The following is a 61,971-nucleotide window of genomic DNA, read 5'->3' on the forward strand; positions in this document are numbered from 1 at the left end:
TCTTTATACTTGCTTTTCCCTCTGCCTGGAAGTTCTCCTCCAGATAGCTATTCATGTGACTTGCTCTCTCACTTCGGTCAGATTTATCCTTCAAGGTGAGGTCTTCCCTAACCAGCCCCTCTAACATAGTCCTTCCCTCCCACGTCTGGCTCTTGCTGCTCCTTACCTTGCTCTTTAAATTTATTTTTTAAATAGAATTTATCACTGCCTGACATATGCTTACTGACTTGTTCATTATTTGCCCCCCTGTCCCCAGAAAGTAAGTTCCTTGAGCGGGAACTTAGTATGTCTTGATCACTGCTATTTTCCCGTGTCTAAACAGTACCTGGCACATAGTAGATCCTCAATGCTGTATGAAATGAATGCAATCAAATGAAATGGAACAAACATACATGTTTGTGTGTCCTTTTTCTAATGTTGTATGGTGACATTATATAGAAGAGACCAAGATGTCTTTCTAAACTAACCCTATTCAGCTTTGGAAACTTGGTCATTCTGAATCTCTGACCCCACCTCTTGAGAAGACTCCTCACCAATCTCTTTTTCAGTCCAGGTGACTCACCCTCTAACTCCAAGGGTCAGCTTGTGTCCCAGGCACCCCTGGTCACTATTTTTGGTTTGAGACTTGGCTCGTAACCCAAGCTAGGTGTCAGACAGAGCCCTGAGATTTTTGCTGCAACAATAGGGGAAAAGATACTCTGCGTGCTAGTGGGGAGGATTCCATCAAGCCCAGAGCAGATGGTGGCCATCATCCCACCATGCAGGTGGAACCTGTCTGAGAATAAAACCACCCTGGGACTGAAGTAGAGCTCAGAGTGAGAGGGAGGTAGAAAGAGAGACAAGTGGACAGCAGCTTGGTTGATATTATCTGAGTCCCCAGATGAAGCCCTGCCCAAAGCTAGCTATACCATTGGGTTATGTGAGTGATTCAATTCGCTTTGAACACAATCATTCTGAATTGGGTTTCTATCTCTAGTAATCAATGAAGGATTCCCTGCGATCCAGTGGTTAGTACTCGGCACTCTCACTACCAGGCCCGGGTTTGATCCCTAGTCAGGGAACTAATACCCCGCAAGCTGTGAGGAGTGGCCAAAAAAAAAAAAAAATTCACGGGACTTACCTGGTGGCACAGTGGTTAAGAATCCTTCTGCCAATGCAGGGGACACGGGTTCGATCCCTGGTCTGGGAAGATCCCACATGCTGTGGAGCAATTAAGCTCGAGCGCCACAACTACTGAGCCTGCGCTCTAGAGCCCACGAGCCACAGCTACTGAAGCCTGCGCGCCTAGAGCCCGTGCTCCGCAACAAGAGAAGCCACCACAATGAGAAGCCCACGCACCGCACCGAAGAGTAGCCCCCACTCGCTGCAACTAGAGAAAGCCCGCGCGCAGCGATGAAGACCCAATGCAGTCCAAAAAAAAAAAGAAAATCATGTCTAATGCACATTTAGCCGTATAATTTATACTACATCAATTTTCACTTGTTTACTAAATGACACATGGAGGTTTTTACTTAAAACTTTTGAACATTTATATAGCTTACAAAATAATCTTGTATATATGTATCACATATTTTTTTAAATGTTTATTTATTTATTTAAACATCTTTATTGGAGTATAATTGCTTTACAATGGTGTGTTAGTTTCTGCTGTATAACAGTGAGTCAGCTATACGTATACACATATCCCCATATCCCCTCCCTCTTGCGTCTCCCTCCCACCCTCCCTATCCCACCCCTCTAGGTGGCTGTATCACTTACTTTTAATACGAGTATGTGAGGTATGGTATATTCTTTTAGTTGGCTAAACTGAAGCTCAGAGAAATCAAGCAATTTATCCGACAACACACAGCTAATAAATAGCAGAGCAAGAACTCTAAGTAGTTATTTGGCTCTAAGTTCAAAGCCTATTCTGTGGCTCTTCAGCTGCTTTCTTAAGTATCTGTAGAGTTTCTTCCTGATTTTTTTTTTCTCTTAATAGAAGAGAAACTCTCTTAAAGACAGGAACTTGCTCCTTGCCTTGAGTCTTTTAATCCCTAGGGCAGCTCCCTGGAATGAGCGGGGCTCAGTGTGGAGGGTTGGCTCTCACAGATTGCAAGGGTGGGGTTTGCCAGGTCTGTTCTCTCATGAAGGAGCTTGTAATCAGCTGACTGAAATAATGCATATGTATTACAGTGGTGTTTTTCCACCTTTTTTAGACTACTACAGAAAGAAAGAAATTTTACATCAACCCAGTATACACACACACACATTATTAAAATAAAGTTTCACAAAATAATACCTACCTTAGTACTTGTGACAGTTTCTGATATTTCCTATTCCATTTTTTAAAAATTCTGATTGTGATGCACTAAATTGATTTCATAATCCAATCATGTATTGAGACCCAGTTTGAAAAGCACTGTTATAGATCACATATATATATAAAGTCAAATCCAAGCTGAAGTTCAATATTTCAAATGCTTGTTAAGTACTAATGATGTGATAGGTGCAGTAAATGATATAAAATTAATGTACAGCTGTCTTTATGAGGCTCACAATTTAGTGGCAGAAATTAGAGAATAAACAAATAATTAGTAAAAGAAAAAATATGAGCCAAAAAAAGCACAAAGATTCAGGAGCAGAAGAGGTCACATCCCATGAGAATCAGGAAAGCCTTTAAGGGGTGGGCGGCATTTGAGTTAGGTCTTGAAAAATGGACAGGATTTCAATACTAGAAGTGTGGGTGGAGGTAACAGTAGGAGCCAAGGCACAGGGTCAGGCAAGCCCAGGTTGTGTTCAGGATGGAGAGAATATGAAATTCAACTGGAATGAAGGGTTTACATGGTGGAGAGATGATGAGGTGGAAAGAAGGCTGGAACCATGGTGTGGGGAACCTTGAATGTCAGATGAAAAGTCTATTCTGTATTTGAATTTGATAATGTGGGCAAAACATCCTCCACATGGCACTCAGTTAATGTGTGCTCTCTTCCCCTTCTCCTCTTCTCTGTAGGCAGTAGGGAGCCTTTGGAAGTTTCTAAGTGGGGAAGAGAAAAGATCAGATTGATCAGGAGGATGTTGGGGTTGTTGAGGTCGAGGGGTGGAAGCCTAAGCAGGAAGGTGACAGCTGAAATAGACAGGGACAACTGACCTTGTGCAGATAGGCTGTAGTCACGGCATCGTTTGATGAGAGGGAGGATGAGGAATCCATGAGAACTTTCCGTTTTCAAGTCCCAGAAACTGCAAATGTAGGGAAATTGTAAGAACAAGATGGTTTGAGTAGAGAGGAGGATAGTTTGGGATACAGCAATGTTGACTTTCCAGCTGGATATCCGGGAAGAGAGACAAAGTGGCAGCTGTAGCTCGGGGAAAGAGGCTACAGAGAGTAGCCCTCAAGACTCATCCTCAGGAAGGTGAAATGGTGCTGGGGCTGTGAAGGGATGCTGCCAGCCTTGGAGTCCTCCCTGAGGATACAAGAGTGAACAGGACAAAGTCCTGGCCCTCAGAGAGGATTAGAGACAAACAGCCAAAGCAATTCCATGGGATAGTGCTACGGGAAAGGGAAGAATACACTATAGGGTGTCATAGAAGACATACCTCACTCAGATATTGGGATCACAGAGGCCTTTTTGGAGGAAGGACCATCTAAAGTGAGACATCAATGGTAAGTAGGAGTTAGCTAGATGAAGGATGGGCAGAGCAAGAATGTTGCAGCATAGGCACAATATGTGAAAAGACAGGGAGGTAAAAGAGAACATTGGTGCATTTGGGGAACAAAAAATATGGGGAGCATCCTTATGAGGCTAGTATTGTACCCAGTTCAGATAAAGAAATGGAACACAAAGATTTAATAATTTACCCATGGTTTCTCAGTTGGCTTAACGTGGAATCCAGGTCTATTTTACCCTTAAGAGGCTGTTCGTTTTACTCTAACCTGTCCCATGAATGTCTCTAATGCTGAGTGGGTCCCCAGTATTATTACATTGAAACTGCAGACAGATTGTTTAGAATTAGAAGACGAGAAAGGAGTGAACCTAAGGAATGCCTACATGTAAGGAGTAGGAGGAAGAAAAGTCCCAATTGAAGATAGTAAAGAAAGAGCAATTCAAACAGAACGACCCAAAGAGCACAGTGTGATGGAAGCCGAAGAAAGTTGTAAGAGGAATGGTAGCACCTTTCAAATATGGAGAAAGTTGAAGAGTTCGTGGGTTCTGACTCTACTTGGCAATGATGATCTCAATTAGCTAACGAGAAAGTAATTTCTAGGGTGGATCACAAAATGGTGGAAAAATGAGTGTTAAGGAAGTAGAGGAGTGCAGATCACTTTTTCAGACACATTAATTTCCGGATACAGAAAGTAGTAGGATGGGAAGCCAACTCCGAGATGGAGGCAGTATGTTTATTAGGAAGTGATCTTGGGATAGACACTAGGGGAAGGGAAGGGAGCAGTCTGCACAGGGGGAGTTGAGCTGTGACACAGGATAAAGGCTTAGCCAACCTTCAGAGCTGTCCCTGGTTGGGGTGAGAGGGATGAATCTTTACATTCCCACATAGATCAGTCATTTGATGTGGGCTGCCTGAGAAAGGGGCCTGACGTGAGGCCTGAGGCCAGCAGCAGCCCCACTCCAAACAGGGGTAATAAGTCCTTCTTTCTCAAAGGGGATCCTTCCTGTGCATTCCAGCGTTATCACAGGGAAGAATATTTTCAGGATAGATGAAGACTCAATTTTGGAAACAGATACATAAACAGACATAGCCTAGTTATTTGTCTTCATTGCCTGACAGCCATAACATATTAAAAAATGGGATAATATATGTATGGAACACCTCCTATATATCTGGCCTTTGTTAGCACGAGGTGTACAAAGATAAGATAATCGCCCCTATTGAGAAGTTCACATTTTAGTGGGAGAAGAAAGCACACAAATATTAACCCACTAAGGGGCTGTGCTTATCTTATTTGTGTTGTATCTGTACCACCCATCCTCTGCCTGGTATGTAGTTATTTTCAATAAATATATTCAGAACGAGTTAGGGCTAGAGTAGAGTAAGGAGTGTTTGGGTAGTAGACAGAATGTAGAGCTAATGCTGCCTGGAGGAGTCAGGGAATGCTCCAACACAGGGGGATATTTTAGTGGAAGCTATAACAATAGCAATAACTACGACAATAATGAGTTTTCCAGGTAAGGAAGGTATATGGCTGTTCGCGTAACTGACGCCATCTTGGCCCTTACAGTTCCTCTTGTCCTTCCCCTGACCCAACCCAGGACTGTACTGTGCCGTGAATCACTTCTAAGTTACCAAGTGGTTTGTAGTTAATAGATATTGTTTAATAATCATTAGGACCAGGTGGCCCCGATGCTCTGTTGGTCCCCAAACAATGATGACAACCTTCGCTGATGTATTCCCACAAGACTTGTTACCCATTCATAAATCTTGACTTAGGAATGCACATCCTGTTTCGAGCACCTACCCCCATACCCTAGGTTAACTGTAAAATTGTCCCAATGGCCCTTCGGTGGTGTGGAGTACAGTTGCGAATGCTTCTGGATCATTATTTGCCCAATCCCACCCTGTCAGTAAGTTACCATATAATAAACTGATCCATTGATTATATGGAGCTGCCTGCCTTGCTTTTCTGTCTCGAGGTGCTTTCTCAGTTTGATGGGCACTTTTTGTTGCCTGCGTCCTCCAACAGAAAGGGAGGGTTGGGGGCTTCCCTGGTGGCACAGTGGTTAAGAATCTGCCTGCCAATGCAGGGGACACGGGTTCGAGCCCTGGTCTGGGAAGATCCCACATGCCGCGGAGCGACTAAGCCCGTGAGCCACAACTACTGAGCCTGCGCGTCTGGAGCCTGTGCTTCGCAACGGCAGAAGCCGCGACGGTGAGAGGCCCGCGCACCGCGATGAAGAGTGGCCCCCGCTCGCCGCAACTGGAGAAAGCCCTCGCACAGAAACGAAGACCCAGCACAGCCAAAAATAAATATAAATAAATAAATAAATTTATAAAAAAAAAAGCAAGGGAGGGTTGGAAGGAGTTAATTTCAGACAGTTGTTTCAGGGAAAACAAAAGCATGAAAAAGAATACTTGGAGAATGGATGGGAGGTGACTATGGGAGGAAAAGTCTCCGATTTAAATAAAGAGCACACATGATGCAGATACATATTAACATCTATTTAGAAATCAGTTGGCTATCGTGGTAATGTGGAATGTTCAGTGAATTTACATTAATAGGATTTTATAAAAGAGATCATTTCCGAGCTAGAGATTTGAATGGAAGGGAATTGTTTTAGGTGTGTAAGATGGAGGCATTATGGTATGGTAGTTGGAGTGCTGGCTCTTACATCTAACAAATTTGTGTTCAAAGCCTGGCTCTATCACTAACTTGCTGTGTGTCTTTAGGCAAGTTACTTAACCTCCCTCAGACTCAGGTTCCTAATATGCAAAATAAAGATTAGAGTTCTTGCCTCACAAATTTATTGCGAGGATTAATTCCTGTTTATAACGTGTTAAATATGGGGTTTGATACATAATAAGAACTCCATTAATGTTGTCAGTTACTATAAGTGAACAGTGGGGACCTAGTAGGAAAGAGTGGAGTGTGTACGTTGGGAGCAATTCCTGAGTAAAGGCAATAGGGGGGGTTATGGTAGAGTCTCATTGTAAAATGCATTCCTATTTTGGAAGTCCTAAACCAAAATAGGGCCTTTTCCTGCAACAGGTTAGTTCATGGGTGATTTCATATTTCTTCTTTTTTTTCTTCTACTTTCCCATGAAGGGGGACAAATTGAGCCCCAATCTAAGGCAGTTTTGCCTTAGGGAACTTGTCTGCTGTAGAACAAGGACAAAGAGATAGGTCAAGTTGTAATGAGATGACTTTTAGTCCTTGAATGAAGAGATCTTCATCTTGGGTCGAGGACAGAAGATCCACAGTTCCTTCTACTGACTCTATGGCTGTTCTGTGTAGGCACTAGAGCCTCTTGCTAGAAGATGGATATGAATTGATTGCTGCTTTTCTTTCTTTTCCATTCTAACGTAATTTTTTCTATCACATTTATTGCGTATGTTTTTTAAGCAGATTTTCCTTAAAACTACCAGAAAACTTCCTGAAGCCAGCAAGGTCTTCCTTCCAGTATCCCACCCATTCTCCTCACCCCACTCCAATGCCTCTCCTTTCCAGCTTTGCCTCCAGCTGGCGTACTAAACTATATTTGTCTGAGGCAAATTCCACGCCCCCCCACCCCCCTTTTTTTCCCCAGCTCCTGTCTTCCTAGATTGAGAAATCCTGGCTTGCTCCAGATTTTTTTTTTTTTTTTTTGTCAGTCTCAGGTGTTTTTTCTTTTTCCCTTTCACATCAGGAACAGAGTCCTGGGTTTGTGCGGCTTTGTTGTCCACCTGTGGCTCATTGATCGACCAGGCTGATGCCAGCAGGTCCTTCCGATCCCAAGGGATGGACTGGGTGACATTTTCACCCATACTCTGAGACTGCCTATAATTGCATTGGTGCTGCACGTACCTATGTGGAAAATATCTGTGGCCTGTCAGGCTTGGGGTTAATTGGTTTCAGCTTACGTCTCAGGGGAGCAGAGTCCTAGTGCACCTGCAGCCCTGGTTCAAGTGCCCAAACCAGCTTCCCTCCAAGGGGGGTGGCGTCCTGAAGGAAAGCAATTCCTTTTTCTCCACCCCTTTCAACCACTGGCACACACAGGCCTGCTTCTAGCTCCTGTGAAATGAGACAGAGATGAAATCTTAGAATAAAAGTTTTCAAATGCAATTCATTGTTCATCAGTACCCAGGAGTGGCAGGTATATGATGCTTCCCTTTTCATGGCAGGTCAAAGATGAAATTTGATTATGCTTTGAAGGGTGTGGTTTGCTTCTTGAAATTCCATGCGGTGTCTTTAACAATGTGCTGCCCAGAGCAGCCTAAAGGGCCCTTATCTAACCAAGGGGAGGCACATTTGTCTGCATATATAGAGGCAGGAGACAGGAGCCGGCACTGGGAAAAGTCAAACCCAGCCTGCACAATGAAGAAACAGCTTAAGAAGGAGGCAGCTCCACACACTGAGCTAAGTAAGTAGCCAGCAAGTAAGTATGCAACAGCCCAGGGAAGTTGCCCACCTGAGCAGACCTGGAATGAGAGAAGGATGGCTCCAGCCATTTTATTTTCTAGTTTCAGTAGAAGTTCCCAAAGGAAAGGTTCTGGTCTGGAGGGACTTCATCAAGCCTTTCTGAAACTCCCCATATGTGCTGTAGAGAGATTCTCAGGACTAATTTGTGCATTTTCTTTTCTCTCTAGGAGAAATTCTGTATGGAAACCAGCCTGTACCAGATAACTGATGATGCTCAGCCCAGTTTTTTTGGGTCCTTGAATTTGTTTTTACTTTGTACTTTATTTGGATTTTCCTTTTTGCAGTTTACTCTCCTTTCCTCTTCTCTTGGACTCTTTTACCAACTAATAAAATTTTCTCCTAGCAGTTTTTACGGGAAGAAAGATGTTGGAGGGGTTTATGCTTTTCCTCTCTAGGCCTATGACTTGGTTAGATAAGCTTGGTTACCTTTAATGAAAGCAGTTATGGGGGCGATGGGGGGCGCGGGGAGAGGGGTGTCTAAGAATGTTTCTGGTAGCTCTAAACGACACTGTAGAAAATTAGGGTGGTTAGTCAGACTATTTTCTCCCCTCTAAAGCACCACAAGTCTGGTCATCATCTTCAGAGAAAGACTCTGGGATGTGAGATTGAAACTGCGGATGGAGTGAGTGGGACTACTTTTGGGTAGATGGAGAATAAAGTTTGGGGGACGAAGCGAGGCAGCTGCGTAGGAGAGCGGAAAACAATTCATTACCGAAGCTTGGGAATGGGGCAACTGATGCAGCCGAAATGGCTGCACTAGCTGATGTTTCGCGGTTCCTCCCAGGTGTGGGGTGCTCTTGGTGGGGCAGCAGATACTATGATGTGGCTCTGGGGGCGAGAGGAAATGGTCCTGCCAGGTGGCTATACTTTGTAGGATGGAGCTGTATCTCTCACAGAGCCGCGTCTCAGAAGAAATGATCTTGATTTCCAGGACCTAACATGAGGCCGCGGCGAACTACATCAGGAAACTTACGTACCTGCAGGTTGCCAGCGGGGTGGGAGACTCCAACCCACGCTGTGGGTTGGACCATCGCGAGCACTAGCTCTGCAGGAGACGGCTCCCGCCCGGGCCGCCGTGGCCCCGCCTCCAGCCTGGGCTGGGCAGCCAAGGGGAATACGGAGAATCCAGCCAATAGGAAGGTGCAGCTGCGGTCCTGTCGGCCAATCGCGGGGCGTGTAGGGGGGTAGGCTGGCGTGGCGCTGGCTCCAGGGGTATGGAGCGTCTGGCGCGGGGACAGACTGTCAGGTGGTTGCGGAGACGGTAAGGTGGGGCGCAGGGCAGGTCAGAGGTCACGCGGGCGCCCGGCTTTCCCCGGGCTCCCCGGATGGAGGGCTGGCCTGGGAGCTGGCGCCGGGGCCAGTATGGGGCATGCGGGGCGCCGAGCGGGGCTGCGAGGGGCGGCACGGGCTGTGAGGGCCTGGGCGCGGGGTCCAGATGGAGCCGTATTATTCGAAGGAAGACCGAGAGGAGGGCGCCGGGAGCGGGGGGCGGGAAGGAAACGCCAGAGGTTGCAGCGGCCTCACCCCTTTGCCTCCGCGGCCTAAGAGAAATGGCCGAACCCCCGGCCGGACCAGCCGCGGGGCCGGGAGCCGTGATCGACGGTGCGCTGACCCCGTTTCACGCCGCGGAAGAGGCCGACGGCCACGGGGCAAGGTCCCCGCGGCCGCCTTCTTATCTGCGGAGACCTGGCGCCCCGTCCGCTCCCTGGGCCTCCCTTCGCCCCACTTCAACAAAAGAATTCATTTTACTGCAGCCGATATCCAGGGAGCGCCTTCGTGTGAGGGGCCTGGGCAGGCCGCTGAGTACTTGTGTGTAGATTGGTTTTAGGGCTGTTTGTGCAGCCTCCAGGCTCCAGGTACCTTTGCAGGGGGCATTATTGCACACGGTATGTGAGTGGGGTGGCTGCTCTCCATCTGTTTGGTTTCATGTGTCCCTGCTTTTAAAGCTATGCAAATTTTTTTGATGTTATTACGCCTTTGGGTTCCTTTTCACTTGGTTTCCCCAAATTCCCTTCATATATCAGATTATTTCAAAGAGCATCATTGGGGGAGAAGTTGAGGAACCTGGGTTTGGATTTTCCTGTGTAAAGTGAAGATATTCTCATATCGTCCACTGCTTTCAAAGGAGCGTTATGAAGTTAAGGGAATGTGACATCTCTTTAAAGTGAAAAGCAAAAGCAAAAATTATATGGAAGGGGAGGCAAGAGGAGACGGGTTTCCAGAGGTCATAGTTCTAGTGAATATTGGTGAAACCAGGGGACACTGTGTTTCTACCTTGACTCCAGTGGAATCTGAACCCCGACTAGTTTGCAGCACTTCTTGGCTCTGTAAACCTTTGAGCAAGGTGCTTAGCCTCTTTGTTCTTTTGTTTCCACATATTTAAAATGGGGATTGATAATATCAATCTTAAAGAGTTGGTGGTGAGTATTAAATGTGTTAATACCCTTAAAGTGCTTAGAACAATTCCTGGCATGTAGGAGTTTTATTATTACCTACAAGTGCCTTCTTTCCCCTAAAAGATTCTACACTAAAAGAATTCTGACCTTATTACTTATCCTTGTTCAAAATCCTGTAAGCCTATTGCCAATGAACCCTTAGGCCTGTTTTCTATCCACATCATTCATGATCTGAGGCTATAGTATAATTACATGTGACTAAAGGTTTTCTGCTGGGTGTTTATTTTATCATTAAATAAGGTTGGAAACTTCCTCTGTACAGTACTGGGTCTGTCCGTGATAGCTGTGTTGGGTAAATGAAAACTTCTTTGACTGTTTAGTTTTTCATTGGATGATATTTCATTTACAGTCTTGGCCTAGACACAGTTTTTTTTGGACCCAATACCAAAAAGGCCATGATTGCAGCATTCTTGGTTTCTCATGTTTCCGGGATGGCTGGGACTTGGGCGGGGAATTTCTGGACAGCCTGGCAGCACTTCTGTTAGTGAATGGGGAAGCTTGACACAAATCTAATCTTACTCTACTGTTAGGAAATCAGTGGTGATCCCTTGGAATACTCCACAGAGCTCCTAAGCAGCTTTGGTTCAGTTTTGACTCAGTGAAGTAAAGGTTAGAGGTTAGAGAGTCATATCTATTGATACAAAGGAGCATCTTTTCTATTTGACTTTTAGTGCTAAGAGCTTGGGTGGGTGCTGTGGAATCAAAGACATCTTTATTCCCCGTTTCCTTACTGTGTATGTCTGCTGCCGTACTTGTGCCCTTTCTGTGAGCTTAAAAGTCCCTCTCAGATTCTCTTGGTATTGTCTGGAAGGCTTTAATGGAAGACTTTTTTGTCTTCCAGTTCTCCCTTTCCAGGAAAGCTGCTGTTTATATAGGTAGCACTACTGGGAACTAATCACAAAATGAGAAACTTTGAGTTTACTAAAGAGAACATCGCTTACTGCACAGTCTCCTGGCCCAGCTTGACTGAAGTACACATAGCGTAAGTTTAGTTATTTAGCTTTGGAGTAAGACAGTTTAGTACTTGTATAGGGTTGAAAGTTGGATGTTGGCTTGGTGAGAGTGGAGGACAGTGTCTTTGTGAAACCTCTGTGCTTTAATAAGGACAGGGAGTGACACCTTTAAAGAGTTGAGTGTTTGAGGCAGAGAGGGAAGCCTTTTGCCTTAATATTGTCATCTTTATCATGTGAGTCTCTCTGGTTTTAATAAAATATTTTGGAAAAGAAGGCAGGAAGCATTTGACTGTACCGAATATAAGGAGTTAGAAGTCCTAGATCCTTGTTGTCTCACCCATCCGATGCCATTTATTCTTTTGATAATTTAACAGACATGTATTTAACAATTAACATTTATTGGCCCCTGGAGACACAAAGACAAGCCCTCCAGGTATCATCAGGAATACGGATATAACAAAACAACAAATATGTATTATGAACTATAATAACATCAGAATGGAATATAAAGCAGTTGGCCAGGGATGATAAAAATATATTGTCTAATTCCTCTTCCACTTTTTAAAAAATTAATTAATTTATTTATGGCTACGTTGGGTCTTCGTTGCTACGCGCGGGCTTTCTCTAGTTGTGGTGAGCGGGGGCTACTCTTCGTTGTGGTGCGCAGGCTTGTCATTGCGGTGGCTTCTCTTGTTGCAGAGCATGGGCTCTAGGTGCGCGGGCTTTAGTAGTTGTGGCACGTGGGCTCAGTAGTTGTGTCTCGCGGGCTCTAGAGCTCAGGCTCAGTAGTGGTGGTGCACGGGCTTAGGTGCTCCAAGGCATGTGGGATCTTCCCAGACCAGGGCTTGAACCCGTGTCTCCTGCATTGGCAGGCAGATTTTTAACCACTGCGCCACCAGGGAAGTCTTCCACTTTTAATTTAAGGTCCGAGTAACTTACATATTTTAGTGTAAGGACCAGTTCCCAGTAAAGACTTAAATTAGGAAATTAGGGTTCTCAGGCTTGTCTTTGTTCTTATTGCTAGTAGGTGATCTTGTGTGGGTTTTTTTTGTTTTGGTCCCATTTATCACTAACAATCAAGTGTCTATTAAAATTCCTAGGTAGGGCTTCCCTGGTGGCGCAGTGGTTGAGAATCTGCCTGCCAATGCAGGGGACACGGGTTCGAGCCCTGGTCTGGGAAGATCCCACATGCCGCGGAGCAACTGGGCCCGTGAGCCACAATTACTGAGCCTGCGCGTCTGGAGCCTGTGCTCCACAACAAGAGAGGCCGCGACAATGAGAAGCCCGCGCACCGCGATGAAGAGTAGTCCCCGCTCGCCACAACTAGAGAAAGCCTTCGCACAGAAACGAAGACCCAACACAGCCAAAAATAAATAAATAAACAAAGTAAACAATGCGTTTTAAAAAAAAAAAAACATTTAAAATTCCTAGGTAATGAAAGGAGGCTACAAGTTAACTATTGAAATTGTAGAGGGTTCCAAAGAGCAGAAGGAGACATGTATGAGGCTGGAGAATCTTATATGTATTGTCTGTCTTTACAGACAGTTTTTCTTTGCTTTAAGCAAAGAAACATTGAGGAAGATATGTACTTAAAATTGTTAAGGTCAGTCTGCATTGGGCGGCCAGTATCTGTCATTGGAATAAATAAGTTGAATGTAATCTAATGATAATCTTCACATTTGCCAGAACAGCTACTTAAGCAAGTATAAGGGCAAAACACTTTTCTTCTGAGGCAAGAAGTGGGTATAGACTGATTTAATAGACTTTCTTACTTCATTGTAAAGATGTCTTTGAAATTTTCACAGAGCTTGGAGTTGTGTTCCAGGGTAGATGTGTCAGGCCAGGAGGCCAGGTTGGGCCGCCAAAGGGAAATGCAGTGCTGTAAACTTCGGGTTGGGAGGAAATCGGGGGAAGCCTCACACTGTGAGAGTTGAGAGGAACAAAGACCAAGCTATAGTTTCTGGAAGTAAGATATTAGTGACCCTGACGTGTGAGCAGTCAAGGAGATTTGAAGCTGGCTAAGCCTCAGAGCTCTGAGCAGAGAAAGTGAAGAGCTCTATTTAACGGGTATTAATTGGGCCCTTCTAATTCTGAAGTCTCTGGTTGATGGGTGATATTTTTGTCTAAAAGTTCAGTACTTCTTGACAGCCTGGCCACGTTTCTCCCCACTGTTATCGTCTTTGACACCCAGGCAGCCGGTTTTATTATCAACTATACTCTTCCTCCCCTTATCTTACCCCCTCTCTCCTCTTCTTGCTGCTTAAGATTTTCTCTTTCTCTTCTTTCTTTATCGTTAGATGTTCTCCATGTCAGGTTTTCCTTTCAACCATCAAACAGATTTTCAAAAGTCTAACTCAGGTAGAAGTAGCAAACTTGATGCTGAGCTGAAATTGTAGTTCTCTGGTAGACTAAGGGAGATGTCTCCAATTTTGAGATTATTACTGTGGAATACAAAGTCAGTAACATGAACAGTCTGTCTCAGTGGCCATTGTGCCAGACAGAGAGAGAGAGGGGATCTGATGCGTGTTAAGCACATTGTACAATAGCAGCACTGTTTGTACTTTATAAACTGGGTGTGCTTGTGTGACTTTCAGCTTAACCGAAATATTACTCACTTAGGTAAGAGGATTAGAGTTTCCAGGCCTTTTTCTTAAACTAACACCAGAGGGGCTTTTTGCTTTGTTCTTATGTCAGGAAGTAGATGTAATCTGTCTCCAACCTTTTTTTCATTTTGTCATTTTATATCAAATTCATTTTAATGAGAGAAAAATAGGATTATTTTTTATCCAAATTGAAAAAATAATTCCAAACTTCACATCCTCAATTATAATTTAGAAATTCACATGGCTTTTCTAAGCTGTTTCTCTCCCATCATCCCCAGTGGGGGCAAATTGAGTTTTGGAATTAATTAGATGTATATCCTGATGGAAAGACTCGGAAATTGGTGCTTCTTTATTGACCTGGAATGGAAAAACAGAGGAAGTAATAATTTCTCATTTAAAAAAATGGCTAGTAATATTCCTTATTAAAATACGTAGGGTTCAGACAGCAGTTAGATCTGTTTGAACCACTGAATATTTCAGTTTTGTTGACTCCCAGTCATCAGGGGCAGGAGTTCACCTTCATGAAGAACATCTTGCACAGTATAGATGTTAGATTAACAGTCATGATTTAGTAGGAATATCAAGTGCTTTAGCCTTAAAAGTAGACCTTTAGAGAAAAGGGAATTTTAGAAGAATCTGGAAATCTTTACATTTTCTTCAAAACAAATGGAATTCTTTTTTATCACAACTCCTTTTTATTCTCTAATGAACAACTTGGGTGTCACTTTTTAAAGCCTGTACATCTGGCAGTTTCCACTTTGTCACCAGCATGTTGCTGGCACTGAACGTTGGCTGAGGAAACATCAAGAGGCAGAAGAGATGGCTTTGGCAGTCAACTTGAAACATTCCTGTTCCCATTTATCTAATCAATTGATTCCATGCACACTTTTCTAGTTGCCTTTATGAAACTTCTTTTCCTACTTAATGTTGTCTCTGATTTTATTTATACAAGGTGGGGGGAGGAAAAAAGGGGAGAGGAATTAGAGGACTGTTCAAAGACATTCCTCTCCAAAACTTAAAATTAATTTTAGGGAGACCTTTGCAACAGTGAACACAGCTCTAAAATCAGTGAAATGGTTTGGGGTGCCTTTGCTCTCTATAGGAGAATTTTATAAGAAAAAAATTAATTTAAATTCAAACTTCTTTTTAACCATAGGGGGAAAATGTTTAAGTTGAAGTTATATATGTACTTTTTTTTTTTTAATTTTATTTATTTATTTATTTATTTATGGCTGTGTTGGGTCTTCGTTTCTGTGCGAGGGCTTTCTCTAGTTGCGGCAAGTGGGGGCCACTCTTCATCGCGGTACGCAGGCCTCTCACTATCGCGGCCTCTCATTGCGGAGCACAGGCTCCAGACACGCAGGCTCAGCAATTGTGGCTCACGGGCCTAGTTGCTCTGCGGCATGTGGGATCTTCCCAGACCAGGGCTCGAACCCGTGTCCCCTGCATTGGCAGGCAGATTCTCAACCACTGCGCCACCAGGGAAGCCCTATATGTACTTTAATACTCAGTATTTCATACTTTCTTGGTGGCAATTTTAAAAACTGATTTGGGCTATCCAGATTGTTCTTCCAGAGTTCTTGTAAATGCTAAGAGAACACATGGAATTATTATTAATTAAATGTTCGGAATTTATTATAGCTAGTATGTGTTTGGGGGGGTATAATTTTTTATTTTAATATAATTTCAAACTTACAGACGAGTTGCAAGAATATTACTAGGGAATAAATGCTTTCAGGATAAGGTGATATGATAGTAGTAAGCAGCAGGTGCCTTGGGGGAACATGAAAGAGGGCCATTTAACCCAAATTAGGGAGTCAGGAAACACTTTCCTGAGGAGAATTTTTCTGATTCCTTGCATTCAGGTGAAACTTCCAAATCACAATTTCAGAGCTTGGTTGTTTGCGCACTAAGTCAAAGTACTAGTAAGTTAAGCTTGAGGCCATATATGCCTGCTAGCCAGAGGGCTTCAGATCTCTGATTGTCCATTGTGAAGCTTTATCAGAGAGAACTGATACGTCCCTTAAGTGTTCATTGAGAAACTGAATGTCCCTGAGGTGTTCATTGAGAAACCGAGTAAACCTATGTGACCTTTACGTTTTAAAAAAATAAACAATACAGGTACATGGTAAAAAAAAATTTTTAAGTGCAAAACCGTATACAGTGTATATTCAGTGAGAGGTCTTCCTTTTGCCTGACCTCTTTTGTGCTCCCCCACTGCTTCCTCTTAGGGACGGCAATACCAGTTTTTGGCATGTCCTTTGGATATCGTCTGTACATGTATGTGTGTATTCTCTCTCTCTCTCTCTCTCTCTCTTTTTTTTTGCTACGTAAATGATAGCATGCTGTTCTATAAACTGGGTTTTTAACTTCACAGTATATCTGGAGATTGTTTCCTATTAATCCATAGAGATCTGCCTTATTTATGGTATTCCATCCTATAAATGTACTAGGTTGTTTCAGTCTTTTTACACTACAAACAGTGCTGTGGGAAATATTCTTGCACATACTTCCTATGGGACTGTTTCTTTAGTATGCATTCTTAGAAATGGAATTGCTGCGTCAAAGGATATGTAGGCTTTTGACATTTAGACAAAATGTAATTAGCATTCTTATCTTGGAAAAGTCTTACAACTTTTGATAAGGAATCGGATAAAATAGTTATTACATTGAACCATGAGTGCCATTTTTTTCCTGCTGTCGATTGCTGTTGAGAGGAGGAAACTTACTGGCTGTAAGAAAAGGTGACACTTAGTGGTTGGGGGTGAGCTAGAATATCAAAGCAGTGTTAATCATAGTTATCAGAGTACTGCTGGGTTGATTCTTGTTGCTTGTATCTCCACTTGATCTTTTTTTTTTTAATTTTCTTTTTCTTTTTCTTTATTTATTTTTGGCTGCATTGGGTCTTTGTTGCTGCGTGCGGGCTTTCTCTAGTTGCGGCGAGCGGGGGCTACTCTTCGTTGCTGTGCGCGGGCTTCTCATTGTGGTGTCTCTTCCTGTTGCGGAGCATGGGCTCTAGGCGCGTGGCCTTCAGTAGTTGTGACACTCAAGCTCAGTAGTTGTGTCTCGCGGGCTCTAGAGCTCAGGCTCAGTAGTGGTGGTGCACAGGCTTAGGTGCTCCGAGGCATGTGGGATCTTCCCGGACCAGAGCTCGAACCCGTGTCCCCTGCACTGGCAGGTGGATTCTTAACCACTGCGCCACCGGGGCAGCCCGATCTTTTTCTTAACGTAATTAAATGACTGAAATGACCTGGTGGTGTGGTCCTAGAGAGCAAAACTGTCTTACTGTTAACTTACTGCTTCCATAGGGTTGTTAAATTTTCATGGAGACTTAAATACTATGCAGCACACCAAGCATACTGACCCTCTATTCCCTGCCCTAGTTGTGTTCTCTAGACACTATAAACAGTGGAGTTTATCGTTTGTTGACTCAATGTTTTGATGAGAAAGTTGGAATCTAGGGAATTCCCTGGCGGCCCAGTGGTTAGGACTAGGTGCTTTCAGTGCCGGGGCCCTGGTTTGATCACTGGTCAGGGAACTAAGATCCGGCAAGCCGAGAGGTGCTGCCAAAAAAAAAAAATGTTGGAATCTAGAATCATTTTCTCTCTTGGAATAATATATTTCTGAGATTTCACAGAGAAGACCAGACTTCTTGTATTTTATCGGCTCTGTAAGTAATTATGGGAGTAATCACTTAAAATACTAATAGTAATTATTAAAAATTTTATCTTGAGATATTTCTGTTTAAAATTATTTAACACCTTTTCACATTTCAGACTTGGGGAAAAACACTACTATCTCAATTGTTTGTTTTTTTTTTTCAAAATATATTTATTTATTTATTTATTTATTTTTGGCTGTGTTGGGTCTTCATTGCTGCACGCGGGCGTTCTCTAGTTGTGGCGAGCAGGGGCTACACTTCGTTGCGGTGCGCAGGCTTCTCATTGCGGTGGCTTCTCTTGTTGTGGAGCACGGGCTCTAGGCGCGCGGGCTTCAGTAGTTGTGGCATGTGGGCTCAGTAGTTGTGGCACATGGGCTTAGTTGCTCTGCGGCACGTGGGATCTTCCCAGACGAGGGCTCGAACCCGTGTCCCCTGCATTGGCAGGCGGATTCTTAACCACTGTGCCACCAGGGAAGTCCTGCTTTTTAAATATAAGTTTTAAAGGCCTGTTTTGGATAGGAATCTTACTAACATGTGTTAAACACTTCTGTGCCTTCTGAAACAGGATATCAGTCATCACTACAAAAGTAATCTAATTGAATCGGTTCTTTGTGAGTAGGGCTGCAATTAGAAACTTGAGTTATTCTTTTTTTTTTTTGAGTTATTCTTAATAATAATATAATGTTAATATTCTTATAAACAAATAACCACTGTTAATGCTTTTTTGCACTTCTTCCTATTTTAATTAATTAATTAATTAATCTATTTATTGGCTGCAATGTGCAGCTTATAGGATCTCAGTTCCCCAACCAGGGGTTGAACCCGGGCCACAGCAGTGAAAGCCTAGAATCCTAACCACTAGGCCACCAGAGAACTCCCAATAATAATATTCTTTTTTTTGGCGGGGGGGTGGGGTGGTGGTGCTCTGTGTGGCTTGTGGGATCTTAGTTCCCTGACCAGGGATCGAATCTGAACCCTTGGCAGTGAAAGCACGGAGTCCTAACCACTGGACCACCAGGGAATTCCCAATAATATATATATTTTTAAAAATATTTATTTATTTATTTGGCTACGCCGGGTCTTAGTTGCAGCACGCGGGGTCTTCGTTGCAGCATGTGGGGTCTTCTAGTTGTGGCATGCGAGATCTAGTTCCCTGACCAGGGATCGAACCCAGGCCCCCTGCGTTGGGAGCGTGGAGTCTTAACCATTGGACCACCAGGGAAGTCCTCCCAGTAATATTCTTCATAATAATATTCTCAGAGCTGATTGAAATATAAGGAAGTTGCCTCATATCAAATAGCCCAAGACTTTCCCTGTAAGAGCCATAGTCCCAGATCTGATTTGTGGTTTCTAGTTTATTGTGTGTTATCCTGGCTTCTTAGAATTATATGTAAAATAAAAGTAAAAAGGCTCTGAGTGGGGCCTAGGAGCTGTGCTGTGATTGGTATCCAAGTGGCACTGCTACTGAGTGGTCGGATGTGTAAATCCCATTTAGGTGAGGTGCTATTGTAACTGGCTGAAAGAGGGGTTGGATTTAGTCAGTAGTTTTGGGATCTGTTGGCGAAACCATCTGGTGGCTCAAACTCTGATAGGAAGGACGTTACTATTGTTCATTATAACAAGATACTTGATACTGGTGACTATAGACATGAAAGATTTTGTTTTCCAAATTAGCAAGTGGTGGTATGTTTTACGTTCCAGACGATAGATGAAACTTAAAACCCCCTTCAGGTCTTAATTCTGTAATTTTGCAAAATATGTACAGAATATGTCGATAGACTATCAAAGTAGAGCACTGTTCAAATAGGGGCAATAAAGTTACAATAGTGGAAAAAGACTATTTAAGTAGTAAAAGATAGCTAAGGGGAGGCTTCATCACTTTTTCAGTAGGATAGTTGTTATTGGGATTTAAGGGGAGGCAGTTAACAATTAATACTACTTACCTTTCCCTTTCTAAATTTGGAATCAACTGAGAAATAGATTCCTTAATCAGTAGATCAAAATTTTACAAAATCAGCCTTATTGGTGGGGTTGACTGGAGAATATGCCATAGATCTGTGGCCCAATGGGCTTACTAATATTCCCCTGCCCCCCAGTTAAACTTAACCCAATAGGATGCTGGACATCTGGGATACCCCCTTACCCCCGGCCCCCCCTCAAGCTGCTTATTGCTGAGGGAGAGAAGTGCAGGCATGCTGCCTTGTCCTCCTGGTGCCTCAGCTCTCCTTGAGAGCCCAGGAGGGGAGGGCCGTGGTCATTAGTTTCTTCTCCCAGTTGCTGAAGTGTTGGGGAATGAGACCTGAAACCTTACAGCTGAAGTCAGGGAAATGTGAGGCTGGGAAATAGTGACCCTCTACTTCTACTACCAGTGTGCTGGTGAGGTGCTTCCCCTTCCCCCTTTCCAGAAAATTGAAACATGAGCTTAAATTGTTAGTTAGATCAAAGAGAGTTATAGATCTGTGTCCTTAAAAACTCATCAAAATGGGGTGGGGGGAGTCAGTCTTTTAAATATTTGGGTTAATCTGGAGGCAAAGGCAGAGACTGGGTAATTGCCTAGCAGCCTCTCTGTGGATGCTTATTAAAAACTATTTGCCCACTTCCCTGAAATACCTTTTGCTTCAGTTTGGTTTTGAAGTTTTGCCAGCAAAAACATGATTAAGACTTTTACATTTTTTATTAAATATCTCTTAATCATATTCTGAAAACTAATTATTTTCAAGGTTATCTAATTCAGTAGATCAATTATTCTTTTCACATAGTAAGGGTTCAGTCATACAGAGTAACAGAATGCTGGGTCTGAACTTGTTAGTTTTAGTTTGTTCTTGCTAATTCCTCTCCCTCTCTTTTCTCCTTTCCAGAATCTTATTCTAAGAACTCAGACACTCAGGTATCCACCATGGTGTTGGGTCCTGAACAGAAGACACCAGATGGTAATTTACAGCTCTGTGTTATTGTCTAATTTTTATTTGGAATTAGGCTTAAGCCAGTAACAGAAATTTACCATATTGTCCTTCTTGTCTTCTGTTCCAACAAAAATTGTCCCCATCTCCTCTCCCCCAGCCAACAATATCATCATGGAGACCTGCTCCATTCAGAGGTCACCACCTGGTAACTTAGGCTGTAAATGAAAATGGATTTATAACCACAGAGACTTGCCTCATATCTTATTTCCAGTTCTGAGATGAGCTAAGATTAGCTACTAGTTTGGTTTCTATAGCTATAATGCTTGTAAAGACAGTATTATTTGCAGACCTGGCATAAAAACCTCTAGAGTGCTTTGTCTGCTCACAGCACTTCAGATATGCATGGAACAGTAAAATACTGAGCCAGCACCTAATAGTGTATTTAATGAGACTTCTTAAGTGCTTTGACTAATCCTTCCTGATTTTAAATTTCTCCCTTAGAATTTCCATTCCTTTTCTGTACATTTCCTCCTCAGTTCAGTGCCACTTAAGGTGAAGTGGGTCAGTTCCCTATAGAAAGAAAGCTTTTGTTTTTCTGATTGGATGTTGCAAAGGTTTCTTGGAAACCCTGAGATTAGAGCTTTGTGGTTAAAAATAGCCATTTGAAGGCTACAGCAAACTGGGCTTTGTATTAGCCCTTTTCTCCCAGACGCTCCCCCTCCCTGCATTTAAAATTAACTGCAAAATGTAGGATTTAGGGAAACACTGATGATTAATCTGAGATGAGCCCTCTATCAGGAGGGTGACACCTCCCCCTCCCAAGCTCTTCACTGCAGGCCTTAGTCAGGAGGGTTCCTGTTTGGTGGTTTCCCTGCAGCTTCAGATTTTAGCCTGAAATGTGGCAGGAGTTTGCCTGATGGAGGTATAATGTCCAAGGATGATTCTTTGAGTAAGTCCTACCAAATAATGGGGGGCAGGGAGGAGGAGAGAGGGGAGGGTCCCACTAGACTGACCTATTTCCTTCTAAAAGTTAGGATTTTAGGTTACCAGTGGGACTAGTCTGGGGATGTTATTCAATACCTTGAGCCCTAGACATCACTGTTTTTAGAAGAAAATGAAATGGTTCTAAAAATTGGCAAGTGGGAATAGAAGTGTGAAAGTAGGGGGAAACCATTGTGAGGTTCATGCTGAAAACTGATGTAGAGCTGAGTGACCGGGGAACAGGGGTGAGAGGGAGCTTTTTTATCATAAGCATTTTTGTACTTCTCAAATTTTCAGCCATGTGAACATATTGCCTATTCAAAAATTAATTTATTAAAAATATAAATAAAAATAAAGTACCGGAAGTTGAGATAGAGTCAGGTTGATCTTGTGCATTTAGGTATTAAAAAGGTTTACCATCAGCATTTCTAAGGATGAGCTGTTAGTGTATTTTGTTCACTTTAATTCATTTCTTCTCAAACCTGTTAATTCAGAAGATGCTTCTGGAGACCACGGGGACCCTGCCAGTCTTGGGGCCATCAACCCTGCCTACAGTGACTCCTCTCTTCCACAGTCCCCTGGGGGGCACTCAGAGGAGCCCTTCACCACCTACTTTGATGAGAAGATTGCCATTCCTGAGGAGGAGGTTAGTGACAGGTCCTTGGAGGAAAACATTATTATCTAGGGACAAGCTATGAGTGGTAAGTCTGCTGGACAACTCCAGACCAACAACTTCAGGTCTAATTCTGGCACGCAATCTCTGAAGACTGAATTTTTTAAAATTTTTATAAATTTATTTATTTAATTTTTGGCTGCGTTGGGTCTTTGTTGCTGCACACGGGTTTTCTCTAGTTGCGGCGAGTGGGGGCTACTCTTCGTTGCGGTGTGCAGGCTTCTCATTGCCGTGGCCTCTCCAGTTGCAGAGCATGGGCTCTAGGCACGCGGGCTTCAGTAGTTGTGGCATGAGGGCTCAGTAGTTGTGGCTTGCAGGCTCTAGAGCGCAAGCTTACTAGTTGTGGCGCACGGGCTTAGTTGCTCCGCGGCATGTGGGATCTTCCCGGACCAGGGCTCGAACCTGTGTCCCCTGCATTGGCAGGCGGATTCCCAACCACTGCGCCACCAGGGAAGCCCTGAATTTTTGTAATCAGAGTAAACAGAAACTGATAAGGAAACTGAGGGCCTTGAAAAACCCGTTGCCAAGTTGAACTAGTGAGCATTTTTTCATCAAGAAAGTATGAATTCCATGTTCCCTTTTTTACAGTGCCTTTTGTCCTATTTGGGTAGTGGTTGTGCACAGAGGTACTGATATTATTGCTTGGGTTTTAGAGTGAAAGGCTGTTGGAAAGAGCAGGTAAGAGAAGGCCTGTTATTTGGACAGAGAGGTGGCCAGCTTATTGGTGAGAAGTGGATAAGATGGACGTGAAACTTGGGCACACCCAGTATCCAACTTCCTAATGTTCTTAGGAAGCTAATATTGCTGCTTTATATGTGACAAAATAATAGATAAATTAGATCAGCAGTTTGGAGGTGATAATCATTTTGATCTGTTTTCCTCTCTTGTACAGTACTCTTGTTTTAGCTTTCGTAAACTCTGGGCTTTCACGGGTCCAGGATTTCTTATGAGCATTGCCTACCTGGATCCAGGAAACATTGAATCTGATTTGCAGTCTGGAGCAGTGGCTGGATTTAAGGTGAACATCGAGTCCTACCCCTTTCCCTTTTAAACACACGTAGCACACGACATCCTTTTCCTCTACTCTTTCTGTTGGATATGAACCTCAGTGGCTACATGCTGATACTTCATTGGCTGTGACACTTAAGTGAAAAGTACTTTTCCATCTGTTTTTAAATTTTATTTTATCAACATAGATGGTTTTTTATTTTATTTTACCCACATAGTTTCCTTGAACAAAGGAGAAACTGCAGATGGGAGAAACTAAGGCTCAGAAAGGTGCAAGGTGACCTAGCAGGTTCTGTGCAGAACGTGATGCAGAACTCAGGTCATTTGATTCCTGACCGGGGCTCTTTCCTGAACGTAGTGTTTCCCATTCACAGTGCCAAACAACCAAACAAAAAAATCCCAGTTATCTAATGAGTGTAATGGTGGGATTTTGTTCTTCTCTAGTTGCTCTGGGTTCTTCTGATGGCCACCATCGTGGGGCTCCTGCTCCAGCGCCTTGCAGCTAGACTGGGAGTGGTCACTGGGCTGCATCTTGCTGAAGTGTGTCACCGTCAGTATCCCAGGGTGAGCAGTGTTTGTCTGTTACTTATATCATAGGTGACTCTGTGTCTGGCAACCTGTGCTGGCCCCCTTGTATACTGAAATAGTGGAGGATGTAGGGATCCGTGGCCCTGAGGACTGGGAATCCCAAGGGAAATTCTATAGCTCCTCTTGTGGCTGACCCATGTTTCTGTGCTCCTTCAAAGTCTAACATGAGATTCACATTTCCCAGAAAGTTTCCTTAGAAAAATTCTGTTTGAGTAAACATTTACCTTTCACTCTGCCTTTTGGCATCTAGCAGTGCCCAGTTCACAAAGGGGCAGGGGTATTCTGTCTAAGCACTTTCATTCATACATCCATAGTATGAATACTATTCATACATCCATCACTTTGCATTATGCATATTTTCTTTTTTGTTTGTCTTTGCCATAAATTTGAAGAAAGTGAGTTCTTTCCTTTTACTGCAAATTATATTAGGCAGGATCTTTGGATTTGTTAATAATGATTTTTCAGTTTACCTTGACCCTGGAGCTTACACTGTCCTCTTTAGTTTCCTTCTGGATATTTTGGGCCTTTCTTGCTGCTACCTAAGGCAGGAATGGATGGACCCAATGTCTGGAAGACAGCTTTAAACTGGCCTGATCTTTAGATAAGTACTAATCTACCTGCAGTTTGTCCTAAATGTTTAATCTCCTTTCCTGGCGGTGAGAAAGTATCCTTACCTGTTTTTTTTTTTTTTTTTTTCTTTCTTATATGCTTCTCAAAACAAAAAACAAAAAAAACCCTTGATAATTTATAATTTCTTTTAACTTTTCTTTCTTCTTGTATCTTAGCAGTTGTTTTTTGTGACATATTTTTTGGGTAGTAAGTACCTGGAGGTGTTTTTTTTTTTTTTCCTGGCCTCATTGAGCCAGCACTACTTAATTGCTTTCTGCTGGATTATTTGACCAGATTAGTTCCCAGATTTTGTTATAGGACACCCAATTCCAACCACTTTGCCCCGAGTCCCTTTGCATATTTGTCTTTTTTACTTGCTTGTGCATTGCTACATTAAGGATGACTCCAACCTTTTCATGCTTGTTTTGTCTCTTCAGCTATGGTCAGGATAGATATTTTTTTCTGCAGCATTTCTATTCTCTCCTGAACAATATTTTGACCATCTTAGCATCCTCATTTTCCCCTAAGACTTTTAGGATTGTTTTCAGGCAAAAAATTAAGTGGAAATAATGGATGGAAATTCCGTTCTTCTGTCAAGTGGAAAGGGAGGAGAAAAAAATTGGAGTCAGCCGCTGCCCTGACCTTGACTAACAGGCTCTGCCACATAGAAGCAGCCTGGTCTTCTCCAGCAAGGGGCCAAGTGGAGCTGAGTTCTGGTACTTTATCTCTAGACCGAAAGCTTTTAAAGGACTGTTTATGGATCAGTGCCAAAATGTGAATTCCAAACTATGGGGGAAGTTCTTAGAAATGATTAATTAGAACCATATCTTTCTGCTGTTTGGTGTTTAGGTTCCACGAATTATCCTGTGGCTGATGGTGGAGTTGGCTATCGTTGGCTCAGATATGCAAGAAGTTATTGGCTCCGCTATTGCCATCAATCTCCTCTCTGTAGGAAGGTGAGGGGTTTTTCTCTAGAAAGTAATCAGTGTTTTGCTAGATTTCCAAGCAAGTGTAAAAACAAAAACCCAACTCATTTTCAATTTTCAAGATTCAACTCAGGTATCAATACTTTTTCTGTGGAAACTTTCTGTAACCACCTTCTTCTCTCTTGGCAAATGTAGGTTCTGTATCTTCCATGTTCTTATGTTGGGTCATGAGACCCAACACACCCTTTATTATCCAGGGTGTGGCAGTGTGTATTACAATTAATTTGTATGTCAGTTTATCGCAGTAGACAAGTGAGCTCCTTGAGAGATAAGACCCATACTTTTCAGCTTTGTATCCTGGATGTCTGAAATAGTAGACAAAGTTTGAATGAATGTGTTATTTTACTTGGTGCTGTGCCTGGCCTCCTGCCACTGTTCCCTTTTCCCCAAGTCCTTGCTCCTCCAAGTGTTGTATAATTGGAGAGCTGTTGGGAAGAGAGTGTTTCTCAATGTTTCTTTTCTTTCCTTTAATCTCCATTTCTTATCTCTGACCTAGGGTCCCGCTATGGGGTGGAGTTCTTATCACCATTGCAGATACCTTTGTATTTCTCTTTTTGGACAAATATGGTAAGCAGAGTGGGAATGGAGGGTTCAGTCAAAGCAGTCAGCTGCTTTCCATCACGTGGCTGATGGGGAAGTCTGCCTTCTGTGAGCTCACTGCTGCATTTTCTCCCTTAGGCTTGCGGAAGCTAGAAGCATTTTTTGGTTTTCTCATCACAATTATGGCCCTCACATTTGGATACGAGGCAAGTGTTACAGGCTGTTCATTAGCTTTTTAAAACAATTTTTGTTTCCTTTTATTATAAAAGACAGTATTTGTTAACAAAAAGCCAAATTCAGTCCTGGGCAAATTTGGAAGGAATAAGAGGTAGCAAAGACTAGTGTCCAGGAAGGCCTGCAGGGACTCCTAGGTCAAAAATGACTAGAATTTCTAGGACTTTCCAGACTAGACTCCCTGGTTCCAAGTTGGCCATCCCAACAACAGAACAGCCTTGGAGAGGGTTAAGGAAGGGATTGCAGGGTTATTCTTGGCTGTTACCTTAGAGGGATTCTGTTTTTGTTCATCCTGGTTGATAATAACTGCAGCTTGGACTATCTCTGTAATGCAGCAGTTAATGAACTATAGGGGATATAGTGCATGTTTCCCGGTTTGTCCCCCAACCCAGATACTCCATTGGGTTAACCCTAACCCTACTGTTACATGCACCTACAGTAATAGCACCTTTCTATGTCCAATTGTTATAAACTGATTTCTGCTTATTGACCTAGCTAAACTTTTTTTTTTTTTAATTAATTACTTTATGGCCACGTTGGATCTTCGTTGCTGCACATGGGCTTTCTCTAGTTGAGGCGAGCGGGGGCTACTCTTCATTGCGATGCGCGGGTTTCTCATTGCGGTGGCTTCTCTTGTTGCGGAGCACGGGCTCTAGGCACATGGGCTTCAGTAGTTGTGGCACACGGGCTCAGTAGTTGTGGCGCACAGGCTTAGTTGTTCCACGGCATGTGGGATCTTCCTGGACCAGTGCTCGAACCCGTGTCCCCTGCATTGGCAGGCGGATTCTTAACCACTCTGCCACCAGGGAAGTCCTTGGCTTAGCAGACTTTTAAAAATGCATCTACTCTGTGAGTAGATGATACAGCTTGGTCTAAGGCTTCCAAGAGAAATGCCGAACCAGGAAAAAGTGTGTGTGAGAAGTGTTTCTGAATGAGTCTCAGCAGACGCTAGTGGCAAACATAAGTGATTTTTATATACATAGGTGAACACAGAAGCATGATTAGTGTGGGTAATCAAGAATTGACTCTGTATTCTTGGGTGTGTCTCACAGGAGTTACTGTGAAGCTAATATCAATAAGGCCCTTAGTAGCCATTTTATTTCTTTAGAGTATTAATTACATTCTCTACACATCTATTTTGTTTATCTAAAATATGATGTGGGGGCTTCCCTGGTGGCGCAGTGGTTGAGAATCTGCCTGCCAATGCAGGGGACACAGGTTCGAGCCCTGGTCTGGGAAGATCCCACATGCCGCGGAGCAACTAAGCCCGTGTGCCACAACTACTGAGCCTGCGCGCCTGGAGCCTGTGCTCCACAACAAGAGAGGCCGCGATAGTGAGAGGCCTGCGCACCGCGATGAAGAGTGGCTCCCGCTTGCCGCAACTAGAGAAAGCCCTCGCACAGAAACGAAGACCCAACACAGCCAAACATAAATAAATAAATTTATAAAATATGATATGAAATATCTGGATACCTCAGTCCTAAGTTCTCTGACCTTGTACTGCTTGGTTTTTTTGTATGGTTCTGTATTCCTCATTTCCTATGTAGTTGTTGATGAAGGGGTGTAAGGAGTAAAGGTTGCAGAGTGTTCCCTAGCACTGTGTTACTCCCCTGGTTTCATATTCCAGTAAAGGCTAATAGCTGTTCGGTTGGTATGTAGTATGTTACAGTGAAACCCAGCCAGACCCAGGTCCTCAAAGGCATGTTCCTGCCATCCTGTTCAGGCTGTCATACCTCACAGATCGAGCAGGCTGTGGGCATCGTGGGTGCTGTTATCATGCCACACAACATGTACCTGCATTCTGCTTTAGTCAAGGTAAGCAAGACCCATATCTCAGTGGCCTGTGTAGTTCATGGGATCTTTTCCTTTGGTTGCAAGGGACACACACTTAGTTTACAACTGTTAGAGCCCTGAAGGAGCAAGATGTCTTTCCACAGTTGGACTCCACACACTTGGACTCTGTTTTAATCACCAAGGTGACCAGAGATAGCTGACCCCATAAAAAAGGGACTAAAGTCCTTCTTAAAAGGTCTGAAGGTGCACCGTGTCTCTTGTGTTTAAATCTCAAAAGCCTGAGTGGCCTCGTGGAGGTCAGAAGGAAAGAGCCCAACCTGGCTTTTACCAGTCAGTCGAACACAATAGTTTGCTGGGAGATTTCAGAGACCTTTGTAATTAAGGTTATCTACCCCTTAGGTCTGAAATCAGGTTGTTTTTGTAGGTCAGTGGTTCTTGCAGCCACAGTAACTGAGAGCTCAGCAGTCACTCGGTCACTTTTCCCTGTTTGGGGATGTGTGGTATCATCAGAGGGTCATGGAGTTCTTACTCAGTGAACCAGGATGTAAGGGGAGTCTCTCACATTTCATGTGGTCAGTTTGCCCTCTAGGTCTTTCAGCTGACTCCAAACTCATGAAATATTATAAGGAAACTTGTTCCTACTAGTCAAAAAAATGACCATTGCTATTATCTCTCTAGTCCAGACAGGTAGACCGAGCCAATAAGGAGGAAGTTCGGGAAGCCAATAAGTACTTTTTCATTGAATCCTGCATTGCTCTTTTTGTTTCCTTTATCATCAACGTCTTTGTCGTCTCAGTCTTTGCTGAAGCATTTTTTGAGAAAACCAACAAGCAGGTGGTGAGTAAGCCAGGGTCCTGGGTGGTAGTGAATGTGAGGGTAAAGAGGAGGCTGGATTGGGGTAGGAAAAGGTGACAGTGACTTAGAGCTCAGGGGAAATAGATCTCAATCCTCAGTGCTGCTCCCTAAATCACTGCACTAGTCGTGGTTTATAGTCTGGGGGCTGTGACCAAGCCTAGATCCATCTTTCCAAGCTTTTGACAGGGAGGGGAGCTTGCCTCAGACAAAGATTGCTTCATGCTGTTATTAGTGGCTTCACACCTGTTTGGCTCTTTGACATCCCCTTTTGTTTCCAGCTTACCAACTACTAGCCACTTGCCAGTTCTGCCATTTGGTGATGACAGGTTGGGAGGAGCCAACAAACAGAAAACAGAAACTGGCTAGATAGACTGTCTTGTCATTTTGAATTCTCTGTCATCTTGATTCCTGATTGCCTATCTAGTTTTGATCACTACTTTGTTTCTTATCTATAGGACCTCTGACTCCTGGCTCTGCTTTGACTAAGGACTCCCTATTCTGGCTGTCCTCTCATATCTGAAGCCTTCTTAAGGGCCCTCGCCTCCTGTCATCATTTAAAATGACCCAGCATTCATGTGTTACCATGCACACTCCAACTCAGTAAATGTTTTTGATGGCATGGGGGTGTAGAAAGATTACGGAGGAAGACCTCAAGTGACATTGCAGCCCGTCTCTGCCCTTATCACAACCTGTGTCCAGTGTCTTGCCTCCAGCATCCATCTCTTGGGTGACCTGTGTATAATCTGTAGGAGAGGGCTTCTTGTCTGGGTGCTGGCCTCAGAAGTAAAAGTTGTTCCTAATCTGCTTTGGTTCCAGGTTGAAGTCTGTAGAAATATCAGCAGTCCCCATACTCATCTTTTTCCTGACGATAACTCAACACTGACTGTGGACATCTACAAAGGGGTAAACCTATTCAGATTTCTGATCTTTGCTCCTGAATCAATATTCTTAGCATAGTATCTGGTCTTTTCTGTGGGTTCACTTCAGAGCTCAGGATATCTTCTCTGGAGTGTGTTTTTTTCAGAGGTCCAGATGCCGGACAAGCCTTTTGGGTTACGTGGAAGGGAATAGAAGATCAGCTGAAAAGATGAATTGTATCAGCAAATCCCAAACTTGTGTTGATAGTATATTGTTCTGTAGGACGTTAATTCGGGTGACTAAAGAAAGTGTTCCTGGGAATTCCCTGGTGGTCCTGGCAGTCCAGTGGTCAGGACTCTGTGCTCTCACTGCCGAGGGCCTGGCTTCAATCCCTGTTCAGGGAACTAAGATCCCATAAGCCGCACGGGGTGGCCAAAAGAAGAAAAGAAAGTGTTCCTAGTAAAGTGGTGGTCTTTACTGGGGCCTCTCTGTCCCTTTTATGCTGGTTACATTGTGAACCTCCAAGAGTAGAATATATAGTATGTAGCATTTCCCAAATTTATTTGAGCTCTCTCTTCATTCCTGTTACCATCTTGCAGAATAGGGTGTTAAGGAATTTAATTTGGGAAGTGTTGTGGACTTTTTTTTTTTTAATAGTTAAGATATAGGTTGAGGATAAAGGCTTTAGGAGCCTAGAGAAGAGAAGGGACTAGGTTGAGGAGAAATAAAGGTCCCTCCAGCAGAATTGAGGTTGAAAGCATCTAGAATGAGGTCAGGACCTAAGTCTAGCTTCTGTTACAGTGCCCAGCACAGCACTTGGTATAGGTAGGTGCGTAGCCAGGAAGAGGGAGAAATGTCGCAGAGGAGTGCTGTTTGGAGTGTTGTCTCAGGTGGTCTTTGACACAAACATATCTTTCTCCCTTGCCTCTCCCAGGGTGTTGTGCTGGGGTGTTACTTCGGGCCTGCTGCACTCTACATCTGGGCAGTGGGGATCCTGGCTGCAGGACAGAGCTCCACCATGACAGGAACCTACTCTGGCCAGTTTGTCATGGAGGTACCTGCTGTTTGGACTGGGATAGACTAGAGGAAGAGGACATTGCCCTTTTGTTACTTCTTAATCCCATGTATCTAAGGTCTTCCCGAACCTCCCCAGACCTTTTTCTGTGTCCTATTCCAGACATTCATCCTGCTTCTGTGTTTCCTTCTAGGGATTCCTGAACCTAAAGTGGTCACGCTTTGCCCGAGTGATTCTGACCCGCTCTATTGCCATCATCCCCACTCTGCTTGTTGCCGTCTTCCAAGATGTAGAGCATCTGACAGGGATGAATGACTTCCTGAATGTTCTTCAGAGCTTACAGGTGAGGAGGGAGCTGGGGAAACTCACATCCCATTGAGTCAGGCAGCGTTTTGTATTGCCCTTAGTTACCAAGCCTAGTGCTGCGTGCTGGGGAAAATTCAGAGGAAGAAAGAGGCACAGTCTTGGTCTATAGCAAATGCATATGAAATCCCTGACATCTAAAAGGCTTTTAGAAAGGGCTGGGTTTTTTTAAGCTTGGTTTGTTTTTTTTTTTGAATGGGAATTATAAGCTATAATTACACATAGAACCCAAAATTATTGTTCGTTAATCCAAGCAAACATTAAATAACATATAGGACACTGCTAGATTTTATGGAGATTAAGAAGACAAGGCAGATACAAATTTCGTGAAGACACTATGATCATAATTGATGCTAGGTTAATGACACCTCTACAGATTTCCACATAAGCTCCAGCATGTTGGAATGATAGGAATAATTTCTCATGGAGTAGATGAGACAGGGTCTATGTTTCCCTTTTGCTAACAGTGCTACTCTCGGGGTGATACAAGGACCCCCAGTGGCCCTATCTGATCTTAGTTTTTTCTTTTCCAGCTTCCCTTTGCTCTCATACCCATCCTCACGTTTACGAGCTTGCGGCCGGTAATGAGTGAATTTGCCAATGGAATGTGAGTGTACTTCTCTTAGTTCCCCAAATATATATGGGGGAAGGGTATCTTCATCAAACAGGCCAGTCAGAAAATAAGTCATAGGGGAACTATATGCTTTGAGAGGTGATTGCTAAAGTTGCCCCCTCGGTCTTTGACTTAGAAAATGGAGACTGTGAATGTAACAAAGGAGGGCAAGCACAGTTTTCATTTCTGGGGGAAATTTTTCAGCTTTTAGGGCTTTAACTCTTTAGCTTCAGCCACTGAAGTTTAAAGCACCTTAATTCCATGTTAAATGATCTTGATGAGAAAGGCATAAGCTAATACCTTTTATATACATCTTTAAAGGACATGGTTTATTTGAAATGACTTGTTACATCTCTAGGGACTCATGACTTTTTGCATTTTTAGGGACTTAAATAATAGGGATTATTTGACAGTGTTTTTTTCCCCTCTTTCTCCCTCTCATTATGTAACTTTGGCTCATTTAACCTAATCTGGGACACAAGAACCACTTTTCAGTTCATTTTGAAATGCCTCTTACTCCTGTCCTGTGTACCCCAAAGACACAGTGTCTTCTTCTGTTTGTGGACAGGTTGGGCTATGCCACCAATAATTGTGCTGTTTCTTTTTACAGAGGCTGGAGGATCGCAGGCGGTATCTTGGTCCTTATCATCTGTTCCATCAACATGTACTTTGTCATGGTTTATGTCCAGGAACTAGGGCATGTGGCATTGTATGTGGTGGCTGCTGTGGTCAGCATAGCTTACCTGAGCTTTGTGTTTTACTTGGTAAGTCCATTTGGGACGGGGCAGGAGCATATAGGTATCAGGGTGGTCAAGGTGTGGCTAGCACTCAGAAATGAAAGGACCTGAAAGAGTCGTTAAACCAGCTGTGATTGAACCATATTTTTAACCATAAAATTTACCTTGGTTCCTAAGAGCTATCATTTTTCTATTTCTGTCACTTCTGTCTGGTTTCCATTCTTAATAATTCCTAACAAGAGAGTGTAGTATGTTTGAAGAACTAAAAGAAGATCAGCAGTGTAGAAAGTAGAGAGTGGTACGAGATGGGATTGGAGAAGGGAGCTGTGGAGTGTGATTTCAAATCTTTGGAGGGCAGCACATGTGGGTTCACAGCCCTGCCCAGCTCTACTACTTAATAGCTATCCAATCAGGACATAAATAAATAGTGATAGTCTCTCACTGAGTTATTCTAGAGTTATTTTAAAGATTTTCTTTTTCTTTCTTTCTTTCTTTCTTTCTTTCTTTCTTTCTTTCTTTCTTTCTTTCTTTCTTTCTTTCTTTCTTTCTTTCTTTCTGTATTTATTTATTTATTTATAGCTGTGTTGGGTCTTTGTTTCTGTGCAAGGGCTTTCTCTAGTTGCGGCGAGCGGGGGCCACTCTTCATTGCGGTGCGCGGGCCTCTCTTGTTGCGGAGCACAGGCTCCAGACGCGCAGGCTCAGTAGTTGTGGCTCACGGGCCCAGTTGCTCCGCGGCATGTGGGACCTTCCCAGACCAGGGCTCGAACCCGTGTCCCCTGCATTGGCAGGCAGATTCTCAACCACTGCGCCACCAGGGAAGCCCTAGAGTTATTTTAAAATGATGGTTATAAAATATAGCTACATAGAAAAGGAATGCAGAATTGTGTATACCTAGATAATCAAAAAAATTTTCAAAAGTCCAGAGTAAATTATGCAAAAATAGTAATAGTTGTTTTTTTAGGCCGGTGGGATTATGGATATATTCTTTTCTCTATTTTCCAGATCTTCTGTAACATTACTTACATTAGTGAAAAGCAGCTACAGCAACAACAAATCCACCTCCCTATTCTACACAGGTTTCTCTGAAAAACACAGGAGTTGAGGATTAGGGACAGCAGACTTTATAACATGTCTGCTACAGAGAATGGCAGGGATGGAGGGTGGAAACCCACTGCCCATCTTTATAACACTTACCTAGTCCCCATGCCAGTGTCTGCTACAGGTTATGTACTTGATTGAGAAAATCATTTTAGTGAATATTGAAAAATTATGCCCTGGATGGATATATCCCTTCTTTTTTCCTCCCCAGTAAACCATGGGCACGCTAAGATTATGCTGACCATAATATAGAGACTTATTCCAAGGAAACCCAAGTAACTGAGTATATCCTCGACAGAAACTGTTTTAAAAATTTGCTGTAGAACTTCAGGGAATCCTTCCTTCGTGCAAATTGGTTATGAAGGTGCCGAGTTGTTCTCAGTCAGCCTGAGACTACTGAGATTGTTGAAAACCCATTTTTAAAAATAAATTTGTTTGTTTGTTTGTTTGTTTATGGCTGCATTGGGTCTTCGTTGCTACGCGCGGGCTTTCTCTAGTTGTGGCGAGCGGTGGCTACTCTTCGTTGCGGTGCGCGGGCTTCTCATTGTGGTGGCTTCTCTTGTTGTGGAGCACGGGCTCTAGGCGTGCAGGCTTTAGTAGCTGTGGCATGAGGGCTCAGTAGTTGTGGCTCCTGAGCTCTAGAGCGCAGGCTCGGTAGTTGTGGTGCACGGGCTTAGTCGCTCCACGACATGTGGGATCTTCCCGGACCAGGGCTCGAACCCATGTCCCCTGCATTGGCAGGTGGATTCTCAACCACTGTGCCATCGGGGAAGTCCCTGAAGACCCATTTTTAAGGCTTAGGGCTGATTCTAGAGTGAATTACTACTGTTTAGCTCCAAAACGTATACTTAAAGAGCAGCTCAGGAGACTATAGCAGTTGTATTAGCCAGCAAGTCATTCCCCCCATCGTGAGGAATGGGGTAGGGCTGAAGAAAAGTGGTCTTCAGGGAACTCTCCCAGCCAGCTAAAAGAAACAAACCAAACACAAAGCAGTAGGAACAGAGGGAACTCAGTATTGAAAATAGGATGGCAAAAGAGATCTGTATCTGAGCAGTGCAATGTGGGCAGTCATGGGTAAGAGGGCTCTTCAGAAAGGTCAGTGAATGATGACTGTATTTTCTCTTTCAGGGTTGGCAATGTTTGATTGCACTGGGCATGTCCTTCCTGGACTGTGGGCACACGGTAAGCATCTCTAAAGTCCTGCTGACTGAAGAAGCCACCAGTGGCTATACTAAGTAAACACTGGATCAGTCTGTCTGTCTTCCGCAGGTAGCCATCAGAGCCAGTGTGTTGCTATGGTTTACTGTGTGAACATAGCCAAAAGTATGTGCTGTTGCACAGACCGCATTTAGGACTCAACTGTTTGTTGGGAAAGACTTTGCATATATGTTTGAAAGAAGCCATTATTTTTCTTCCTGACCTCCTAACCTGGGAACTGGATTAGGTAGGGTCCTTGAAAAGCTGACATCTGCTGCTCTCAAACAACACTAAACTCTTTAGCTGCCTAAGGGCCAGCTTGTTTTATCTTTTTGAGAGATAATCATCTATGCATGATTCATAACAAGACTGACTATATGTTAAAAAAAATGTATTTGGAAAATACAGTAAATTTTTCATTATACAAATTACAGAATGGGTATGCAAGTTTTGTTTATCAAAAGATAATGGATTTTAAAAGGCTGAGAAATACTTCCCTTATGCATACCCTTTGAATTACTTTAATTATAAAAAAATAAAATCTCAACTAGGGTGGTTTGATCCATTTGAAATATAAAATTATGAGATATCTACCTCTATCAGGTTCAGGATTCTTTTAACTTATTTTCACTTTAAATTTCTCTGGATGTTAAGAGGGGTGAGAAAGCATAAAGAAGATGGTAAATGGAGAGATAGCAAAACTCACCTGTAGGTGGTGGTTACTCATCTCTTTTGAAAATCACTTCGACGATTTTCCTCAGAGACTGAAAGCTTATCGAAATTTTCTCGGGAGCCCTAATTTTAATAACTTTCATGTTAGTACCAAGCTTTCCTGATGGCATTTCTTCTTGAGCACTTAGAGTCATGAAACCTTCACCTTCCTCCTCCAGGAGGGTAGTGATAGAAAGAGATGGTAGTGCTTATGCACTGATGTTCTCATGAGACTTTGGGGTGAGGAGAAAAACTTGAAAGGAGAAGAAGAGCCATCTGTTTTACTCCTAAAAGCCACCTTCTACCAGAATCGTCATCTTTTTCTGAAGCATGCCCAAGACGACTTGCAAGGCAATCTCAGGAGCTCTGGATCTAACGGTTGCAAAGCTCGCTCGCTCTCAGCAAGTCCTTAGATATCACTATGGTTACAAAGTTCTTTCAGCAGGGTTGTGCTGGGCTACCTCTCTTCAGCCACTCCCTCAGAGGGAAAAACTTTGAGACCAGATGGTGGAGCTCTGGAATCAGAGGAAATGGGTCCCTTCAGCATGGAGCTGCTGCTCTTCAGCCACTTCTGACATTTTTACATGTGGAGCCTGAGACTATGTGATTATCTCAAACCAAATCACATTTGTCTGATGGAGATAAATAATCAAGTCTTTTATAGCCACTGACTTGGAGAGAACAGTAATGGGAATGGCATTGAAGGACTTTTCATTTTTGGTGTTTTCCTTCTGGAGTCCTTGATGATTGATGTTCTCCGTTCACCTGAGCCCCTAAAGGCATTATTGCCAATACTTTGTACACAGTTAAAAGCATAGACTGAATGGACTGTCTTTTATATGGCATTAAGGGTAAACTACTGTGTTTCACTGACCATACCTTTATCTCAGCCCCTCCAGTGATATAGCACAGGATCATGAGAGACAAATTTCCCTAACCGTCCCTCCTCATATCCCTCCCTCTCCCCTACCATCATTCCCCAAACTGGTATAAGAGCATTCTGAAGATATCAGGGACTGACATCTTAAGCTCTCGTCTGGCTGCTGTCGGTGAGGGCCACATTGACAAAATTCTTTGTAAAGACACTACAGTAACATTTACCTTTGCCCTCAGTCTGGGTTAGTCCAGTCAGTCTCAGATTCACAAATATTTAGAAGCCCAGGTAAAAGCTGCTAGTTTTCTTTGAAGTTATATATATGACTTGCAATGATGGAAAATTTCTTCCCAGTTAAATGGCATTTTATATCAGTGTGTGTGTAGTATTATTCAGTGTTAAAAACACTCCCATACTGTATTCCATTTGATCCTCTCAGATAGAAAGTGTACTTTCTAGTCAGCCAGTACTTTGGGTACAATAAACAATGTTTAGGACTGAAGTCTTCCAGTGCCAGCATGTGCAGTATGTTTGTGTGAAATGTTTAAGGATATACAGTTGTATTTTATGTAAACTGGTCCTTGTTCTCCATAAATGTGGCATGAAATAATTGTGCTGCTACAGCATACTGGGAATTAACAGGGATGGGGAAGAGCTGCAGTTTGGCTCCTGTGAGGTCCTGCTAGTGGTTTTAGGAGTGATTACAGCAAGTTTCTAGTGATCATTTAACAATATGTAAACTTGGTTTGTAATTAAAAAGTTTTTTTTCCTTTTTCCAATTTGGTTTCCTGGGTATTTTTTTAACTTTGAAAATACTTTATTAATGGGGCGTCAACCACTTTGAAATACTGAAACATCAACTACCACCTGGAATGACATACTAAACTCACACTGTTAGTGATTTTTCTCTTTAGAAGAGAGAGGGAAATACAGTTGATCCCTGGACAACCCGGGGTTAGGGCACCGACCCTCCATGGAATAAAAAAATCTGTGTAAAATTTATAGTTGGGCTTTCATGTTTATAATCGGCCCTTCATGTCCAGTGTTCCTCCGAATCTGTGGTTCCGCATCTCAGATTCAACCTGCCTGGGGTCATGTAGTACTGTAGTATTTACCATTGGGAAAAAAATCCATGTATGAGTGGACTCACGCAGTTCAAATTCATGTCGTTCAAGGCTCAACATAGGTTTAGTTCCCAGAAGACTCGATGAATTGCAGACACCAAACACTAATTTCTATTACCCATTTAGTCAGATAGTTTTGCCATTGCTAAAGTTTACATCATTACCATATTTAAAGTTGAAAAAACATTGTCATCTGGCCTTTTTCTGCTCTAAGCTGAACATTTTTCTATCTGTAGTCTTGTTTCACCATTGAGGTCTTTTATATTCTGTATATGCTGCCAATAAAAAGTATGAGTATTTGAAAAGAGAAACCAAAATTGTTTAGCTTAAAAATGAAAGCATTTTGGCAGACCTGATATAAATGGAAATATTGGCACCATTTAATAAAAACAAAGACAGAGCTCAGACACAGTAAACTACTAGCCTTGTCACCAAACACATGGGAGGAAAATCTAAGTCAGCACTTAATTTGTTTCAAGAGTGTCACTAGAACTTCATTTTCCCTTTCTCTGTTGCAAGCTTTCCCTGTCTGTCTTACAGGAGCTGAATACTATAAGTAACACCATAGAAGTTATCTGGGAATTTTGTTCTCCATGTTGTCCTTCCTCATTTAGTTCTCCCTTCTAACTTTGTTTTTGTTTTTTTTAAAATCTTTTTTTTTTTTTTTTGCCTTGCTGCGTGGCTTATGGGATCTCAGTTCCACTCGGGCCCATGGCAGTGAAAGCCCAGAATGCTAACCACTAGGCCACCAGGGAACTCCTTACTTTGGATTTAATTTCAGAACTAAAATAGGATGCATAACAATTTGAAGATCCTGATTTGAGATATTTCCTTTAGCTCTGCCCTCTGGAGTGCTTTCTGTTCCTTCCTTGGATAGGACCAATGAATCCAAATGTGTCACCTTCTCTTGGCACCTTGGCTTTTGAATGTTAAAAATGACTAACACACTGCTATGTGCTAGTCGGGGTCTTTGCACTCATATGATCTCATGTAATTCTTACAACAAGAGGATCAGCCTCTATATAGATAAGGCAACTGAAGGACCAAAAAGTAAAATAATACATCACTAAAAAGTGGGCAGTTGGCATTTGAACTTGACTAGCTTAATTCCAGAGCCCACATCATCATTACCAATCATCCTATATAATATATAGTATACACTTCATGCGTAGTTAAGACACCAAGCTTTGGTGTTTAGCAGCACCAAGAACAGCAACATATCAAAGATACTTTGCTTGATACTCTGATTAGTGCTAGAATATGTTTTAGATCAAAAGCTGCCAACTGGTAGGCTAATTTTGTTTGGCCTGTGCTAAATTTTAAAAAGTACCTGAATGCTTTTTCAGGTAGGTGTGGAAAATGGGCAGGGCCCTCTATGATCCTACCCCAGCAATAACTAAGGACTAATAGTTTATTCATTCGCATACCTCTCTGCCCTTGAAAGGTTTAGCCAATTCCTGTGCAATTTACCCCATTTCTTAGTGCCTCCGAGCAATATGACAAACTTCTCCAATGAAGGAGTGCTCTCTACTAAGTCACCTAAGTGATAAAACCTGGAGGTCATGGGACTAAAAATGCAACCCTTGCTTTCTACATAATGAAGAAGCCCACGACCTTAGCTCACTTGAGAAAAGACTGCAGTGAATTGTCAGTGTATCTGACGATCGCTCTTGGTTACTAAAACGAGTCATAAGACCCTAAAGTGAGTAAGCAAACTGAAGTCTGAAGTGCTGTTCTGCCCTAAGGCCAGTGTGACTCAGTAATTTCCTAGCCCACTAGTTGAGAATAGTTTTATCTTGGGCTCCATTTGGTTTCATCTTCACACAGTCATCACAAGCTTGTAAGGTATACAGGGCAATTTGTAATGTGTTAAAAAATTATTGAAGACTGGGACTTCCCTGGTGGTCCAGTGGTTAAGACTCCGCACTTCCACTGCAGGGGGCGCAGGTTGGATCCCTGGTTGGGGAACTAAGATCCCGCGTGCTGTGTGGCACAGCAATTATTGAAGACTAACATGAGATAGCTTATTAACGTACTTGACATTTTCAAATGTAGCATTTATTCCCATTTTACAAATAAGTAGGATAAGGCTCCAGAAAGATACATGACTTGCTCAAGGTCATAGGAAGTGGCAGAGTTGGAGCTTGACCCCAACTCCAGTTCCTTTTCCACTATATAGTAGAAACATTTTCTTTCTATGAATTTATAGTGTTCATTCGGCATCCTGAGCACTCATATGATTTCATTTAATTCTTATAACAAAAGGATCAGCCTCTATACAGGTGAGGCAACTGATAGGCCAAAAAGAGTTTGTTGTTGACAAGGGGCAACAACATTCCTAAAACCCCAAGTAATAACAGTAGGGCTAAAAGGAGACTCAGTGATTGTCCCATGGTGAATTCGGAGGAGAGAAAAAGTAAGATACAACTTCACAGATGCCAACACAAACCATCTGGATTCAGGTCTCCAGGCGTGGGTCTGACAAAGTGTTTTAAAAGCAGCCGAAGTGATTCTGATTCAGCCTGATAAACGTTTGGGACCCGTAGCTCATCTCATCTCTTTTAGTACATGCCATTTTGTTTTTTTTAATGAAAGGCTTTGCTTTGCTCATGTGCCAAAGGATAATAGGGCCCAGATAATAGGGTCAGGATTTAGATTATTTGCAATTTGATTTCTTTTTTTTTTGGCCGTGCTGGGCAGCTTGTGGGATCTTAGTTCCCCGACCAGGGATTGAACCTGCGCTCTCAGCAGTAAAAGCCTGGAGTCCTAACCACTGGGCAGCCAGAAAAGTCCCTGAAATTTTATTTCTAACACACTTGGTATTAAAGTACAAAAGCTTGCAGTGCGTTTGCTCTTAATATCCTGATCAGAAACAATCATCCTGAGGCAGAGAGTGTCGCAAGAATAAAAGTGCAAATTTTCCTGAGGGCATTCGGTACTATCTCAATCTTTAACTATTTCGGCTCCTAGCAATTATTTTATATACAATAAACCATTCGTGTATCTGTAAGCCATTTCTTTTCTGAAATGAAAGTCTATATAGCAGAACTGAAAAAAGACCTACATTGATATGCTGATTATAGGTACTTAAATGCCAAATTCAATATTTAAATACTTGCAAATCAGTCTAACCCTTTTCCGTCTTTTTGTCCTCAGTACCTACGTCTGGGATTGACAGTTCAGCCTGAACTCTACCTTCTGAACACCGTGGATGCTGACTCACTTGTGTCTAGATGACTGACAGCCTGAGAGACTCTATAAGACCCACTTTCTCTTAGTCCTTTTGTGCCAAGTGTCCTGTTAACGTTATCTCTGTTAGTTCAGTGGTGAGTTTTGTTCAACCATTTTGAGCAAAAGGCAAAGATTTCCTCATGGGACGGGTGTTAAAAGCTGACAGCTTTAAGTGTAGGTCAGAGACCCGCAGAGTCCTGCAACTGCCAGAGTTAAATTTTTAGCCTATGATGGTCACACACCCCTATGGGCTTGTGTCTCGACTTATGGAATTTTAAAAATATATATGTGTGTATGTTTATGTAAACCTGAACATATCAGTTTGGGTAGAGTTTTAAGGTTATATAAAAATGATAGATCTTTTGTATTTTTTTAACAAATGGTGCTCAGATAAATCAGATATTTATTTTGTCTGGATCGCAAGTGACAAAGGAAAAGGAGCACTGTTCTTTTTCAGAGTGAACTGGTCAAGCTGACTTACTTTTAAAGTGATACTTGACTATAGCCAGTTAAATTTCACTTTGATTTTAATTGACCAAACCTTGGTAACTACTGATACTAGCACATCATTTCCAAAGAAAACACTTCTTCTATTTGGCATATTTAATCCTGGTTGTCGGTGTGCTTTGTGATTGTTATTTTCTTTGTTGCTTTTCTTGAGTTTTTTCCAGAGATATGATGGTATTTTCCAAAGAGCTTAATGCCTACGAACAGGATCCAGAAATCACACTTAAACCAATGATCAGTTTTCCCTGCTGCATTGTAACTCAGCCCATTCTAGCATTTAAGTTGTAGGTATAAAAAGAATTCTAACATTTAACTTTGTAAGTCCCAACAGAAGATAATGGAGGTATTAGTTTTCTTTCTGATGTGTGTATAGTCCCACCATGTCTTTTCTTCCCACTTTTCCCATTAACACTCCAAACACCATTTCTAGGTCCAAAGTCTATTTCCCGGAGTGGCTAATATTTCTCATGCTGACTCTCCTAGGGAATGCTAAGCGTTTTAAGTTATATATACCAAGTATAATAGTATGAGATGAGAACTAGACTGGGACTTGGAAGATTTGTCCACATGTCACAAGCTGCCTGCCTACATGTGGCTTATAGATACTTTTTGACCCCCTCTTCCTAACCAGGATTTTTTTTTTCCATAAAATTTTTATAATCAAACATTTAATATTTAAAACTTGAAAGTTTCTGCGTAACAATCTGATTGAAAAGTCAGAAGATTTTCAACACTGGGCCCACGTTCCTTCACGGAAGTGCAGTTGGCTTGAACTGAATGGCAGCTATCCCTTTTTTTTTTTTTTTTTACATCTTTATTGGAGTATAATTGCTTTACAATGGTAGTTTCTGCTTTATAACAAAGTGAATCAGCTATACATATACATATATCCCCATATCCCCTCCCTCTTGCGTCCCCCTCCCATCCTCCCTATCCCACCCCTCTAGGTGGTCACAAAGCACCGAGCTGATCTCCCTGTGCTATGCGGCTGCTTCACACTAGCTATCTATTTTACATTTGGTAGTGTTATATAAGTCCATGCCCAGCTATCCATTTTTAATGGAATATACTCCAGGGTGGCATCCATGCCTTCTTTCATTTCCTTCCAGCCCCAAAGGCATTGAGTTTGCAAACCCTGCAGCCTTTGTGTGTTTGAGCATCACTTTTCTCTTTCAGCATAAAAATTAAATATCCAACCTCTCTGCCTTATTTTAAAACTTAGCACCTTTCAGTAAGACTTAAAAAAATCCAGACATTGCCTATGTTCATTTATAATGATTTGATCCTCTAAGTGGCAGGAATTTTTTCCAAGATGATACTTTCAGATTCCCTCACTTCTACTTCATGGCACTTGAAACTTCTGATAAGAGCAGCAGCCTTGCAACCCAGGTTAGAGACCTTCTGATCTCAAAAATGAAACTGAGTTAACGCCACTTATCAGCTTTTACTTGAAAAAGCGACTTAAAAAATGAGTTTGTATCCATTCAGCCAGTCTGTGTCTTTTGGTGGGAGCATTTAATCCATTTACATTTAAGGTAATTATCGATATGTATGTTCCTATTCCCGTTTTCTTAAATGTTTTGTGTTTGTTATTGTAGGTGTTTTCCTTCTCTTGTGTTTCTTGCCTAGAGAAGTTCCTTTAGCATTTGTTGTAAAGCTGGTTTGGTGGTGCTGAACTCTCTCAGCTTTTGCTTGTCTGTAAAGTTTTAATTTCTCCATCAAATCTGAATGAGATCCTTGCTGGGTAGAGTAATCTTGGTTGTAGGTTTTTCTCCTTCATCACTTTAAGTATATCCTGCCACTCCCTTCTGGCTTGCAGAGTTTCTGCTGAAAGATCAGCTGTTAACCTTATGGGGATTCCCTTGTGTGTTATTTGTTGTTTTTCCCTTGCTGCTTTTAATATGTTTTCTTTATATTTAATTTTTGATAGTTTGATTAATATGTGTCTTGGCGTGTTTCTCCTTGAATTTATCCTGTATGGGACTCTCTGTGCTTCCAGGACTTGATTAACTATTTCCTTTCCCATATCAGTGTTTTGGTTTCTTTATACAGAGACAGCAATCTAGATGAATCAGTTTGTTGGATTTTCCTCCCTCCATGGGCAATTTCATTTCTCAGTAGTTTCACTACCAGAGAATATTTGGGGAAAGAAAAAAAAGCAAAAAAAAAAAAATCCTGTTTTGCAACTCATAAAAAGATAAGGTGGTTGGTTAAACAGAGATTAAGTACTTGAGGGATTTCTGTAGCTTTTCTCCATTCTTTTAACTGTATGTTACTAGGAACAGACTAGAGTTTACAAAAATTTATAAGTATACCCCTCAGGTCATCTAACTCCTGTAATCAGAAAATTTGATAATAAAGCAAACTGAATCATGCTAAAACCAGTAGAGAAGATTGATGTCTAAAGAGTGAGTCTTGGGTAAAGTTTTATGCTAAGTTAAGAATATTAAATTATTCTTTAATTTATGATTTACAAATCTGGATTTCTATGTTATGTGCTTATATAGATATTAATATATTCAATCTTTTTGTTTTTGGCTGTGCTGTGCGGCATGTGGGATCTTAGCTCCCCAACCAGGGATTGAACCCTCGCCCCCTGCAGTGGAAGTCTGGAGTATTAACCTCTGGATCGCCAGGGAAATCCCAATGTATTCAATCTTAAGATTAACCTAGATGCATATACTCACTCAGTTCCTGGGGTTTAACACTGTGGAGTCAATTTTTAAAAGGATGCTCTGACAGTGTATACCCAGAATGTTAGAAAAATGCAATTAAATAATTGTTACTGAGCAGCTGCTACCTAACTGTGTGTTGGCCTAATATAAAAGGCAGTCAGAGCATATCCAGGCACATGAAATAGTTTAATTAGTCAGTGAGGCAGAGGTTACAGCAGACGATGAAAATAGCCTTCTCAGTTTTAAACATTATGATATTAAGCCACCAAACCTTTGCTCCAGAAGTATTGTGTTAATTCAGGTACTGTATTTTATCTATTTATAAGGTCCTCCTGCAACGGCTTCCCATCTTTACCCAGGCTAATGTGGGTGAATGGGCATCCTGCATACTTAACTTTTCTCCATACAAGATTTTACATTTTAATTTAAACATAATTTGTGAGCTCTCAGGCATAATACTCTTAATAAATATTTTTCATTGCTTTTTTCAAGCAATAAATATATTACTTTAGTACTTTCAGAGTAAGATTATGACAAAATTTTGGAATCTCTTGGGTTTTGTGAGAAAAGCCCATTTCTGATTAAACACTTCAGTTAATCTATTTTTACTGCTGAGCATATATTGAGAGAGTGGGATCTTTCTGGTAGCCTGATTAGAAGGATCTTTTCATTGTGTAATCAACATGAAGGATGACATTTCTATGCCAGCCATCTTAAATTTTTCTGACTTTCATGGAACATATTAGAGCCAACTGCTGGAATATTTACTCTAGTAGAATAAAGTAGTTGGATTCTTTCCTTGCCTATTTTCTTTTTTAATTAATTTATTTATTTTTGGCTGCACTGGGTCTTCGTTGCTGCACGCAGGCTTTCTCTAGCTGCAGCGAGCGGGGGCTACTCTTCGTTGCAGTGCGTGGGCTTCACATTGCGGTGTTTTCTCTTGTTGCGGAGCACGGGCTCTAGGCGCGTGGGCTTCAGTAGTTGTGGCTCACAGGTTCAGTAGTTGTGGCTTGCGGGCTCTAGAGCACAGGTTCAGTAGTTGTGGCACACGGGCTTAGTTGCTCCGCAGCATGTGGGATCTTCCCGGACCAGGGCTCGAACCCGTGTTCCCTGCAATGGCAGGTGGATTCTTAACCACTGCGCCACCAGGGAAGTCCCTCCTTGCCTATTTTCTAAGGAGGACAGTGTTGACTGAAACGTGTACTTGTTGGTGGCACTAGAAGAGTACAGATGGCAACTTTTAAAATAATTACCCTGTGCCAGTAGAGAAAAGTGTATATAATACACAGAACAGTGGGTAATGTCTAGAATGCAGATATATTTTCAGATATTGCTGTGTCTTTCCCTTCCCAAACACTAGACTTCACCTTCCTGTCAGAGTATTCCTCCACTACAGGCAACATCAAGGAAGAGGAAATCAGCACCACAGATCATATTACAGTGTATTCTTGATTTTATCTCAGTGGGTACTTTTTTGTTTTGTTTTGTTTTCTTTCCCGGGCCTGGAGTCAGGGAGTAAATCTGAGCCACGGCAGTTATGACTTCAACAAGGTCTAGCTTAGTTTTTAGAACCCTAGGGTAATTACAGAGGAGTTTGATGCCACAGGTATACTTAACATTTAATATCTTCTTTGTTTCTTGTGTTTTCTACAGTGTCATACCAGATTAGCAGCAGCACTTCTGGACTAAATCCTTTTTTCCCTCAATGCTGCCATCTGAGGGAAAAGGGATTTTTTTTAGCAATTTACCTTTGTACTCCTAGAAATACTTTCAAGAAGTATAAAAATGAATACACAGATATTTAAATGTTAAGACCTTTACGTTTGTGGTAAAATAGTCAAGTTTTTATATAAGAGTGAGGTGCACAGTGGAGAACCAGATTTAAATAACAAAATAGCCATTCTCCTCTGATGTAATTTTTGCCCATTCTAGAAAGGCGTTTATGAAAGCCTTAATTACCTTGCCCTGTTTGTGGAGAATTAAGCTATGAATAGAGCATCATATTTAATATGGATAGAGAAAATTTTTCTGTAGCCACTATGTAACTCCTAATTTTCAGATTGATTTGGCGTAATATAGATTATTTTCTGCCACTAGCTAGAAAATAAAAATTTTAAAAGTCAGAAAATCATGGCCTAGCCTTTGAAAGACATCAAGAAAGATATTTTTGAGCTGACTATGATTGTTGATTTGGAAATCGACTTCTTAACCAGCTGAAGTCTATGAGAATTCCGGCTGAAACTTCTGCAGTATAATTTGCTACATATTAAAAATTCATCATAATAAATAGTTTTCAGAAGGCTTCTTGTTTTTCTTGTCTGAAGCTTCATTTTTTTGGACACATTGAAGGATCGAGGTCTAATGTAATCCTTATACATAGACTAGAGACCACCTAGAAACAAAAAGATGTATATCAATAGAGTATCCATGGGAAACAAACACTGAATTTCTGCACTTGTATTTTTTCTAAAACTAACCTACAATTAAAAAACAAACAAACGCCCTCTATCTTATTAATTTTTGGCTTGGATCATATGAGTGACTCCAGGAAAAAAAAACAAAAAACAAATCTATGAGCCCTTTAGGATCAGTACAAATCTGCATTTGTGACATTACAATGCCACCCTAAAGTTTGAATTTTAAAATATTGGTGAGAAAGGAAAGTGGGAAGATTTGGCTAGATCTTGAGATAAAAACAATAGGCACTTCAACTTAGAAAACATCTATTCAGTGTCTACTAGTACTCAGTATTCTGAAGAAAAGCAAGGTAAATGGATCTAATCCCTGCTTCTAGGGATTTACAGTCCAGTGGATGAATTAGCTATGTTTAGGCAGATGAGATAAATGTACATCTTCCCCAAGGATGAGGTCCTAGGACCATGCAGAAAGGCGGAAGTGGTCAGGGAAAATATCCTGAGGAAGAGAGGAGCTGCTTCAGTGAATTCCAGGGATGTCAGCAAATGTTCATATCCAAGGCAAGTTAGGGGGCTTCCCTGGTGGCACAGTGGTCAAGAATCCGCCTGCCAATGCAGGGGACACGGGTTCGAGCCCTGGTCCAGGAAGATCCCACGTGCCATGGAGCAACTAAACCCATACGCCACAACTACTGAGCCTGCGCTCTAGAGCCTGCGCAACACAACTACTGAAGCCCGCGTGCCACAACTACTGAAGCCTGCGCACCGAGAGCCCGTGCTTCGCAATGAGAAGACACTGCAATGAGAAGCCCACACGCCACAACAAAGAGCAGCTCCCTCTCGCTGCAACTAGAGAAAGCCCGCACGCAGCAACGAAGACCCAACACAGACAAAAATAAATAAATAAATTTATAAAAACCAAACAAACAAATAAAGCAAGTTAGGGAGTCACAGATTTAAACTACAAGTCACCACTCTCCCCATCCATATCAATTGTCAAGGCATCAGCTATCTAGTAGATTGTCTGAACTAAACCTTTACTTCATTTTCCTTCAGTTTTATTTCTGACATCTGTTAATACCTACAAAAAGTGCACAGAGCCTAAAGGGCAAGTTAGTTCTCATCTCAATTAGATAGCAAATTAGATATCTGCACAAATAATTATTAACCTCTTGCCTACCTCTTAAATGTTGGCGTTCCCTGGAGTTCTGATCCCAACCCTTTTCCCACCTCATTCACACCTGTTGCTTCACTGGTAAGCAAGTTAGATCTCTCTTCTGAATGTGAGACCCATGTATAGGTTATATTATATGTGACATTTCCATATCCCATAGTTAGGTGGTCTCCAAAACTTTAAAATTGTATATAAGTAAATATGTTGAGCATGCCCCTCAAAATGCACATTTATTTATAAACCATATAAATGTACTACGGTCAGTCTGTGTACTGGTAGAGCTTTTTTGTTCTTGGTTATTTTTGGCTATGCGGTGTGGCATGCATGCGGGATCTTAGTTCCTCGACCAGGGATCGAACCCATGCCCCCTGCATTGGGAGTATGGAGTCTTAACCACTGGACTGCCAGGGAAGTCCCGCTTTTTTGTTTTTAAGATAAAAATATTTTCTTCCCACGTCCCCATGGACCTCCTTATACATCAACTAGGGTATGAGTACTGTAATTTAGAGACATCTTCCATAGGTGTCTTAGTCAGTATAAAATTAAGAGTTCAGGCTCTGGAATAGATTGCCCATGTTACTGTAAATAGGTAACCTTTCCTCTCTAAGCCTCAGTTTCCTTATCTGTAAACAGGATAATAACAATACCTACCTCATTGAGTATTGTTGTTTAATACTTTGTCTGGTCATGAGCCCCTTGAGTCATATCTGAATTTATGCTAATTAGGTGACTCATGGTGGGCTCCTAGGTAGCTTCAGGATGTGGCTAGTCATGCCAGAAGACCAGCCATGTGATTAGAGGGTTCTTAGACTTGCAGGGAGGGGAGTAGGACTGGAGATTGAGTTCAGTCATGTGGCCAATGATTCAGTCAATCATGCCTACATAATGAAGCCCCAGTAAAAACTCTGGACACTGAAGCTCAGTGGAGTTTCTTGGTTGGTAAACACATGGATGTGCTGGGAGGGTGACATGCACCAATTCCACAGGGCGAGATTTTGAGTTTGGTACCCTCCCAGACCTTACCCTATGTGTCTATTTGGTCCTGATTTGTATACTTTATAATGAAATTGTAATTGTGAGTACGGTGCTTCCCTAAGTACTATAAGTTCTTCTAGTGAAATATCAAACCTGAGGGAGTCTTGGGAAACCTTGAATTTGTAGCCAGTTGGTCAGAAGTGCAGGTGGTCTGGGAAACCCCAATGGCAGTGTCTGAAAGAAGGGCAGTGTTTTGGGGAACCATGTCCTTAAACCTGGGGCATCTGATGTGAGCTCCACGTGGTTAACATCAGTATTGAGTTGTACTGCAATACACCAGGTGATGTCAAAAGTAGGTATTTATTAAGATTAAATGAGATAATGATATATAAAGCAGAGTGACTTACACATCATAAGCACTCATTATATGTTATTATTGTTTTATCCAATATGTGCTCATCCTCTCACCAAACCTGTTCTTTCTTCTTCATTCTTTTTTATGTGTGAAAGGCAAACCTTTCATCTGGTTGCCCAGACCAGAAACCTAGGAGTCATCCTTGATTCTTCCTTCCTTACTTTTCCCAATCACTTAGTTGCTGAGTCCTCAGTATTTCTAGAATCCATCTCCTCTCTGTTGCCATTGCCACTGCCTTAATTCACATCCAATTCATCATCTAATTGGCTTCTGCCTTTTTTCTCCCCTCCTTTGCAAATCATCTCTAATCATTTTCTTTTTCCTCTTAACACTTTCTTCATGGTGATATAAATATGCATGGAAAATAGTTCATAAAACTTAAATGACCAGATTAACAGATAGTTGTAGAATGAACACCTGTAATTATGGGTCAAGAAGTAGAATATTACAGGCATCCTGGAAGCCTCCAGGTTTCCCTTTCTGATCATATTCCACTCCCTTTTTCATAGGTAACCACTGTTCTGAATTTTATGATAATAGTTTTCCTTGCCTTTACAGTGTGACAGTCTGTTTAGTATCCCTAAACAAACAGTTTCATATTGCCTGTTTCTGATCTTTCTGTACAGCAGGCATCTTTCTTTTTTTTTTTGGCCAAGTGGCATGTGGGACCTTAGTTCCCCAACCAGGGATTGAACCCGCGCCCCCTGGATTGGAGGCGGGGAGTCTTAACCCTGGACCACCAGGGAAGTCTCCCAGCAGGCATCTTTTAGATGCTATTCTGACTGTTACTCCCCTGTTTAAACCCTTCACTGGCTCACTTCATCTTTTTACTCCTCAACTAGCAACCGTATAAATCTATTGGGGGATTTGTTTTATATCAATTTAACTAAGCTGTTACTGTGTTTTCCAGAATTCCCTTCCCTGCATAGTTCCAGGTTAGCTTGGCCATGAGAGACATTTTATTTGAGATTTGAAGGTGAAAGTTGAAGCAGGAGCTGCCAAATTCTTTTTGCACTTGGAAGGCTTGGTGCAGAGCACCCGGTGCTATTACAGCTTGTGTATGTTGTTGTTTATCTGCTGGCTCACCTCGCTGTTGATGGGCAGCAGTCAGGCCCACAAATCCTTCAGCTCCTCCTGGATCTCCTCCATTAGCTTTTCTGGCTCCTGGGCCAGGTGTGGATTAGCTCCATGATAGAGGGTGCCAGTTTTTCCTAAAGGTCATGCCATGATCAAGGTTGGAGTCAGCAAGACTCTGACTCAAGTTTCCATTTGTCTTTGTGGGTTCCAGCTCACCCTTGCAGATTCTAGTTTATTTTTCTTTCCCAATTGCTGCCTTGTTAACTTCAGGTGCCAGCATTAGAAATATAACCAACAACCTAACATGGACTGTTCAGCCAGCTCCCAAAATTGCTTAAGGTCATATCTCGATAATAAATCCCTTTTTATATATCACTACTAGTAGTTTTCCTTCTCTGATTGAACTGACGGATCCAGAATTTGGTATTGGAAGCTTCCAGAGGAACATACCCTGAGCATTGGTTCTCTGAATTGGTTCTGGGTTATCTGGAGTTGGTTCTCTGATCTGATTAGATTTAAAGGTATTAATGGGCTTTTTTTTTTTTTCCCCCTCCAGTGGCAAAGAGTATGCTAGCAGTCCATGGCATGTGGTAGCAAAACATTAAAAAAATTATCACCTTGCAGATACCCTTAATCAGGTGCCTATAGAAAGCAAGGCTTTGGGTGATCAAGTATTTATTGTCATAGAACATTTAGTGGAAGTAAGGAGTATAATAAGGTTAGTAACTTTTAAATGTGCTGGAGAACTTGGGAAAACTATATGATGGGCTCATGGCTTTAAATTCCTAGCTCAAGGTCTTGTGAGGGACCTGAAAGCTTTATGACTTTCTAAAAAGAAACTCTTAACTCCTGTAGCCATGAGACTGGTATTTTTGAAAAATGTACACAGGGGCTAATCCTGTGAGTGACTAATCACAACACAAATTAAATTCCCAACCTCATAACACCTCTTATGTTAAAGTTGAGGGCATTGGGGACTTCCCTGGTGGTCCAGTGGTTCAGACTCCACACTCCTAAAGCAGGGGGCAGGGGTTCGATCCCTTGTCAGGGAACTAGAGCCTGCATGCCGCAACTAAAAAAGACCCTACATGCTGCAACTAAAAAAGACCCTGTATGTCGCAACGAAGATCCCTCGTGCTACAACTAAGACCTGGCGCAGTCAAATAAATAAATATTAAAAAAGAAAAAAAGTTTAGAGCACTGCTTTGGAAGGCGTGGGACTCTGAAAATTGGGATGGGGACATATAAGCAGATTTCAGTGAAATTGGGTCCTTGAGCCCCTATATCTTACTGAGAATCCTTTGCCAGTACAAACAGTCCTTCTCTCTGTCTGCAAATGACTGAAACTTGGACCAAAAAGTAGTCTCCACTAAATGAAGTTGAAATACCAGAACTTCCTTAGTATACTTCCATGGTACAGCAGTGATTCTTCTTTACTGGGGCAATTTTGTTCCCCAAGGAGATCTGGCAGTGTCTGGAGACGTGTTTGGCTGTCACAGCGCGGGTGGGTGGGTACCATTGGCATCTAGTGGGTAGAAGCCAGGGATGCTGCTGAACATTCTGTAATGCACAGGACAGTCCTCCGCAACAAAGAATAATCCAGTCCAAAACGTCAATAGTGCTGAGATTGAGAAACTTTGCCATAAAGGAAGGTATCCAAAGGCTTAGGGAGATTGGAAATGTTAGACTGGATTTATCCTGCTCACTCACCCCCTAAATATATCTCCTTCCTTCTGCAGAGCTGTGAGAAGTACATTTGTGAAGGGAGCCCTGGCCTCCTTGAAGAGGTCTATGGTAATGATTTCCTATAAGCCAGAAATGACAGTAGGAATTTCTGGGCTCCCTGAATTCAGTAGGGATGATGGGATTGTGGGGTGGCAGGGGCCAAGCGGCAGCTTTTAATTGACAAAGACAAGGAAAGCATGATTACTGTAATGGGCAGCAAAGCCTAAGCAGTAATCAAAATAGTCTAAGCCACAAAGATCTTTGGCATTGGCTAATTGATTATGTTGTACCTAGAGTTGAAAGTGGTGAGCAGCATGTAAGCAGAAAAGCTCTAGGTCTGGCGAACAAAAGTTTGACTTGAATCATCACAATAGAGAGCCATGGCCCCTCAACCAATTCCCAAATTTGAGTCAATTCATAGACCCAAAGTCCCTGGAATAAACAAGAGGTCAGATCTCCTTAAGGAAAGACCCTGTTTCACAGCCAAAAATGCAAATACTATAAATCCTCCTTCTAGTCTTCCCCAAAAGCACCTATGACTATTCAGCAGGGTGCCTGTGCAAGAGGAAGGGGAAATAATCACATTTGTGGGACATTGTTAAATATTGATTTTGAATTGATACTAATGCCTGGAGAATTAGTGTGTTCTACCAGTCGAACTAGGAGTTTATGGTCAGGTCAGTGGAGTTTTGCTGCAGGTCTATTTTACAGTTGGTGAGGTGGGTCCCTGAACCTATCTTATGTTATTTCCCCAGTTATGGAATGTGTAATTGGAATAGACATAATCAGCAACTATCAGAATCCTCACATTGGTTCCCTGACCTGTGGAGTAAGGGCTATTATGGTAGGGAAAGCCAAGTGTAAGCCATTGTTGGTTTTTTTAAAAATTAATTAATTAATTATTTTTGGCTGCGTTGGGTTTTCATTGCTGTGTGCGGGCTTTTCTCTAGTTGCAGTGAGTGGGCTTCTCATTGCGGTGGCTTCTCTTGTTGCGGAGCACAGGCTCTAGGCGCGTGGGCTTCAGTAGTTGTGGCACGTGGGCTCAGTAGTTACGGCACACGGGCTCAGTAGTTGTGGCACATGGGCTCAGTTGCTCTGCAGCATGTGAGATCTTCCCGGACCAGGGCTCAAACCCGTGTCCCCTGCATTGTCAGGCGATTCGTAACACTGCGCCATCAGGGAAGTGCAGTGTAAGCCATTCTAAATGCTTCTATTACCAAAGCAATACTGCATTCCCAGAGGGATTGTAGAGACTAGTGTCATCATCAAGGACGTTAAAGATGCCAGGGTGGTGATTCCTACCATATCTCCATTCATTTTGCCTCTTTGGCCAGAAGACAGATGGATCTTGGAGAATGATAATGGATTTCTATAAACTTAATCAGGTGATCAGTCTAATTGCAGCTTCTGTACAGATGTGGTTTCATTGCTATAGCAAATCAACACAATTTTTGCTATTTGTTTTGCAGCTATTAATCTGATTGATTGCTTTTTTCTGTATACCTTTTAGTAAAGACCATCAGAAGCAGTTTGCTTTCATCTGGCAGGGCCAGCAGTATACTTTCAGTGTTCAGTCTCACGGCTGTGTGAACTCTCCAGCCCTATGCCACAATCTAGTCTGCAGGACCTTGATCATCTCTCTATTCCACAGGACATCACATTAGTCCATTACATTGATCTGATCGATCAAGGGTAAATTGCTACTATATTGGTAGGGTAAGGAGGACTGTGTCTGGAATGTATACCTTCTGGGGCATTTCTTAGTAGTCCCATGTCATGTGATTAAAGAAGGTGGAAAATTACACCCAGTACAGGAAGGATCATTAATGACCTAGATCATTTAAGAATGTTTGGGTCAACACCCCAGTCAAATAACAATGAATAGCCAAGGTGCTTTCGGAAGGCAAAGGGTGGATGAAATGGCCAGTGGAAAAACATAGTTATAATATGAGCCATGATCATCCGACCAGTTGCAGAAACAAAGACTGTGATAGTTATGAATATTTCTTCCTTATTTTGATATGAATACACTTGTGTATACAGTCACCAATTTTTTTCTATTTGCCATTTCCATTTACCTACCATCTAATATAAGAAGTGTTAATAGTAGTTAACTTTATATCTCAGGATTTAAATCACAGGATATCAAAAGGGAATACGACTCAGCTCAAAGATGAATCAACATCACCCAAAGATGGACAAAGGGATTTTGTATCCTCTTTTGGGGGAGAGTTAGCATGGTTTTGGTTATACAAAGGATGGTTGATTTTGCCATTGTCTTTATTTGAAGGTAAGTGTATTAAAAGAGGTGTACATGGATGCCAGGTTGACAAGGGATAGACAGTGACGGATTTGTAATGTATCAACTTAGCTAAACTATAACTAGATTTTCCAGAATTCCTTTCCTTTCATTCCCTGAAAAATTGCACAAGAGACATTTTGCATGAGATTTAGAAGGTAGAAGTAAAGCAGCAGCCAAATTCTTTTTACCTGGGAAGGCACTGTTGCAGCATATTTTTGCTTATCTGCTGGCCCACCTGGTTGGCATGGGGCAGCAATCAGGAGTGCAGCTACCATGGCTCCTGCTGAATTTCCTCTTTCACCTTCTCTGACTCCTTGGCCAGGTCCATGTTTAGCTCCAGGATGAGGGGCATCGCTTTTTCTATGTCACTCCATCATCAAATTTGGAAGTTTAGAGATGGTGAGAAATCCATAAGGATTCCAGACCATCCTGTGTGTTTCAGCTCATCCTTGCAGGTTCCAGATTTTTCTTGCTTCTCTCATTTTTCATCTACCTGTTCTAACTGCTTGCTCTGCCCACTTCAGGTCCCAGATCCTGATACATAAGCAAGAGCCTCACAGTTACATAAGTCCAAATACCTAAAATAAATCTCTTACTATATGTTACTACTCCTAGCTCTGCAGTCTCATCAAACACTGATTGATTCGCCTACCATACCAAACTGTGTCGAGTTCCACTAACATGCCATGCTTCTGTGCCTTTGTTTTTTTCCTCTGCCTAGAATCCTGACCTCCTTCTCTGCTTAGTTAATTCCTCTACATTCTTGGCTCATCACATGGTTTGCATCCTTAGAGAAGCCTCCCTGGACTCTCAGCCCTAGTTAAATGCCTCTCCTTTGTGCTTGTGCTTCCATAGCAACCTGTGTTATCTTATCGTAGTACCTCTGACTTTCTATTGTCTTCTCCTGCTCTTGATCTCTCTCCCTAAGGAGATTAAACTAGTTGAGGGTAGAGAGTTAGTTTCACTGCTGTATCTCTAGACCAGCACAGTGCCTTGCACATAGCTCATGCTCATAAGTGTTTTCTGAATGATGAAAATGAGGCCTGTTACTTCGTAGTAAAGTTTCTTGTTGTATTTTGTTCAAGACTCACACATCACAGCTCATAGTAGAAAGATAATTACCATATAACTCCCTATAGGCAAGCCCCACACCCATCATCCCATAATCCTAGACCTACTCAGGCTGATTCTACTTTGCACAGCATGAAGGGGAGCTAAGAACATTGTGACTTGTTCTCATTAACGTAGACAAAAATTTTAGGTAATTTAGGTCCCAAAGTAGACTCCTTGTTAGAACTAAATGATTTAGCTGTTGATATAACCTGAATCAACCAGATAATTTTATACCCATTCTTTGGATTTGACTGTGTAAATATTGCTTAATTTATAGACTAATAAAAAATTGCCTATTGCTCAAGCTTGGAATAGCTGAGTTATATAGGGTATAAACTATTCACCGCTCCTTTCACTATAGAGGATAACAGAAACTATAACCTAGGTCTCCACTGGGTTTTTCTTTTTTGAGATTGAAGTATAATTCACATACAATTTGAATTTATGGTGTACAACATAATGATTCTATATTTGTATGAATTGTGAAATGATTACAATAAGCCTAGTTAACATCTATTACCATATATAGTTACAGAATTTTTTTCTTGTGATGAGAACTTTTAAGATCTACCCTCATAGCAACTTTCAAATATGCAATACAGTATTATTGACTATAGTCACCATGCTGTACATTACATCCCCATGACTCATTTATTTTATAACTAGAAGTCTGTACCTTTTGCCTACTGAGGTTTTTTTTTTTCCAGTGCTTAAAATACCAAGAGATTAAGCCTATAACTGGGCAGCAACCTCAACCAAGTGAAGATCACTGTCTTTCTTACCATTCCTCCTCCATTACATCATCTTGACCCAATATTCATGAATGAATATGAATGAATAAATAAAAATACTCTCTAATATGAATGGATGAATAAATCAAAATACGCTCAAAGACAGTTGAACACAAGATACAAATTAAGCAGGTTACCTAGAGTCACAGCTCTTACAACAAATCCTTGGGCAGCAACTCTCATGTGAATAAGATGAATGGACATTTTCTGATCTCTTCTGTATTTTAACTTGTAAAGACCATAGGACCCCACAGTCGTAAAGCCTGCTATCCCTGTAAATTAAAAAAGTAGGGATTATAAAAATAGCAGGCTAAAATTCCCAAGAGCTTAGAGAATTGAATAAAAGACTGTGCAAGGGATCAGTACCTAAAGATAAGCAGGCAAGATACCAAAGGATACTTCACTCATGGATTCAATATTTGCAGTTTTGACTCTTCCCAGAAAAACCTGAACTGTATACTATAGTAACTTGTCTAGTAATTTCTAATTTTCCTGAGGCATGGCTTCAAATTTATAGGCTGCAAGCCTTTTATTTGGGGCAAGTCACTTAACTAGTGAGTGAACCAACCAAAATTTCAGCATTCATAGCTTTTGGGTGTTTGGCTTTATTCCTCTCTACTTGTTATTAAATAAGGAGTAAATCTAGTAAAGTGAAAGAAACTTTACTCTTCTGTGAAAATGAGATATTAAATTTTAATGAGAGGTAAAAAGGTGTGAATATTTGCATGAGAAATATGTGACTCTGGGAAGAACTGTGATTCTAGAAAATTCCAGAAGCCCATACAAATATTTCTGTATTCACTACATATGTCAAGGGGTGAATATACTGCTGGGACAACCAAGATTCTGTGTAATTGACTCTAAAAGAGAAAACTGAGTAGGAATCAACTGAATAGGAAAAATTCTAGAAAGCGATTTGAAACACTGTGAGAACTTAACCCATGACAAATCAAGATAACCAAATAACAGATAAGGGAAAAACTATTTGAACTAACTTGGATTTGTATCTTACACCAGACCCTACAAAAAAATTCTGGATGGGTTAGAATTAAATATGAAAATAAAAATATCAACAAAATCTAGAAGAAAATGGAAGCATATTTATAACATCTAAAAGGGGATAAGGTAGACTTAAAAAAAAGTGACAAGGACAAAAATGCTACATTTTGACATAAGAATAAAGGAAACTTGCATAATAAAAGTGTGGCTCTATTTTGGGGGATCTGTCTTCCATCCTATTGATTTATGCATCTATCCCTTCATCAATACCACACAGTCTTAATTACTCTATCTATATATTAAGCCTTAGTATCTGGTAGGGGTGATTCCTTCCACTTAATACTGTTTTTTTTTTTTTTATTAAAGGTATCCATCCTTGAGATCAACTGACTCCTTTTTTTTTTTTTTTTAATTTATTTAATTTATTTATTTTTGGCTGTGTTGGGTCTTCGTTGCTGTGTGTGGACTTTCTCTAGTTGTGGCGAGTGGGGGCTACTCTTCGTTGCGGTGCGCAGGCTTCTCATTGCGGTGGCTTCTCTTGTTGCGGAGCACCAGCTCTAGGCATGCGGGCTTCAGTAGTTGTGGCACGTCCGGCTCTAGAGCGCAGGCTCAGTAGTTGTGGCGCATGGACTTACTTGCTCCACGGCATGTGGGATCTTCCCGGACCAGGGCTCGAACCCATGTCCCCTGCATTGGCAGGAGGATTCTTAACCACTGCACCACCAGGGAGGCCCTACTTTATACTTTTTCTTAAAAGAGGTAGTTTTAGCCATTCTAGAACTTTTGCCTTTATATAAATTTTAGAATAAGCTTGTTTCTGTCTACAAAAAAACATTGCTGGGATTTTGATAGGAATTACAGCAAACCCACAGATGAGTTTGGGGAGAATTGACATCTCTTTTCAATTTTGAAAAGTTTGAATATAACTGAATTTAGCTGGAAACACTTTTATCTTTCTACTTTAATCACACTAAATGTCTCTGGAAAAACAATTTAATTTACAACAGGCACAGTGATTAATCTCTGTTCATTACAGTGATCTGTTCAAGTGGCACTGAGTTCTTGAATTGTTTTGCTAGTTAAAAATGCTAAAGAAGACGAATAAATCACTACAAAATTATTTGCCTCCATTTCTTGTGCTATTACAAGCCTTAATCAAATTAAGTGGAACTTTCAAACACAGAATATTACTATAAAGTAAAGTTTTGATTCTTTTTGATATGTGAATAATGACACTTCTAAAGTTGCTAGATTTGTAGTGGTATTTAATGGAAACATATGACTTATACCTATTTAGAGGCTTTTGTGGAATTAATCACAAAGTTATGTACATCTGATTTATATATATATATTTTAAAAAATTTTTATTGAAGTATATTTGATTTACAATGTTGTGTTAATTTCTGCTGTACAGCAAAGTGATTCAGTTATAATATATATATTCTTTTTCATACTTTTTTCCATTATGGTTTACAACAGGATATTGAGTATAGTTCCCTGTATGTATATCTGATTTAAATAAGTTATTTTAATAGTTTCCAGACAAAAAAAGCACAAGGAAAGAGGCATGGCTGAAGTATTAAATAATAATGCCTAGGGCAGCTAAAGCATCCAAAAGAGAAAGAAGAGAAAGCTTAGATTTTAAAACATAATATTGGTGCTTAGATTTTGTGGGGGTTTTTTAAAGTCCACATACACATAGTATTTGTTTAAAATGTAAACATATCAAATATGTGTTGGGAAAGGATAAAGAGGCTAAGACTCCAGGTATAATTAGAATAATACTTCTTTAACCTGGAGTTTACTTAACCATCAACCTCAGCATCTGGAACACATCAGGAAGCCAGCAACAAGCCACAGAGCATGAACACCACAAAGTTCATGCTCTCAAGTGTACAGGTAGCCCCAGGCTTTCATTCAGAGCTTCTTTACTCTGAACTGACTCATGGTTCTTTTAAGCGTGGGTATCTAGCTTCTGACACCACAGAACATTAGAAGCAGAAGTTTCTGATGGTACCAAACAGTAATGGAAGAAACAGAAAAGTCTATAAACATCGACACAAGAACTTAAAGGTTGGAGTTGATTAGAGAACAAAGAGACATGTAAATCTTCCTCAACTCATGACAGGGTTACACCTTGAAAAACCCATCGTAAGTTGAAAATACTGTAAGTCAAAAATTCATTTAATACACCTCACCTATTGAACATCATAGCTTAGCCTAGCCTACTTTAAATGTGCTTGGAATACTTACATTAGCCTGTAGTTAGGCAAAATCATCTAACACAAAGCCTATTTTATAATACAGTGTTGAATATCTCATGTAATTTATTGTATATTGTACTGAAAGTGAAAAACAGGATGGTTGGGTACAGAGTGGTTGTAAGTGTATTGGTTGTTTACCTTTATGATGGCGAGGCTGACTGGGAGCTGCCACTGCCCAGCATCGTAAGAGAGTATCATACTACATATTGCTAGGCCAGGAAAAGATCAAAATTCAAAGTATGGTTTCTATTGAATGCGAATTGCTTTCTCGTCATCTTAAAGTCAAAAAGTCGTAAGTTGAGGACCGTCTATATACATCTCAATAGTCTCTAATAGGCTCTGTATAATAATAAATGATGCTGCTGCTGATGATTCTGAGTCATTACAGAAAAGTTACAGTCCATTCGATCAACCCTATTTAGATTGGCTGGGAACTAGTAATTTTCGATAGACTGCTAATGAAAATGGATTAAACAGAATAAAAAATTGATGCTTCATAATAATAAGAGTTAATATTTACTGAGGATTTGCTATACACTAGAAACTGTGTTGAAAGTGTAACTCATTCATGCATAGAAGGGGTTAGCTCCAATTATCTCAAAACATTCAATTATATAAACTATTTCGATACTCAAAGATACTGGGTAAGGCATTATTGTTTTATTAGAAACAGCTTTACAGTATCCAGTCAAGGCTTGTACTTACCTACAGGGACAAAGGGGGAATCTCTAGATTTCCTGATCAGTCGGGATAACTGGCCTTCGTCCTCATCTGCTGACCGCTGGTTATCTGAAGACATTTTTCTCTCTAGTAACAGTAGGGGATAATAAAAAAAAATCTGTTTCCGTCTCCCAATATACTCTTGATGATGTGTTCTTCTGTCTTCATTTGCTTGACATGCTTGTCTGCTCAACTGAAATAAACAGTTATCTTTCCTTCACCCTTTGCATTGTGGAGTCCTTTCATTTTGTTTAGGGGTGGAGGAAAGAAAAATATACAAAGAGAGGTAAATGATAATCAGATTCCATGAATACAGAGTAAAAACACAGATCATAAGTGTGTTATTCAGTCCCCTTTCACTGCTTGGCATTTGAAATCATTGGGAACCTCAGAACTTCCGCAAACAGTAAGAACACAGAGTTTCTTTCACAAAATATAGTTTTAAAGAATGATGGCAGTGCCAACATAGGCAAAAATACCTCCAGATTTACAAGTGATGGGAGAATGATCACTCCAGTTCCGCAGAATGTGTAGGGCGTTATAAAGCACCTACCATGTACCAGATGCTATGCTAGACAATGGAAATAATCTTCCTTGTCTGCACAGGATGAATGAGGAAACTAGCAAGAGCAACTATAATCACAATCAACATGGTCTGGCAGTACCTCAGTTTGTTATCCGTGCAACCCTCTATTTTCAACCCTCAAAATTCAAATATGAAGGCTTCATTCTACCAATCAGCTTTCATCAGAAAATGTAACCCGGTAAGTGGAAGCAGCACAATACCTTTGGCGTACTCCACCACCTGCAGCCTGTCTCCTGGTGTTCGTTGAGCTGGAAGCCGTAGATCAGAACAGGCTTTGTTAGGCCAGGACACGTTTACGTGCAATTTCCAACTAATTGATAATGGGAAAGCCCAGAACCCTCCCCTCACCAAGGGGGAGTGGCCGGCTGGTATTGGCCATAGCCCCAGCTGGAAACTCACTGGTAGAAGCACCTGGACCACAAACATTAGGCTTTCCAAGATAACATTCAAGGAAACATTAGGCTTTTGAAGAAGATGCCTTTCCTTCTGCCTTCACAAGGACGCTCCCAACTTCCCTCTGTGGCTTTGAATCCCGCTACCCAACTCCAGGGCCCGAAATTGAAGGGAAAGTTGGTGCAGGGTTACAACACTGGGTTTGTAGGTGGGAGTGGGGGTTAGCCTTATGAGGCCAAGATTCTTGTGGTCTTTTAGTGCGCTTTCCAGAGGGGCGCCCACTGTGGCCGGGATCCGGGACTGAGAGGGCGCGAGCCTAACCCAGCTCACCTGACCGCCAGGCCCTCGCACCTGGCGGCCCCTGCGGAGCCTGGAGCTGCACGCGCGCCCTGCGGGGAAGGACGTGATGTCACTGCGTCCCGGCCAATCCGAGGGCAGGGCGGGCCGGCACGGGAAGACGCCGAGCGAGCTGCTGCCCTGCGCTTGCGCGCGGAGGTCGAGGCTAATTTGGCTTTCCGGGCGGGTGGTGGTGGACGATCCCTTCGGTGCTGTTATGAAGGTGCAGCCTTGGGCCCCTTGAGGCCTCGGAGAAGTTCTGACTCACCGCCTCCGTCCGACTGCAGCCACAAAGACCTCAGGATGAGGGCAGAGGACCAGGTAGCGTTCGTGCTTTTTCCTTGTAACTTTTAATTTTTAAATAATTTTAGATTTACAGAAAAGTTTCCAGAATAGTATCCCAAAAATGTGTATCTGACACTTAGATACCCCTTTGTTAACATTGCGCACATTTGCTTTATCATTTCTCTCTAGATATGATTTCTTCCTTCCTTCCTTCCTTCCTTCCTTCCTTCCTTCCTATGAACCACCTGAGAGAAGGCTCCACCCTGATAGGCCTATACCCCTATATACGTTGTGTGCATTTGGGGAATTCTCTTACATAACCATAGTACAATGAGCAAAATCAGGAAATTAACATTGCTATAATACTATAAAGATTTTATTCATAGTTCACCAGTGGTCCCAATAATCCTTAATAGCAAAAAAAAATTTTTTTTCTGGTCTAGGATCC

General features: G+C 41.8%; 2 protein-coding genes across 2 annotated transcripts; one reads left to right on the top strand and one right to left on the bottom strand.

The window, feature by feature from the left end:
• Nucleotides 1-9,288: 9,288 nt before the first annotated feature.
• On the top strand, nt 9,289-41,389 carry SLC11A2 (solute carrier family 11 member 2). The gene is made up of 17 exons (XM_061206216.1): nt 9,289-9,368; nt 20,639-20,710; nt 22,159-22,310; nt 23,230-23,355; nt 23,790-23,909; nt 25,392-25,498; nt 26,025-26,095; nt 26,207-26,274; nt 27,962-28,117; nt 28,775-28,933; nt 29,768-29,854; nt 30,744-30,863; nt 31,018-31,167; nt 31,721-31,794; nt 32,411-32,564; nt 34,764-34,817; nt 40,698-41,389. The coding sequence occupies exons 2-17, from the start codon at nt 20,677-20,679 to the stop codon at nt 40,776-40,778; spliced, it is 1,713 nt and encodes a 570-aa protein (XP_061062199.1). The 5' UTR covers nt 9,289-9,368; nt 20,639-20,676; the 3' UTR covers nt 40,779-41,389.
• Nucleotides 41,390-46,335: 4,946 nt separating this feature from the next.
• Nucleotides 46,336-60,002, bottom strand: HIGD1C (HIG1 hypoxia inducible domain family member 1C). Its single transcript, XM_061205515.1, has 3 exons — nt 59,909-60,002; nt 56,078-56,212; nt 46,336-46,346 (listed from the first exon to the last, which is right to left on the bottom strand). Exons 1-3 carry the CDS (start codon nt 60,000-60,002, stop codon nt 46,336-46,338), a joined length of 240 nt encoding a protein of 79 aa, XP_061061498.1.
• Nucleotides 60,003-61,971: the final 1,969 nt, after the last annotated feature.

Source organism: Eubalaena glacialis, chromosome 11, assembly GCF_028564815.1.
Source record: "Eubalaena glacialis isolate mEubGla1 chromosome 11, mEubGla1.1.hap2.+ XY, whole genome shotgun sequence".
Classification (NCBI taxonomy): domain Eukaryota; kingdom Metazoa; phylum Chordata; class Mammalia; order Artiodactyla; family Balaenidae; genus Eubalaena; species Eubalaena glacialis.

Bases quoted from the DNA above. Each gene is read 5' to 3' on its own strand.
- SLC11A2 (XM_061206216.1), top strand. From the start codon at position 20,677: ATGGTGTTGGGTCCTGAACAGAAGACACCAGATG. The intron at 23,910-25,391 runs GTGAGCAGTGTT...TTTGGTGTTTAG, and splicing joins GTCACCGTCAGTATCCCAGG to GTTCCACGAATTATCCTGTG. The intron at 31,795-32,410 runs GTGAGTGTACTT...TTCTTTTTACAG, and splicing joins AGTGAATTTGCCAATGGAAT to AGGCTGGAGGATCGCAGGCG.
- HIGD1C (XM_061205515.1), bottom strand. From the start codon at position 60,002: ATGTCTTCAGATAACCAGCGGTCAGCAGATGAGGACGAAGGCCAGTTA. The intron at 56,213-59,908 runs GTAAGTACAAGC...TTTAATTTACAG, and splicing joins TTCCCCCTTTGTCCCTGTAG to GGATAGCAGGCTTTACGACT.